This window comes from Impatiens glandulifera, chromosome 3 (assembly GCF_907164915.1).
Source record: "Impatiens glandulifera chromosome 3, dImpGla2.1, whole genome shotgun sequence".
Classification (NCBI taxonomy): Eukaryota; Viridiplantae; Streptophyta; class Magnoliopsida; order Ericales; family Balsaminaceae; genus Impatiens; species Impatiens glandulifera.
The window spans coordinates 28,417,808-28,489,896 of record NC_061864.1 but is presented as its reverse complement, the minus strand read 5'-3'; the positions used below and the strand labels follow the sequence as shown (position 1 = coordinate 28,489,896).

Genomic DNA, 72,089 nt, shown 5'->3' with positions numbered 1-72,089 from the left:
TATCTGAATTTTTAAGATTTTTTTAGAATATCTCAAAATGAGAAAATATGTCTCAAAATGATTTTTAATGTGTTTGAGATGAATTTTGTACTTATTAAACAAATCTAACCTAACATAAAATAATAAAATATAGTATATAATATTCAAATAAAGTTTGCATTAATTTTGATTAGATTGGGATAATTTTTATATTACAAAACTAGTGTTATTTTAGATTAACTTAAATGAAATATTTAAAATAAATGCAAGTTGACATAAAATCACACTTATCCCAAAATATATTAAGAAAACTCATAATAATTTAAAAATTATGAGATTATTTTTGTTAGGATCGGGGACGCCCTTGGAGGACCGGGGTGTTTCCGGTTTTAGGAAAGGTGGCCGCTTACAACGCATAACACACAATTTGGTGATAGTCCGGTTAGAGACTATAACCGTTCTCAGCACTACACAAACTGTCACAGACTCTTGAACCGGGTTCAAGGGCGGAAATGTCTGTTTCAGTTTGAAGCAACGTATGCGACTTAGATGATGTTTTAGAAGGAGTCGGTTTTAGGAATATGTGTGGACCGGTTTACGGAGTACGATTAACTTGGTTTGAGGTTAGGTTAATTTAGTAAGTAATGAAACGAAGGAAAGAACACGAGACAAGGATTTTTATGGATGTTCGGAGCAAACTCTCCTACGTCACCCCTTCTTCTCAGGTTATGAGAAGGATCTCCACTAACTTTTATAGTTACAATAACATTGCCGGTCGAGCCCAACTCGCTACTCGCCGGTTACACCAACTCACTCTTTGATGTAATACAGTAAATCAACACAAACACACACTGAGAGCTTCCGGTTTATAACACACCGATTTTGAATCGTAAAATTTTATCTCTCTAACTTATCGCTTTTCTTAGAAAGATGTTATTCGCTAACTGTTGCATTCGTATTAAATGAGGACGTTTCATCTCCCTTTTATAGCTGATGAGAGCCAACGGTCATTTTCTTCTCTCTCCTCTGGATTGGATGATCATTATCACGCCGGTGCAGAGAGGTAACTTGCACGTTTCATCTTCCTCAACACTTGGCAGTCATGTAGACAACTCTGAGTGTAAGATGACGTAATCGGTTTTCAGATTTGGACACGTGTTGGGCATGCACTTCAGGTTGTCAACTTCGGATCAGTAAAGCATCATTGCTTTCCTCGCATGCTTCCGATCGGATCTGATCTTCTTTTATTCCTTCGAGACACGTCTATTTCGTCATCATACGTCACTCTTGAAGTTTGAATTTTCCGGTTTTGTCTTTTGTGCAGTATGATCCGGCTGGTATGTGAACTTTTGTCTTTGCTGACCGGTCGCTTGAGAGTGTGAAAACCGGTTCCTCTGATCTTTGACTTGATCACTCGGAACTGGTTTCTTTGAAGTATTTCAGCAACCGGTTTATGAAGCTCCAGCCGGTTCATATGATTTGGCATGTACCTGCACATGAAAGTTAAAATCTGTTTAGTTTTTCTAGCTGGTTCCAAAAATTAACTTTTTTTAATTTTTCTTATCAATTTCTCCCTTTTTGATTATTTATAATAAATATTCAAAACTTGTAATGTGTGGCCAGTTTGAAAATTAACTTTCTTAATTTTTCTTATCAATTTCTCCCTTTTTGATTATTTAGAATAAATATTCAAAACTTGTAATGTGTGGCCGGTTTGAAAAACTTGTTTAACAATTTTCCCCTTTTTGATTATTTTCTGTTTGAAGAAAATTTTCAAAAATATGTGTTTTAGTATTTCGAAAAGGTATGTAGACTAAGAAATTCAAAAGTATAATAAAATGACCGAGTTATGAAGCAGAGTTAAACATAAATTGTTTTTAAGGAAAGAAAGAAAAAGACTAAGGCTTGGATGGTCCCCCCTTTTCAAGTTCTTTCTCCAGTTCTTTTTCAAGCCGCCTTCTTTCTTCCTCTTCCTTTGCCTTCCACTCCCTGTCGCGTCTTTCAGCGTCAATCAAAATTCCGGCCCACACACTTGAGATGCCGGGAGTCTTTTTGCCAAATCCAAAACCGGCACATACTGGTTTTGGTTGATGAGGTGGTTGAGCAACGATTGGTCTGGAGCTTGGAGTTGCGGTTGACCTTTCAATTGTCCTCTTCTTGCGCCGGTTGAGTTCTTCGATATCCTCTTCTTCATCATCTTCTTCTTCATCAGCAGCAGGTTGCACGTTCAGCCCGACCGGTACAATTGTTCTTTGGCTGCTCTGTTCTGCCCGCTGAATTACCTTCGCAACCGCCCTTCGTTTCTTCTTGTTTCTTGTGTTCATAGAATGAGACGGTTCAGCCGGTGTGGGTTCCTGGATACCTGCCTGTTCTTCCTCGTTGCATTTCTGGGCAAGCTCATGATCTTTGTCCTCAATTTCTTTCTGCAACCGTTCCCTTTCCCTTTCTTCATCTTGCAGCCTCTTAGCGGTTTCTGCATCAGACTCGATTTGCTCTTGAGTCTTGCTTACTTGGAGTTTGGACATCTCCCCAATTTGAAAAGCCATTGCGTGCAGCATATCCATCAGAGGAGCGGTTGCGGTTTGAATGGACTCTGTGATCAAAAATTTGACGGAGGTTTGCACAGCCTCATCTATCATGGACTTGATGATGTTTGAACGGTGTTGGCTATTTCAGTTTGTACAGATCCCCGTATAGTGTTTGATAAATTCGCTTCAGCTGTTGCAATCCTCTCATCGGTTGCCGTTTTGTAATTTCCAAGGCATGAATCAATGGTATCAATCACCGCCTGCTTCATTTGATCAATTTCCGGAGCCTTAGCAATTTGAGAAGGATCTTGTTCCAGGTTTTCCGCTTTTCTAGAAGTCTCCTCGGCAATAAAGAAAGGCTTACTCTTATATAGGTCGATATTGCTAAGTTGGTGTCGGCAGCCGTTTCTCCATTGTGCATTAAGATGGTCGAGGCTTTGCAGGAGCTTTTCTCGTACTGGAAGAAACCGTTCAGACATTTTTCTTTCAATTGGAGTTAGCGTTGCTCCTTCCACTTCCTTCAAAGCATCCTCAACTGCTTGTAACCGGGCGTATTCACGAATTACCGCGGTTTTGCTGAAAGCGGGTTGAATAAGATTGGTGTGTGCCAGCTTGAGGGCCCTTTCTTCTAACTTTATGAGTCTATCCCAATGTTTGTTTCCGCTCATCCCTGGAACCATATCCGATAGCTTTGTTTCACAACGAAGCTTTACCCACATGAGGTATGTTGAAATCATATCACTGGCACTCTTGTTCATATCCCTGAGGAGTTCTTCGAACAGTTCATCCTCTTATTCTGCTGAAGGATTGGCCGTGTCCCCGGTTAAGATTTCTGGTTGGGGGCCGGTTTGCAGAGTACATTTTCCTGTCACCGTCGAATCTTCAACAATGACCTCTTTTCCTTTGTTAACCTGAACTGACCCTTCAGGTATGAATGCTGAATCGATTGGCCCATCTTGAGCCGATTGGTCTTCTGTGTCGTCTGGAGCTGACTTGTTCCCTGCGGAACCGGATGGTTCCTGTTCTTCAGAGTTACCCTCCTGAGCCGGAGAGGTGATGTTTGCGGTTTTGGCCGTTTCTTCGACCGGTTGAACTTCATTTTGATCAGGTATCTCAACCTGATCAACTGATTTACGACGACTTGACACATCGTCTTCGGTTTCCCTTGCAATGTCTTGAACTATGTTCTCAATGGCTTCAGAGGTGTTTAAGCCCACGTCGGCTATTACCTCTTCAATTCTTTTGCTTGGGGAGTTGGAGTTTTCAGAGTTGATACTAACCTCTGCTTCCTCCTTTGATGCGGACTCAGTTTTGTGGCTCCCCGAGGGTTCGGTTTGCCTTGGTGAGTTAGAGGGAACATGAATAGGACAAACAGTATTGATGGGGATGGGTTGGAAGATGTCTCCGGTTCTCTCTGGTGGATTGTCCGAGGAAAGGGTTTTCTCGGAGTCCGCCGGTTTGTTGGAGCTCTTCTTTGCAGTCGACTTCTTCCTCCCCTTCGTATCTTGTGCGGCTTCGGTTTCAACCGCCTTTCTCTTTGGTTTCTTTTGTTTTGAACATTCTTCAGCCGGAGCGGAAGAACTGGTCCCCTTGGACGACTTTGTTCTGGAGGACTTCGGTTTAACCGCTTTATCGGGCTTCTCAATCATCGACTCTGAGTTGAGAATATTGTTGGGTGGGAGCGGTTCACCTTCACCAAAATCTAACTTGAGAAATTTGAGAATATTGACAATTTGCATTGCGAAGGCCTGCACCCGGCCATCCTTCTGAATCACCATCTGGCAAAATTCTTCGAAAATAACAGCTCCCCAATCCACCTTGTCACGGCGGACAATGGCCATCATCATTTTGAGTTTAAGTTTTGTCAGGTTATCGAAGTTACCTCCTCTTCCCTGAAGTGAACGAGCGATGATGTTCAGCAGCCACCTGAACTCCGGTTTCAGCTTGTTCTTCCGGCTGGAGTGGATCACCAGATCCTGATCTTTAAACGATATCACCAACCGAACAGCATTAGACTCTGTATCGGTTAGGTCGGTTTTGAGATCCAAAACGGTGTTGGGCAAACCGAGGGCTTCAGCAAAAAGCTCCTCGGTGATCAGAATGTCCTTCCCGTTGACGGTGGCGGAGACCTTCCTCTTTGTTAGCGTCGCCGTCGCTAGAAACTCTATTACCGTCGCCGGATATACAGTGAATGGGCCCGATAAGAACTCCTCCAACCCAGAATCTCTTAAAGATTGAAGAACATCCTTGTTTTTATCTCCAGCGTGTTCATCAATATCTGCGAAGTCGACCTGCAACATCCATTGGAAGGGGGCTTTGCCTAGAGCCATGGTAGATTTTTAAGGAGAGAAGACGAAGAACGATGATGATCGGAGTTTGGATTGCCTTTGAAGATGTGGAAAATTTAGAGAGAGAAAGCGTATGTGTCGAATGGGCTAATTTGAATTTATATAGACGACGGTTCTGAACGGTTGGAAGACGAACCGTCACATGATAATGTTTTTGGCGCCAATTTTCCCTCCAAAAGTTACTACAGTAACTTTCGGCGGTAAATGCGGAAAACCAATGGGCGATAAAATTTTGGAGGTAAAACCGTGGGCGGTAAATTTTTCAAACTTTTCGTTTTGCTTGAGATTCCGGTTTTACTTGATTGTTAACCGGAAGTTTCGTTTAACATTTAGTCTTATGAACTTTAAAAACCGGAAGGAAAGACATGAATAGGAAAACCGGAGACTTTTAAAATTAGATATTTTATAAATGATAAAAGATAACATCGAGCGGTTTTGGTCGTACAACAAAATGACCAAAAATCGGAAAGAAAGATAGATAACTTAGTTTTCTTTAAACCAATCCCCTTCCACCATTCTTTCGTACCACTTGTTCACGGTGTTGTCGGGTGTCCATTCCTCAATCCTTGAAATCCATCTCTCCAGCATGGATATGGTGATGGTGTTGGACGGTCCGACCGGAACACCGGGTTCAAGGTGACGACGCTGAGCCATCAGAAACCGGGTGATTTGAGGGGCGAAGCTGGTCCTTCCCCTTGAAGCGGTTATGAGCTGCTTCAGGTTGTTGAAAAGATAGGTTGCCCAGTTGATTGACGAGTTGCGGATGATGGCTATCATGATGTCGAAAGCCTCCCGGTTGTAGTTCTGGTTAGGCATTCGGCCCATGATAGACCTTTGAACCAAGTCATGCAAGACTTGGTAGTGAGGAGCAAGTTTCTCTTTCTACCCAAAGTCCTTGATCGGTGCGTTGGAAGAAGAGAAGATCTGGAAGAAGTCTTCCTTAGTCGGAAGGAATGGCGTTGGGAAGTCAGAAAAGCCTTCGGTTGGAAGGTGAAAGAAGTTGGCAAATTGCTCTTCGGTAATCCGAAGAAATTGGCCGTCGATGATGGTGCGGATGCTGCCATCATCTAGAATGTGGCCATTGTTGAAGAACTCGCATACCTCCTCCACGAGGATAGTGTCTGAGCCTTTGAGAAATCCTTAAAGTCCCGTCTCTATGATCGGTTGGAAGATGCAGTCATGATATCTGCTGTCTTTTACGTCTTCGAAATCGACGATGAGAGTGTTTTTGAGTTCAGCCGACATTGTGAGGAAGAGTGAGAGAGGTTGAAGAGATTTTCCGATCTTTCAAGCTTTAGAGAGAAGGAATGCAGGAAGCGTGTTTTGAGAATGGAGGATTGAGTCCCCTTTTATAGCTTGAAACGGTTGAATGCATTTAATGAGGATATTTGAAAAATCTAGCCGTTTATGTCTGGTCATTTATGACTTTGTGAGTTTTCAAGAGAATAAAGACATGTCTTGTCGAATCAAGTCAGGCATGCTTATTGAAAATAAAGATTTCTGTTTCCAAGAGTGATTTTATTTGATTTGGTACGACGCATTAAATATTTGATCATTTATTATTTTTAGTTTTGAGATTAAAGTGGAAGGAAATAAGCTTTATTAATTGTGGTACCAAACCGGTAGTACAACAAAATTACCGGTTTTGGAAAGGAGAAGAAATGAGACAGAAGGAAAGATAGGCTACACGTTAGATGATTCAGCCGCATGATTTCTTTTAGCCTTAACTGCTTCCCACCGGTCGACCAGCTCTTGTACTCTCTCTTTAGTGAGCACATGCCTTGGATGGAGGGTCACGAAGGGTCCGGAGTGGATGTCCAGACTGGCACAAAAACCGCTCAGCTGAGGAGCGTAGCCGGTTTTGTTGGAGAGAATCATCTTCTTCAGGTTGCTGAAGATGATCCAGGACCAATTAACCGGTGTCCCAACCGTTACAGCAATCATCATCTCGAAAAGCCTTTGGGTGTAATAATAGCTTTTCTCTCTGCCCAAGATGGACTTTCCCAGAATCTCACAGAGAAGCTGGTACTTGTGAGAGAGTTGGCTTTTAGCACCCCAGGGTCTAACCGGGATGTCAGAGTTTGAGAACCGATGACACATTTCTTCCATGGTCACCGGGGAGTAGGTTAAGTCGGTTACCCCTTCAGTGGGCAAACCGCAGTATACAGCGAAATCCGTCTCGCTGAATAGAAATTTCTGACCGTAAACTTGTGCAACGATTATGTCTCGATGCACTTCCTTTGCGGTCTGGAAGAATTCTTCGACTACTAGGTAGTCGAGAATGAATCTGTTTTCGAGGAAGCTTCTTAGCCCGCTTCTTTCAACGGCTGAGAACATTTCTCTAACCTCATGGTCTTCATATTGGTAGATTGAGTTAAAGTCCGCCAATAGAATCTTCTTTGCTAGAGAGTTGGAGTTCATGTTCTTGAGAGAGAGTTTTAAGCTCAAGACTGTTTTTGTGAATAGTAATTTTGTGAGGATTTGTGAAGGTTCAAGGATGGTTTATATAGCCAGGGGTTCGGCTAGATTAGTAGGTTTAAGCATGCTTGATGATGTCATCAGTTATTTAATGAGCTTTAACTTGTTGAAGTAACTAATGTTTATTTTCAAGACAAAAACTAATTATTACCAAGATATTAATGATGACAAAGATCTGTTGACAAGATGTGAGTCTCCCTCTCTTGATGATGGACACATGTCGTCATCTCGATTGTGGTAGACTGTTTTTATTTATTACAGGCTTCATTTTTCAAAATATGCATGAAAACTCAGTTAGTCATCCCAAGTTAACCGAAGAAGTTCATTCCATCAGACCAGAATGCATTTGTACTAAGCGGTTTTCCGTGACCGGTTTTAGTAGGATATTTTGTTCCGATTGTGAAGAGATGTTGAGTTACGTCAACATTTGTTCATCTTTGGATTTAGTATATCCACTTTAACCTGGTTGTTTTAACCGTATAGTAAGTATACATGTGATTTGAAGTTATGAAGTAATCGGGCATAACCGGAGACTTCCGTCCGGTTAGCATTTTTGAATTATCAATGGCCTATTCGAATATGGTTTGAGAAGCGAGAGCTTCTCCCTCAACACATATCCCGGTTTCTCATTGCTATGCATGCATAATCATGATATGAGTTGATTAAGATTAGTAAGTCCCAAAATATTTCGAAAGTGAGAGAACTTAGCTTCCTGTAGCGGTTTTGTGAATATATCCGCTACTTGTTGCTCGATCGAGACGTATTCCAGCCGGATGTGTTTCTCCTGAACGTGCTCCCGGATAAAATGGTGTCTTATATCGATATGCTTTGTTCTTGAGTGCAACACCGGATTGTATGTAATCGCTATAGCACTGGTGTTGTCACAGAAGATTGGAGATTCCTTGGTTTCTATCCCGAAGTCCCTTAGTTGTTGTTGGATCCAGAGAAGTTGTGCACAACAGCTTCCGGCCGCTATGTACTCTGCCTCTGCGGTTGATGTTGCAACAAATGTTTGTTTCTTGCTGCTCCAAGTGACTAACCGGTCACCTAAGAACTGGCAGGTTCAACTTGTGCTCTTTCTATCGATCTTACATCCTGCGTAATCGGCATCTGAGTAGCTTATAAGGTTGAAGCTTGAGTCTTTTGGATACCAAAGTCCCACTTCTTGAGTTCCTTTTAGATATTTTAAGATTCTTTTGGCCGCAGTATAATGTGATTGCTTTGGATTTGCTTGGAATCTTCCGCATACTCCAACCGCAAACAGAATATCAGGTCGGCTGGCTGTTAGATATATCAATGATCCGATCATTACTCGATATGCTGTGATGTCAACGGCTTGACCATCATCATCTTTGTCCAGTTTTACGGAAGGACTCATTGGCGTAGCCGCTTCGGCGCATGTATCCATTCCAAATTTCTTCAACAGTTCGGTTGTATACTTCGGTTGGCTTATGAAGGTTCCGGCTTCAATCTGCTTAACCTGAAGTCCTAGAAAGAAACTCAATTCTCCCATCATACTCATTTGGAATCTATCAGTCATCATTTTTGAAAACTTATCACACAACTTTGGATCGGTTGATCCGAATATAATATCATCGACATAAATCTGAACAAGTAATATATAACTATAACAAATTATAAAATAATTACAATTATTAATTATTAATTTTTTTAACAACAGTTTGATATAGTAGGGTTATGTCACTATGAGCACGTAACAGATAAATTTATGGAAGATGTGAGTAATTAATTATTAATTCTTTTTAAATAAGTTATTAAATATATATTATGTTTCTTATAAATAATTTGCTTGATATTTAAGGTAACCGAATTAAGGAAGCGATTTTCTTCTCCATCTGAAGCATCTTTACAAATTAAACCTTTAGTTCCTGCCATTGACTTTGTTAGAAGCACTTTCCAAATATGGGACAAAATCGTTAATGATAGAACTCTTGACATTCCTTCTCACCAGGTAATTTTAATTTAATTTACAAGAGATATTTTTTTAAATATGTAAAATCATTTTTAGATGCTTGACCCCATCCACTAGTAAAAAAAGGACCTTTACCGACGGTTTTTCCCGAAGGTTTTGTAAACCTCTCCTAAATACTCCCGAGAGGAACAAATCCTTCGGGATTAAAAATAGATTCCGAGAGGGGTGTAAAACCTTCGGGTTTATTAATTATTACCGAAAGTTCTACAAAGAACTTTCGGGTTTTACCTTCCCAAAAAACTCAAAAAAATTCTAAGTGTTGGATGTGGGTTAATTGCGAAGGTTTTTGTAAAAACCTTCGGTTTTGAAATCCCTGGTTTTTTAATTGCGAAGGTTATTCAAAGAACCTTCGGTTTTGCCTTTTTTGAAAATTTAATTTCCGAAAGTTTTACAAAGAACCTTCGGTTTTGCTCATTAAAAAAAATTATAAATTTGGTTATGGTTTTTTCCGAAGGGTCTTTAATAAACCCTCGGTTTTGAATAATATCAAAACCGAAAGTTTTATCAAAACCTTCGGCCTCAACCTCTATAAATACAAACCCTAACCCTTCTCTTTTTCATTCCACTCATTTCTCCTTTCTCTCTCTTCCGTCGCCGCCGCCTGCCTCCTCCAAGCCGCGTGTTCTTCTCCTCTCTTCAGGTAATTTGTTTGATTTGGTTTTTTTGTTTTGTTTATTGTAAGATTTAGATTTCTTAAGTTTATATATATATATATATTATAGATCTAGATTTATGTTAGTTTACGTTATTTTGTTTGATTAATATATATATACATATATCTGAAATGCATTTAGGATATGGGTGATTCGACATGGAAGAGACTTCGGCAAACACCGGAGAAACTGCATCCGTGTTACCAGAATCTGATAACACAATCAGAAATTGCGGCACGTGAGGAAGAGGTCAGAAAGATGACGCTGGAAATGGAACAAATCCGATTAAGGGATGCCGAAAGAGGTCGTTTGCTCAGTGAAATCAAAGCGGACCGGGCCGAAATGTCTCAGAGATTAGAGAATCTCGAACAGGAACTTGTCTTGTTGAGGAGTCGACTGAATCAACCACCCCCTCCTTCCACCCCATCTAATAATTAATTTGTAGATTTATTATGGATTTATTATGGGTTTATGACAGTTATGTTTTAATATTTATGAATTATTTTTATTATGTTTGTTTGGTTTTGTTTAATATGTTTAAATAATTATGTTTTTGTTGACTTTTCACCTTTTTTTAAAAAAAAACCGCATCGCCAAAACCGAAGGTTTATTTGAAAACCTTCCGTTTTGACCCATTTTTTTTAAATCTTGAGGTAAAAACCGAAGGTTTTCAAATAAACCTTCGATTTTGACCTTACATTAAAAAAATCAGATTTTTTTCTAAGGGTAAAAACCGAAGGTTTTCAAATAAACCTTCGGTTTTGACCTAGCATTAAAAAAATCAGATTTTTTTCTAAGTATGGGGAAGGGTAAAAACCGAAGGTTTATTTGAAAACCTTCGGTTTTGACCTAGCATTAAAAAAATCAGATTTTTTTCTAAGTATGGGGAAGGGTAAAAACCGAAGGTTTATTTGAAAACCTTCGGTTTTGACCCCTCATTAAAAAAATCTGATTTTTTTCTAAGTATGGGGAAGGGTAAAAACCGAAGGTTTATTTGAAAACCTTCGGTTTTGACCCCTCATTAAAAAAATTAGATTTTTTTCTAAGTATGGGGAAGGGTAAAAACCGAAGGTTTTCAAATAAACCTTCGGTTTTGACCCCTCATTAAAAAAATCTGATTTTTTTCTAAGTATGGGGAAGGGTAAAAATCGAAGGTTTTCAAATAAACCTTCGGTTTTGACCCCTCATTAAAAAAATCTAATTTTTTTCTAAGTATGGGGAAGGGTAAAAACCGAAGGTTTTCAAATAAACCTTCGGTTTTGACCTAGCATTTAAAAAATCAGATTTTTTTCTAAGTATGGGGAAGTGTAAAACCGAAGGTTTTCAAATAAACCTTCGGTTTTGACCTAGCATTAAAAAAATCAGATTTTTTTCTAAGTATGGGGAAGGGTAAAAACCGAAGGTTTTCAAATAAACCTTCGGTTTTGACCTAGCATTAAAAAAATCAAAAGGATAAAAAACGAAGGTTTTCAAATAAACCTTCGGTTTTAACCCTTTTCAAAAATGGTCAGGACCGAGAGTTATACGTAAATCCTTCGCAAATACACATAAAAAACGAAAGTTAATGTTATAACTTTCGGTTTTGACAATTCCTAATTTGTTAAATTATTTTGTTTTTAAGCCACTAATCTTAACTCCTAACTAATATAATCAAGTGTGAGTTATATTTCAAAAATGAATATTGTGTTTTATGTTGAAATGTTTATGATTGTGTTTGATTATTATAGAGAAGTGTATTTATGTTTGAATGTTTATGTTTGATTATGTTAAGAATGTGTTTAATGTTTGATCATATGGATTGTGCAATATTGCAAGGATAACAAATTTGTTAAATCGATGTTGTTTAAGGTCATTAGAAGGTGAGAAACAAAAGAATTTAACAAATTTGTAATGATAAAACCGAAAGTTAAATATTTAACCTTCAGAAATATCCATCTCAAGACCGAAAGTTATATATACAACTTTCGTTTTTTATGTGTATTTGCGAAGGTTAATTATATAACTTTCGGTTTTTACATTTTCAATTTTTTAAATTAGAGTATTTTTTCTTTCCAATATAGACTCCTAACTAATATAATCAAGTGTGAGTTATATTTTAAAAATTTATATTGTGTTTTATGTTGAAATGTTTATGATTGTGTTTTATTATTATAGAGAAGTGTATTTGAATGTTTATGTATGATTATGTAAAGAATATGTGTAATGTTTGATCATATGGATTGTGCAATATTGTAAGGATAACAAATGTGTTTAATCAATGTTGTTAAAGGTCATTAGTAGGTGAGAAACAAAAGAATTTAACAAATTTGGAAGTGATAATCCCGAAAGTTATATATTTAACCTTCGGAAATACCCCTCTTAACCGAGAGTTGTATATAAATCTCTTGGTTTTTAATAAGGGTGAAAACCGAGAGTTGTATATAAAACTCTCGGGTTTTAAGTCAAAACCGAGAGTTGTATATAAAACTCTCGGGTTTTAATAAGGGTCAAAACCGAGAGTTGTATATACAACTCTCGGGTTTTAATAAGGGTAAAACGAGAGTTATATATACAACTCTCGGGTTTTAATAAGGGTAAAACCGAGAGTATTATATATAACTCTCGGAAATTACATCATAAAATTAAAAAACGGGCGCCTCTTTCTCTTCTTTTTCCCGATTTCATTTCTCTCTTTCTCTTCTTTTTCCGCCGCACTCAACTCTCTCCCCGACGAACAAGCCGCCGCGCGTACTCCCTGCCGAATACCTTGCGCCGCCGCCCTACCGAAGACCTTGCGCCGCCGCCCTGCCGAAGACCACCGATTCTTTTGAAGAATCGCCCTCTGCCGCCGCCGAAACGTGAAGAATCTCTGCCGCCGCCGCCGCCGCCGCCCTGCAAGGTTAGTTTTTTATTTATTTTGCAATTAGGTTAGATTATTGTTAGATTGTTGCAATTAGGTTAGATTAATTTTAGATTCTTGTTAGATTTTTCAGATTATGTTAGATTATTGTTAGATTATTGAAGTTAGGTTAGATTATTGTTAGATTTTTGCAATTAGGTTAGATTATTGTTAGATTATGTATATATTATTGTTAAATTAGGTTATAAGTTTAAGATTAGGTTATTGTTAGTATGATTTGGGTTTAATTTTGATTGTGGTTGGTATGATTTGGGTTTAATTTTGATTTAGGTTTGATTGTGGTTGGTATGATTTGGGTTTAATTTTGATTTAGGTTTGATTGTGGTTGGTATGATTTGGGTTTAATTTTGATTTAGGTTGTGATTGAGGTTGGTATGATTTGGGTTTAATTTTGATTTAGGTTTGATTGTGGTTGGTATGATTTGGGTTTAATTTTGATTTAGGTTTGATTGTGGTTGGTATGATTTGGGTTTAATTTTGATTTAGGTTGTGATTGAGGTTGGTATGATTTGGGTTTAATTTTGATTTAGGTTTGATTGTGGTTGGTATGATTTGGGTTTGATTTTGATTTAGGTTTGATTGTGGTTGGTATGATTTGGGTTTGATTTTGATTTAGGTTGTGATTGGTTTGATTTGTGTTAGATGTTGTTTCATTTAGGTTTTGGTTTGATTTTGTTTAGATTGTGATTGGTTTGATTGTGATTTGGGTGTAATTTATTATTTTTAGGTTTGGATTACGAATTTCAGCCGCCCCCTGCCCGCCCGTCAATCTACATCCGCTGCTCTTCTTCGTTGCTCTTTTGGTGCAAGGTTAGTTCTTCATGTTAGATTTAAGTTTGATTTATGTTCGATTAGATTTATGTTAGATTAGGTATCATATCTGATTTATGTTTGATTATGTTAGCTTTTCATGTTAGATTTAAGTGATATTTTTGTTTGATTTGATTTATGTTAGATTAGGTATTAAGTTTGTTAGATTATGTTGGATTAGATTGGGATTGAATTAGAATTTATTGTAGGTTAGAATTGTTAAATGCAATGAATTATGTATGAATAAAATTATGTTGGATTATAATTGATTGCTTCAAAAGGTGTATGAATGATATAATTCTAGATGATATTTATGTTGAATTTTGGTCGGATAATGATAGATTAGTTAGAAATTATGTTAACATTATGTAAGCCTAATTCATTTAGACAAATTTAAGTAATTAATAATGCGGGTTGTTTTCCATTTTATTAGAAATATGGAAGTACCCGATAAAAGCTGGATGACCTTACGTCGAGATCATCCAGATTACGAGGAAGGTGTTAACAAATTCCTCGAGTATGCTGTTAGGAATACATCCCGACAAACCGTGAAATGTCCCTGCGTGAAATGCTTGAACACGCCGTTTATGGAAATAGACGAAGTGAAGACTCACCTCATCGTTTATGGAATAAATATTCATTATGAGTATTGGTATTTTCATGGAGAAAAGAGACGCACTACTCAAGTGGTTAATGAAGATGTCGATGAAGATGCCGATGACTACGATGATGATGACGACGATGATCAGTCGGAGGATGCCGTGCCGGAATTCAACGATCCGAGACAGGAGATGAATAATACAGTTAATGAACAGGTCAACGAAGAACGTTATATGCACGAATTTATAAACGATATGTTCCCCAACGTTAATGACGTCCCGAGCAACGATGAACCAGTCGAAGATGCGCAAAGATTTTATAAATTACTTGATGATTCCAAACGGCCATTGTATGAAGGTGCTCGAATAACGAAATCATCGGCACTACTGAAACTACTTCACATAAAAAATGTATGTCAATGGACGAATTCTTCGTTCGATATGTTGCTGCGTCTGCTTAAAGACTACATATTATCGATTGACGCTCAATTGCCAAACTCGTACTACGAAAGTAAAAAATTCATTACTGATATCGGGTTTAAATATGACAAGATAGACGCATGTAAGAACAACTGTATGCTATTTTGGAAGGACGACATAAATGAAGATTCGTGCAAAGTTTGCGGTCTTTCAAGATGGAAAGTCGACCAAACAAGTGGGACAGTTCGGGAGAAGCAAAACGGGAAATTCATTCCAAAAAAGGTGTTGAGATATTTCCCTTTAATACCAAGACTGCAAAGACTATACATGTCCTCAAAAACGGCTCCAATGATGAGATGGCATAAAGAAGGAAGAGTTGACAGTGATACGTTGAGACACCCCGCTGATTCCTTAACTTGGAAGACGTTTGATGAAAATTATACAGATTTTGCTTCAGAATCTCGAAACGTAAGACTTGGTTTATCAAGCGATGGGTTTCAACCATTTGCAAATGGGAAAAAATCATACAGTGTTTGGCCGGTAATTCTCGTACCTTATAATGTGTCACCCACGACTTGCATGGATTCTAGCAATTTCATCTTATCTATGTTAATTCCGGGTCCAAAGAGTCCGGGAGATGCAATTGACATATTTCTCCAACCATTGATCGAAGAGTTGCATGAACTGTGGCAAACAGGTGTGAAAACGTTTGATGCACACACCTCGCAATACTTTAACATGCGAGCGGCGTTGTTGTGGACCATTAACGACTTTCCCGCATACGCGAATTTATCAGTGTGGAGTACGAAAGGTAAATTTGCTTGTCCTTGTTGTAACAACGACACAGTATCCCTTCGATTGGTTCATGGTTCCAAACAATGTTACTTGGGTCACAGACGTTTCCTTCCACCGAAGCACAAATATAGAAGGGATAAAGAGTCGTTTGATGGTCGAACTGATTATAGAGATCCCCCTAGATTGTTAACGGGGCAAGAAAGTTATGAGCAAGCACGAGACCTAGAAGACATTATTCTTAGTGCGGATATGAGCAAGAGAACAAAGATATATCATGAAACGCGGGGAGACAATTGGAACAAACTTAGCATTTTCTTCCGTCTACCTTATTGGAAATCGCTATTATTGAGACATAATTTGGATGTGATGCATATTGAGAAAAATATCTGTGATAGCGTGTTGGGAACAATAATGAATGTGAAAGAGAAGACTAAGGATGGTCCTAAAGCGCGTAAAGACTTAGAACTCTTAGGCATAAAATCATGGTTACATCCTATAAATGATGAAGGAGTTGTTCATTATCCAGAAGCGCCTTTCACTTTGACATCCGATAATAAAATACGTCTTTGTAACTTCTTGAAAAATCTTAAGTTGCCTGATGGGTTTTGCTCAAATATCGGGGGTTGTGTAAATTTGGAAGAGAAAAAGCTTTCAGGATTAAAGAGTCATGATTGTCACATTTTGTTGGAATATTTAATTCCTTTAGCAACTCGTGGATTGCTTCCAGAGTATGTGTATGATGCGTTAGTAAATTTGTCTCGTTTCTTTCGGTTGTTGTGCTTCAAAGAGTTGATTCAAGAGGACCTGGAACAATTGTACATGGATATTACATTGACACTTTGCAAATTTGAAATGATTTTTCCGCCGTCAATCTTCGACATCATGATGCATCTCCCAGTTCACTTGTCATTTGAGGCTTTGCTTGGAGGACCTGTTCAGTATCGATGGATGTATCCCTTTGAACATTACATGGGTACAATGAAAAGATATTTGCGGAATAATAACCACCCCGAAGCCTCTATAAGCGAGAGCTATCTTGTTAACGAAAGTATTAGTTTATGTGCCAGGTATATGGAGGAACAAGATCAAGAAAATGCACAACCTGAAATCTCGGGGATTTCAATATTTGCATCATTGGAAGACCTATCCAACGGAAAAGTATACAACTTGGATTATATCGATCGAGTGACAGCTCATTCTTACATTTTGAAAAATTGTCCCGAAGCTGAACCTTTTTACACGTAAGATTCAATGTTGTTGTTACTAATTAGCATTAAAGAGTGTTACTAATTAGCATTCGATCTATTTGCAGATATTATAACAACGAGTCCAGTGGAGAAACGTTTGCCGCATATTTCAAGCATCGAGTGAGTAAATTACAAACCATATATCCTAACTCTTCTTATTCATATTAACAACTACACTTCGGATACATATATAGGTCGCCCATTTAGCAGAAATTAACGACATATCAAGAGACCTCAAGATCTTAGGAGAAGGTCCAAGTATGTACTCGTCTATGTATGTTTGGTGTAAAGTAAACGGATTCAAATTCTGTACAGAAAAACACGACGAAGGTTTGACAACTCAAAATAGTGGGGTGGTTGTTGAGGGGTACAACGGATCTGAAACTATGTCATACTACGGAGTTTTGACGGATATAATCGAATTACAATACTATTCTCACAAACGAGTTGTTTTATTCAAGTGTAAGTGGTTTGATACACACTCGGGGGAACTAGGAGTGAAAGTGGATAAATATGGCTTCGTAAGTGTAAATGTAAACCGAATTTTGAAAACTCAAAGTCAAGACCCGTATATATTGGCGAGTCAAGCAAAACAAGTATTCTACGCCCCTGATATGTCAGCCCGACCCGGTTGGAAGATTGTGACAAAAATAAAACCGCGGTTTACAAACATATAGTTGAGATTAATTAATTAGGTAGATTTAATTATGTTTTTAACTTTTTATTCATTTTTATTACTACTTTATTTCAATTATTCACTCATTTTTATTAATGGTGTGAATTAAGAATGTCTGAAGGTCCTAAAACAACTTAGAAGAGTATGAGGAAGACACCCAAGAAATTGGATAAGAGTTACCAAAACCTACTTGCCCAATCCGAGTCGTTAAAACGACGAGGATCGTCTTCTAGAGACCAACCACCGATTCCTGTGGTTCCGATAGCTACTGCGCCTCCCCGAACATACGAGACTGAAGACGATGATGACCTCGCAGAGTTTATAGAGAGCACATTCGCTGATAACCTGCCTAGCGATGAGGCTGAAGACGAGGGTCTTGAGGAGCCTATCGAGGAGTAGGATGACGAGGAGGAGCACAGGACCACTCCCGACCCATCATCGACAGGTATTTCGTTTACAAATTAGTTAGTGTTTTAATTGATTGACATATTTAATTAAGATTTTGATAATTTTGAAGAATCTTCTGCCCGCAAGAGACGGGGGAAGAACAAGAATATTGCGTTGTCTAAGAGGCTAGCGGGGACGAGGATCCCTCTAACGTTTAGAGAGAAGGATGGGAGGCCAGGCGGTACAGACGTGGGAAGGACACGGTGGTCTAGACATGTGGGGTCGATTATCCGGGACCCCGCAGCCGTCTCACACCGTCTTCTCAAGTGGAAGGCTTTAAGCGCAGACCAATTGGATTCACTGTGGACTGCTATCAAGGTTAATAATTATTACTTCATTATACATTACGTCATTAAATAATTATTTTTCACATTTGGATGTTATTTTTTTCAGGATCCGTTCGAAGCGACTAATGGTGACATTGAGTCTTTTCGAACGACGGGGTTGGGACACGCCAATCAGATATGGGATAGATGGCGGTCGGATTTGAACAAGAATTATATCCGCATCCACAAAGGAGACGAGGCGGCGGTACTGGCTAATCCTCCACCGGACTACGATCGAAATGATTGGGAGTTTGTGTGTCGCAACCATTTCTTCACAGAAACGTTTAAGGTACGGTTTCATAATTCAAATAAGAGTTGATATTAATTAATCTAACTTCATTTGTTATTTCAAATACAGAGACACAGTACTACAAATATGAAGAATCGGAAGAATCTGAAATTCCCGCATCGAACGGGAAGTAGACCGTTTGCACAAATTGAAGACGAGTTGGTAAGTACATTATTTGTAATAACTTAATATAAAGATTGTTATTAATTATATAAATCATTTATTTCAACAGGCGATTGAAATGGGACGGCCACCGTCTGTAATTGAAGTATTCAAGAGGACCCGTACACCAAAACCGACACAAGAAAACCCAACACCCGTCCCGGACGAACACGTGCAAGAGAAAATTGTAAGTGAATGGAATATGCCTAGTTTTTTTATTATAGAAATGATATTTTATTTGAATTGTGCAGGCTGAGATGGAGGAGGTTGTTAGTAACGAACCGGGAATATCTAATTTTGAATTGACGGAGAGGGTGTTTGGACAACAAAAACACGGGGTCGTCTTCGGAATGGGATCAGGCGTCCGGCCCACACACTTTCGTGAGGATCGTCGTAGTGGAAACAGTTCACAGCGTAACAATCAGCGTTTGTTAGAAGAGAATCAAATGATGAAGCTCAAGCTGGAGGAACTGGAGAAGAGGGATGAAGAAAGAAGGCGCAAAATGGATGAAATGAAAGCGAAAAATGAAGAAATTATGGAAAGAATGGAGAGGGAGAAGTCAGAGATGAACGCAAGAATGGAGAGAATAGAATTGTATATGAGGCAAGGACCACCTCCTCCCCCCACAAGCTAAGGTTGTTTCGATTCAAAACATTTTTTCATTAGTGGTTGAATTTAGAACAGATTGTTCGGAATATTAGTTTGGTGTCGAATTTTGTAATGTTCATGATCAATTAATGTGATCGTTTAATGTATGTTCATTTCTTTTATCATTGATATATTGGTTTGGTGGCTGAACAGGTTTTGGTTGCGAACAAAATAATCCGCACATTTTTAAAAATTTACATGAAAAAACCGAAAGTAAAAATGAAATCTCTCGGGTTTTCTCTTTGTGGAAAAACCGAGAGATATTAGAAAACTCTCGGTTTTTAGCCGAAGAGAAAACCGAGAGTTATATGAAAAACCCTCGTTTTTTCCTCTTTTGGGATTAACCGAAAGTTTTGTAATATCTCTCGGTTTTTCCACAAAGAGAAAAACCGAAAGTTCTTTGTAAAACCCTCGGTTTTTCCACAAAGAGAAAAACCGAAAGTTCTTTGTAAAACCCTCGGTTTTTCCACAAAGAGAAAAACCGAAAGTTCTTTATAAAACCCTCGGTTTTTCCACAAAGAGAAAAACCGAAAGTTCTTTGTAAAACCCTCGGTTTTTCCACAAAGAGAAAAACCGAAAGTTATATGAAAACCCTCGGTTTTTCCACACAGAGAAAAACCGAAAGATATTTGTACAACCCTCGGGTTTTCCACAAAGAGAAAAACCGAAAGTTCTTTGTAAAACCCTCGGTTTTTCCAAAAGAGAAAAATCCGAAAGTTTTCATATAACTCTCGGTTTTTCTCTTTGTGGAAATCCCGAGAGAGTCAATACCGAGGGATGGCGAGAGTTACTAAAACCTTCGGTAAGTTCTCTTTACCGAGAGTTATATGGTCAAAACCGAGAGTTTTAACTCTCGGTTTTGACCACTTTTTCACCAGTGATCTTAGGATAAGACCAGTTAGAATACAGTATAGAGGCTAAAATCACCATTCGAATAATGAAATGACTGAGATTTATATTTTGAACCACAATGTGTGTTAACATTACATTTAACCAATTTAACTAGATTTTTTTTTATCGTTGATAATAACACAAAATTATTATATTTATTTAGCATAAAATAAAATATAGCTAGTGAAATCATAAATAAGAACAAAATTATTTATTTTCTCTTAGAACATTCCAAACATATATTGATAATTACTATGGTGATGAGATGTAGTTTATATCTATTATACTCTTATTCATTTATTTCTTTGATTATCTAACTTTTTTTTTTTTAATAAAATAGTTTTGTTTGAAAAAAAAAACATTTTGTGAACAGCTCATTAATTTGTTATTAACACAAATATATATTTATAAACCTATTACCTTTGTCTTATCAAATCTTAAACTTATAAACTTAAATACTAATTAGAGCATGATTATGATTGAATATTTAATTATATTTTACATGATGCTCTAATTAATTATTTAAGTCTTTATCTGTCCATTTAATAATAATAATAATAATAATAATAATGTATATTGTTATTAATGCATTGCCAGTATATGAGTGTAAATGAGTTGTTATTACCTGTCAAAGAACTTTGGACTGAGATCACTTAAATTAAAAAAAAAAAGTTATATACACTTTCTTTTATACATTAAAATAATTCTAAACTATATATTAACTTAGGTTAGTTTCGCTTTTAATTGAAAAAATTGTATAGTATTTTTTAGGAAATTGGTAAACAATAAAATATTGTCTTAATACTTATTTTGATTTTTTTTTTTTGCATGAATCAATTCAAAAAAATATTCCCCTCCCAATAATGTTATTTAAAAAAAATTAACAATATGATATGTTTTCAGGTGATGATTGCTAAAATTAAATGTGAACAAATTGACAATGATAAATTTAATGGGTTCATTACTAACAAGGTATGGATATTAACTAGTTTATTCTTATAATTATTATATTTAATATAATAGTTAATTAATTTATTTAATAGTTCCGCTCTGAATTAATTTGAAGGAATGGTCTCAACAAAGTAGCAGTTAGTAGCCCTCCAGTACAAAATTTTGGCCAAAAAGTTACTTCAATGATTGACAAATACTTAAACGAGTAAGTCATTATCAAAATTAATTAATTATTAATTGCATCTGGCTTTGATTATAATTTATTAATTTAATTAATCATTCAGATACGAGGAAGAAGCCGGATTTTACGATGAATTTGTTAAAGCTAAACAAAAAAAGAAGCTAAAACAGCGCTTGTTACAAGTAATTAAATTATTATTTCTGAATATTGCTCTAAAAATTTGAAATATATAGGTTATTTTCTATTCTTTATTTGTATGATTATATCTCGATCTATTATACACATTGCATGCTAGGAAATCAAACCAACATTTGATTCCTTACTGGACAACCTATCTTCCCAAGCTCTAAGTGATTTCAAATTAAAAATCGACAAAGAATTGAATGAAGGGAAAAAATTTAGCCAGGCTGCAAATTGGTCTAGGATGTTGACGATGTTTGAGAGTGCATACGAAGGTATATATTTTTAGTAGATGATCTATAATAATTATTAATCATGAGATCTTAATCTTACTAATAATAATAATAATTGATTTTTTAGATTCAAAGATTCAACAAGTGGAATGGACAATTGCAAAAAAAATAGAATGGACATCTGTAAATGTAAAGAAGAAGTTGGTGGCTCAAATGAGAGATCATGCGAATTCCATTAGGTCAATTAAACAAAATGAGTTTAAAAACCAAGTTATGTCAAAACTAAAAAGTGGATTGATCAAGTCTATGGGAGCTATTTTGAAAACACCCGAAAATAATATGTGGGATAAACTTAATGATCTCTTTCGTCACGAGACAGACTTGGTTTACTATGAGTTTAGGGCTGCCCTGGTGGACTTTGGGGTAGATAACACTACTAAATTGGAAGAACTTCAAACTTTGATGGGATATGGAAGACATATAATCGAGAAAAGTGTGAGGAAAGAAATCCATAAAATTGTGCCGATTATGCAAAAGAAGTAATTAATTAAAGACGTCTTGCTTTCTTAATTAATTATTTCAAGGGAGCCACTTATTGATTATTAAAATATTTAGGTTTTGTCAAATACTGTTGAATGAATCATCCGACTCAATTATCCCACGAACTTGGAAAGGAACCGAAAACATTCAGGACATTATAAAAACTGGTCGAACCGAGGTATATATATTGTCCTAACTAATTATATATATATATTTTTATTCTTATTATAATGAAATAAATTAATTTAATATTATAAATTTCAGTGTGTAAATATTATGTCTGTTATGACTATATTTCGTTTGGAAAATAAAGAAAGTGACAACATTCAACAAATTCTCTCTAATTCTTTACTAGAAGAAGGCAGAGAGGGAAGTCTAATGTCTAATAATTGGGATGGGGTAATAAATATTATAAACTACTTTCCATTATTTTTTTTTAATGATATTTATATATTTAAAGCTGATTATTAATAAATCAGGTGGAGGCATCTAAGACATTGATTAGCCCAGTTGCTTGTGCTACTATTTGGGATAGGTTTCTAAAATCCTCTGGCTTTATTATCGATACTGTCGAGCAAACTATTCAAGCAAGGGTATGTATTTTATTTTTAATTTTATTATTATTATTATCTTTTATCTCTTTAATATTTATATTTTTTTTGTTTTGATTTTGTTGGTGTGTTAAGTAAGGTTATTTAAATAACTGACTGCCCATTTAACTATATTTTTATTTATTAAATTAATTAATTATTGATTAAAATATTTTAAAAAATAAAATAAAATATTACTACATTTTAAGTCTTTTCACTATTAGCTCAATTATTCAAAATTCATTACCTAACAACACGATTATTTAAATACCTCAAATAAATTATTTAAATAATCAAAATTTAAAGTCTAAACAAGTCTTTTAAAAATTATTATTTTACAGATTGATGCTGATAAATCAGGATTAGTTGCTCCAGATAATGAGGTTAGTTTCTTAATTTCACAAATCATATAGAGTAGAAACTTGTTTTATCTTGAATTTTCTACTATTCTTTTTTTTTCTTTTAACCAATTTTCATAAATTATTTATTACATTATTATTACTACAATTATCAAATTATTTTATTTATGAATTAAAATACTTTTATTGTTCGATCATTTTTTTAAAATCTAACTTTAATCAAACATCACTTATATAATCGATAATCAATCTCTTTACTTAATTTATTAACCAAAATATTAAAATAATTATTATTTAAGAAATAATAATTTATTTTATCATTATATATTAATATCATTTCAGGTCATTTAATTAAAAAAAATTCCACCTTCTTGAAATTATCATCGATTATTATTATTTTAAAAAATCAGAAAAGGTATAAAAATTATTTTTATTAAATTTAAATATAAATTATTTTTGGTAATTAACCACCTAAATATTCAAATAACATAATTTTTTAATTTTTTAATAAAAAATCCAAAACAAAATCAGAAAACCAAAATAAAAAACATACATGTCCATATTCCTTTACGATCATTTAAAACGTCTATTTTTTATATGTAAAGAAAAAATTAAATAAAAGACATGTTGAGTTATGCATAAATAATAATAATAATAATAATAATATTTGTGTTTGATTTTAATTATTTAATGACAACATCATCAGCCTCGTTGGTATGAAACGCTTCAAAAAGAGCTTCAGAAAATGTTTTTTCCTCCCGAAGGAATTCCTATTATTGCTTGATGATCTGGTTAATGAAAAACTATTTAAATAGAAGGTATGTATTTTAAAGCTTCATTATTTTTTTTCATAGCTCAAATTTAAGTATTTATGTTCTATTTTTATAATATAATTTTAAATTGACATACACTAATTTGATAATTATTATGTCTATTATGAAAGGTAAACACTACCTTACAAAGCATGGTTTGGAATATGGAGTTACCGAATGAAGATATCAACAAATACATAATTTACAATAATATATTTTTATATATTATTAATGCAATATTCTATAATTGTGCTTTCTAGTCCTATTGGATTTTGTGTAATAAACATTTGTCACTATTTTCTTCTTGTGTTAACATTTGTTTCTATTAACATTGTGTTTGCTTTTGTTATAATTAAGTTATTGTTTTGTGTTGAATTTTTTTCTAATAAACTGTTTTTGTTTTTATTACATTGTTATTTAATTAAGAGATAATATGTTAAAACTTAGATTGTTACTTTTATTTTATATATAAAACGAGTATTAAAAGCTTCTGGTTTGTTAACATACTTATCTTTTGGGAAAACAGTTTAGCGTCATTTTATTAAAAAGTTCAAAAATGGGAGAAATGGTCAAAATCAAAGTTAGACAACCCCTAGATTTGATTGAAAGATGACAAATAACAGTCCTAGAGTATCTGATCAGAACAAACAAACAAAGATTACATTAACATACAACAAAAACATACGAAATTTATAGTTTTAAAATTCTGATTATATTGTGAGATTTCTCTTTGACTACTCTTACTCTGCTTTATAATCCAAATATGTATTTATCGAATCCAGCGATTATATTCACGTCACATCCTCACCTGCTTGGCTCTAGGTTTTACTATTGGTGATTGAACTACTGCATATGACGATGTCTGTTTGTGAGTTTTGTTTACATACTTCTCTTGGGTTAGATTTTCTTTAATTGAGCTAGCACTTATCTGATAAAAGTAGTTTTGTTTTGGTATTTCAGAAACTTCACCTTTACCTGCGTATTCCTTGGCTTCAACTTTGCTTGAGTTGTTTTGATATACTTTCATAGTCTCCTCTTCACTTTCCTCCACTACTTTTCTATCACTTCCATCTTCTAATTTTCCATTGATTTCATCCCCTAATTCGTCACTTTTTTCTTCCTCTAATTCTTTTCTTCTTCTTCTTTATCTAATTCGTCATCTTCTCTTTCTTCTGATTTTTCTTCTTCTCTTTCCTTTGAATCTTCAACATTTTCATCCTCTACTTCTCCATATATAGTTTCTTCTAGATGTCTTCCAGTTCCTGATTCTTTAGTTTCATTTTCCTAGGCTTTCTCATTATGTTCCTAAACTTTCAGAATTTTTTGCTATTCTTCAATTGCTTTTACACATTTATTACTGACATGTTCAAAAGTATTGCAGAACGCACATCTATTTAGCCTCCATGCATATGAAATATCCATGAATGTGGGCTTACCTCTTTTGTCATTAATGATCATTTTTACTAGTAGAGTACTTCTAGGGTGCACTTCAATGCTTATCCATGCATATGTGATGTCTTCACTTTCTTCTGTGATTGGGTCCATATAAAATGGTTTTCATATGAGATAAGCAAAATGACTAAGTGCTTTTGCATTGTACATATTGTTAGGATCGGGGACGCCCTTGGAGGACCGGGGTGTTTCCGGTTTCAGGAAGGGTGGCCGCTTACAACACACAACACTCTTTGGTGATAGTCCGGTTAAAGACTAAAACCGTTCTCAGCACTGCACAAACTGTCACAGACTCTTGAACCGGGTTCAAGGGAGGAAGTGTCTGTTTCAGGTTGAAGCAACGTATGCGACTTTAGATGATGTTTTAGAGGGAGTCGGTTTTATGGATATGAGTGACCGGTTTACGGAGTACGATTAGAAGTAGGATGCTCTTTACATTTTCTAGAACATTTTCTAGCAACTATGGGAAGATCAAGATCAGAAAGAGAAGGATTATCATTTGTATAGGAAGATGGAGCAACTATAGGACTAACTTCCGGATCAGACAATTTAGGGGGTAATATAACATCTCCATGTTGTCTGCGTGAGTATGTCACCAAATCCGGTCCATCCAGTCTACCAAGTTTCAAACATGGTTCTCCACTATAAGGTGCTTCCCTTTCCTCCTGTAAACATGATTCTCCACTAGAAGGTGCTTCCCTCTTCTCCTGTCTAGGAAAAGTAAGAGGGTAAATAGGAGTGGAAGAAGACTCCATGTTTATTTCTTCTTTTTCTAAACTCTCCCCCTGAAGAGGTAAACATGAGCTGGAGGTGTAATAAGGAGTTGACTCCCAAAAAGTGACATCATGACTAACAAACACTCGTTTAGTGGGAGGATGATAGCATTTGTACCCATTCTAAGTTGGAGAATAACCGATAAAGACACATTTTAGAGCCCGGGGATCTAAATTTCCACGCGATGGAGCAGAGTTATAAACAAAACAAACACACCCAAAGACACGAAGTGGGAGAGGACGTTTTGAAGTATGTGGGAGAAATGATGTTGGAGTCTTGAACTTAAGAACATTAGAGGGAAAACAGTTAATTAAATATGATGCATTTAAAACTGCATATCCCCATAGGAATCTAGGAACATGCATAGTAAACATGAGAGACCTAGCAACCTCCAAAAGATGACCATTCTTTCTCTTTGCTATCCCATTTTGCTCATAAGTTTTGACACATGTAGTAAGATGCACAATGTCATGAGAAAATAAGTAAGACTCAAAATCCCCATTAGTATACTCTGTACCATTGTCGGTCCGTAAGATTTGTATAACAGCTTGAAATTGTGTATGAATCATAGCATGAAATAATTTAAAGCTTTCAAATACTTCATTTTTGTGACGAAGTAAGTAAATCCAGGTGAGACGCGTATGACAATCAATAAAAGTGACAAACCATCTATACCCGGAACGACCAGTAACCCGAGACGGGCCCCAAACATCAGAATGAATGACAGAAAAAGGAGTCATGCTCCTTTGATTACTAATAGGGTAACTGGAACGTTTGTGTTTTGAAAGTTCACATGGTTCACACATAAAGTCATACCTACTACATTTCTTAGTAAAAGTAGGAAAAAAATGTTCTAATACACCAAATAAGGGATGACTACAACGTCTATGCCATGAATGCAAAAACTCTAACGGAGAGTTAGTTGATACTTAGTGGACCATCGGTGAAGAAGTGGGCACATCCTCTAAGATATATAAGTCATTGCAAACTTTACCCCCACCAATCGTTTGACCGATTATTATGTCCTGAAAAACATAGTGAGAAGGGAAGAATGTTACCGAGAAATTTAGAGACTCTGTAATACGTTTAACAGATAAAAATTTGAAGTGAATGATGGAACATATAAGACAGAGTTCAAAGGTAACTTAGAAGAAAGCTGAATAGACCTTTTTCCTAGAATAGGTATAAGGGATCCATCTGCAACCCGAACTATATTCTATTGAGATAAATAAGAGCTAAACAAGCTAGAAGTGTCATATGGTCAGAGGCTCATAAATCAATGATCCAAGAGTTAGAAGAAGACTGTGAGGTTGTTAAGGCAGAAGCCATACCGGAATGGGCAAGATGAGAGGATGTGGAAGAAGCAGAAGAGTTGGCTAGCAAGTTGCGAAGAGCACTCGTCTCCGAAACTGTCAAAGGAACCTCCGCTATAGGTGGAGGAGTATCCATACCAGAAATTTGTGTCTCCACTAAAAGGTGAGCATTATACTAACGATGTCCTCCAGAGTCACGACCTCGGCCGCGACCACGACCACGACCACTGCCACGGAGGTGAGGATGTAGGAGAAAACACCTATCACGAGTATGCCCCGTCTTCTGGAAGTGATCACACAGAGGTGGACTCACATAAACAAAGGAAGTTGATACTGACGGGGCGTTAACAAGAACATGGGTAGCAACAAGAGAAGAACGATCAGAGTGTTCTGATTAAGGAACCATAGTATGTCGTCGAGTCTCCTCCCCCTAAATACGAGCATGGGTAGTCGAAACATTAGGGAGTGGAACTTTCCCGATCAATTCTTCCTTAATAGGATCATAGAAGATATCTAGCCCAGTTAGGAAGTCAATCAGACGATCTTCTTCTACAATCCTTTGATAGGCTTCTACATCTTTCGTACATTCTGCTCTAAAGATGCGATAATGATCTAGCTCCGTCCATAACCCAGTCAACTCAGAGTTGTACTCTGTTAGTGTCTTCTTACCCTATACTATCTCTCGAACTCTATTTCGAATCTCATAAACCTTCGAACAATTTCCAGAATGGGAGTACGTCTTAGCTATCAAGCTCTAAATTTCTTGAGTAGTGGCAAGAAATAGATAGCTCTTTAGAATATTTGGTTCCATAGAATTAAAGAGCCACGTTTTCACCATGGCATTGTTCGATTCCCAATCATCCAATCTCGGATCATCATCCTTGGGTTTCTTAGACCTCCCATTAATGAATTTCTACATTCTATTGGCTTGAATCGAAAGTAAACAAGCTGCGACCATGCAAGATAGTTCAACCCATCCAATTTCACGAGGCTAAGAACAAAGGACGAGTTTAAATGATATCCTCGACTAGCACCACCGTCACTATCTTTGGAACTAGGTTTACCTTCTTCTGACATGGCGAATAAATACAAGCAATCCTCAAGAACAAACCCAATAGTAATTAGAGAGGAAGGGGAAAACAGAAAAGAAACCTTAACCCTAATTCCATAGCTCTGATACCATGTTACGAATGAAAGGATTCAATAATAGGGTTTTCCATAATTACAGCCTTTTTAATAGATGGAGATTATATATAGAGATAAGAGCCTTAAAACCTAATGTATCTGGGCCTTAATATATATATGGGCCTTAATACATAACACCTTAAATATATAAATACTACACCCTAAACCGTTCTTTGACGGGCAAAAATGAAATAGCGCGAAAACTCTTTCCCGAGTGTAACCAAAATATGAACCTCTATAGAAACTCTAGTATAAAATACGTTTATACACGTGCTTTTTACTGATTTTTCTGAAATTATTTGACAACTCTGTTTTTTCAAATAAATAATTTTTAAATTAATCATGTTAAGTTAATTTAACCCGGATTTCAAGTCAAATTCACATATTATTAAAATTTGAATTAAATCCCCTCTTCTAGCCTAGCGGCAAAAAGAGGTGGATACCAACCCTAAGTTCCTGGGTTCGAGCCCGTCGGGCGGCAAGTTCTGCGCCTGGTTAAATGATTAAGTGTGTTTGCGGGCTACATACTTAATCCGTTGTCCCATTTTACCTCACCATCAAGAGCTTATGGGAGTTGGAGCAAAAAGCGGACTCCCTATGGGTCAAATGGGTGCATACAAGATTTATGAAAGAAGAACAGAGTATCTGGACACTAAGCATCAACGAAAGAATGGCATGGTCATTGAAGAAAATCCTAAAAACAAGAAAAGATGCCTTTCAAATGGTGAAAACCACAATTGGAAATGGAAGAGGGGTACTATTCTGGCATGATCCTTGGCTGGATAATATTCCCATTATATTCAAAGAAGAAATGCAAGGAAACAGAGTTAGAAGAGAATACATCAAGTACTCATTTAGAGACGTATATGAAGGTAGATGTGATTCACTTTTGAGGCGTATTCCAGAAGGTGATAGAATCCTAAACCTAATGAGGCAGAAGCAACTCAATGAAAATAATGATGAAATAAGCTGGAAAACAGAAAGCAATGAGAAGTTTATTACAGGAAAGGCATGGGAAATTGTTAGAACAAGAGGACAGGAGGTAGATTGGCATAATGTGGTATGGTCTCCAAAGATTATTCCTCGTCACCAATTTATTCTCTGGCTGGTATACAGGAAAAGGTTGACAACAAAAGACAAAATTCGAAAATATATAAACATTCCTGATATCAACTGTGTCCTATGTTCGGGAGTTGAGGAAAGCATAAACCATTTATTTGGGGAATGCTCTTTTGTAATACAAATCTGGAGGATGTATGCTGCAAACATGAACATCATCAACTTTCCAAGAATATGGGAAGAAATCCAAGAGTGGATGAAGAATAAAGCAAAAGGAAGATCCTTCTATGTAAGTATGTTGAAATGCTACTTTGGAGCAGTAATCTACAATATCTGGAAAGAAAGAAATTCAAGAACTCACAGTGGAAGAAGTAGAACCGCTGAAGATATTTGGAGAGATATAACTTCAGATGGAAATGCACTCATTCAATCCTGGAGAGGAATCGAAAGGAATGAAGAGAATAGAAAGCTCTGCCATATATGGGATATTTCGTTTGAGAAGGTCACAAGTAGAATAAAAGTAAAAACGCTGTAGGCGCTAATTGATTATTGTTATTGTCTGTAATTCAATTATTGTTTCATTGTCAAATCTAGAAATTGTCTAGATCTGATCTTAAACTTTTGTATTTTTTTCCCTCTTTTGGGTTTTTTTAATGAAATGGCACTAAGCTGTTTTCCAAAAAAAAAAAAAAAAAAAAAAAATTTGAATTAAATTAACTATTTTTACATAGTTTATTTCAAAAGCTCACAGGTACTATCAAATTTTTTAAAAATAATGTTTACTTTAAAAAAATGTCTGACATGCAAACCAATATTGAAATACATCGAATCTTGAGCCAATTCGGATCTTCCTCTATATTGTCACATGTCGTCCAAACACGTGCCAAGCTACGAAGGGACCATTCTCGAGGTTATAATATAATATTATTGTTATTTTAATTATCAAATCATTAATTTAATATATTATAATATTTGGTGAAAATAATTTTTTTCAAATATTTTGAACAACAATAAAAATTGTCTTTACCCGATGGTTAATAAATAACGCTAAAAAGTTATATCAATTGACAACTAGCCATATATATATTGTAAAAAAAATAAAATAAAAACTCTTAAAAATAATAAGATGATAAATGAAAATTAATCTATAACGAAAAGATCAATTTTAATGTTTGGAAAAAATCTAACTTCATCTCATTTGTTGCTAAAGAAAATGATGTATAAATATTTAAAAAAAAGATTATGATTAAAGACAATCTAAATATATAAATTGTAAATGACCTTTTAACAATTTAGATTAATATTCGAATTACAAAAATATAAAATAAAAAATCAAATTCAACTAAATAAAAAATGTTGTAACAAACAAAAACATAACATCAATTCAAATTTCCATACTAAAAAATGTGATAGAGCAAAAAGAAGAAATTTAGTTCTCAACTTTAATTCTTTTCAATTCATAATATGAGACAATTAGTTACTTAGAAGATAGGGGAATAAAAGATGCGTTCCAGTGCCTCGACAAGTAACCAGGGTTAAAACTAAAAAGATTCCCTCATTTATTTTTAATATATAATATTTTTTCTTTTTTTTTAAAAAAAAAATTATTAATTAAATAACAAGTTATTTATCAAATATTAAATGTTAACAAAATTTTAAATAAAAATTTAAATGTTAAAATATGACATAATTATAATAATTAAAATTCAAATAATAAAATTATCCTTAATGGAGAGTAGGTAAGTAATGTCGGAAAAAAAATTCTGTTAGATGATAACTAACCATTTATATATATTGTGGAAAAAAATGTAAGAAATTGTAGAAATACTGGAAAATTACGGTAAGAGGCTTCCAACTAAAAGATGAGTTTCAGTGACTCTTTATTAAAAAATAATTTCATATCTAATAATTTCATCTCATTTACAGTTAAAAAATAAATAAAATCTAACTCAAAAAATAATCATCCAAGACACAATCGGAGCAAACGACTGAATAATTAATTTGAGAATATTATTAAAGTCATTTGTGATTAAAAATAAATCATATTACAAAATCCATATTAGGTCCCATTTGGAGCTCTGGCCTAGAAATTCAGTCGCATTGACCGACAACTTGTTCTTGGAAGGATGAAATCGGATAGGCGGTGGAGGTGGCACTGGCAGAAGTATGTAATGGCGTTTGTATACATAGAATTCGATCAGATCCCATAAAAGAAAAAAAGAGAAATGGCAGGTGAAGATAATTGCGCGACCATAACAATAGAAGAAGGCTGGCCTATTCTGCAGGATGGAATCAACAAGTTAATTGACATTGTTGAAGGCGTCAATAACTTCAGTTTCAATAACAAGTTAATCGACATTGATTCGATTGAATCCTACCAAGATTACATGATTAAGGTTTTTACTATTTAGTGTCATAGCAATTTCCATATTGAGTACTTAAAAAAGACTGAAATTTGTTCGATTTTCAGGTTGAAGAATGCTTGAAACGAGAGGAAGAGAGGGTCGACTTCTATTTGGAAAAGAGGACAGAAAAGAAGTTGTTGGAGGTAAGTCGTCGATCAGCTTATGATTTTTGTTCCGAATTGTCTAAAGAAGATCAAATAATATGGTTGTCTTGTTTTTACTTTTGTATGTGAATTATAAACAGGCTGTGGAGTATGAGCTTATGTCTGTTCATGCAATCAAATTGGAAAAAAAAGAAACATGCCAGCTAGACGCAGTGAGTATGTTTTTCTCAATTTGGCTAATTGTGTTACAATACCAAATTATAATATACAATTGGCAAAACCAAAGATGAGAAAAATAGAAGAATGGCCTAAATAAGAATAGAAACCCTAATTATTCATTTTTGGTAATAAACATTCATTCATCTTATCTAGCTGAGAAGTTCCTTACAATGGATATCTGCTACTTTTTTCATGACGATCAAGATTCGGGTCTTCTTCTAAGAGCTTCAGGAAGAGGAGCGAAGGAAACAAAAACATCTCGTAAATTCATCTTTTGTCTCGCAAGAAATAATGGGTATCTTGAATATATGTGTTGAGGATGCATGAATCCTTCTCAAAACCTTAATTTCAATTTCGGTTTTACATGAATAAAATAAGATCCAAGTGAACCTTTTAGGGATTGTAATGAATAATAGATGGATCATGTTGTTTGTCGAGAAACTGGAGGGCTCGGTCATAGGGTTTAGGAGGCTTAGTCCCAAGTCCAGGTTTTCTCGGTCGTGGACCTAGGAGGCTTGGTCCCAGGTAAGACCTCTTAGTCTGAGGTTAGAAACTTAGGTCGGATTCCTCGATTCTTGCTCAAGAACACCGGTCTTGAGTCTTGGTTCTAACTCGAGAACATCGGTCCTCGGTCTCGGTCCTCACTCAATAGTATTGGTCCTTGGTCTTGGTCTAGACCGAAGATTCTAGGTCTTATTTCTCGGTACCGGTCCTATAGGACTTGGTCGAATGTTCTTGAATTAGTCAAGAATTGCATGTGCTATAACTTTTCATGCAGATCATGGAATCATGATCGGTAAGTTGTAGTCGACTTATATGATTATATGGAATAAAATCCCTAACGCTAATCACGATCTTTCAATCTCTATAAAGATCAATTTCTCAACACCATTTTTAGGTCAAAATTTGGGATCTTTTAAATTAGGTCATTTTAAGGTCTGATTATTGTTCCATTAGCTTTGAAATTATGAATATAGTCAAACACGACCAAAACAAGAACATCATTCAAGCTCTGTAACAATTTTTGAAAAACGAAATTCAAACACAGTTTTTCAAAATTTCAGTTTGATCAAACATGATCTGGATTATATTAATACAATGATTTGGAAATTATCCTAACATGTTTACAAAAATGTTTAATAGGTATTTGAATAAAAAAATTTAGGATTAAAGCTCAAGAACATGAATTTCAAAAAATCCATAATTTCAATCCAATTTTTCAATTTTTTTCGTTTAAGGTTGATTTGATCAAAACTCTTTCAATAGAAAGTTCATATAACATCTAGGGAATGATTCTAAACAAAGAAATCATACAATTGAATTCTAGAACAAATCAAACCGATTAAACTTAGAAAAATCTGGAAATATACTAAGAACTAGAGAACACTTTAAAGAGTTGTTGGAAGCTTTCCAGAAGCCTGGATCAAAGATGTGATCACCGGAGGAGATTTTACAAAAATATGTTCTTGGCCGGAATTTGATTTCTTTGATTTGAACTGTAATATGTGATTTTTTTGGGGCTCGGGCGCGCTTTGGTTTCGTTACATTCGGTTGCGTGGATGATTTGTAGGCGTTGGATGAAAATCCAGCGTTAATCCGATGGCTGAAATCCTGGCTACAATAATTAAACATGATTTTGACTACACAGGATTATCAGTTTTATTTTTAATAAAAGAGTTGTTTGAAATCAAAATTTAACACCTTTTTGCGTTTTTTCTTCAACAAAAATTTCACAAAAAATATTTTTGGAAACATAATAAAAATTATGTCCATTATTTTTTTTGTATTTTGGGGTATTTATTTAATTATTTTTAGTCATAATTTTACATAATTTTTGTTTAAAACCATAATTAAATAATTTTAACACCTTTTGATTTTAATTTGAGTAAAATAAATATAATATTTAACCTAAAATTATTTTTGAATTTTTATTTAATTTTTTTAATTAAGGTTTAATATCACAATAATTAACTCTAATTTGATCTTTATTCTTTTTTTTGGTTATTTTGAATTTAAAAATTCAAAATATTATTTTAACATTATTATAAATAAAAATATTATTTGTAAATTATGGTAGGTCAAATTATCATGCTTACAATAACTACAAATGTACTTCATGTCTTAATCGAAGTACTTACATTGACATATTTTGAACAATAATCAACGTGAAGCGACAATACATGATCAAAACAAATCTAGGTAGATTGTTCTCACCGATACAATTTTTGTGAAGTCAATTTTGACTAACATAGTCATGTCTCATTGTACGCACTAATATAATTAGTTATAACACAAATGACATTCATTATATGTCATCTAATAATTAATTACAATATATATATATATATATATATATTGATGCTTAATTTTTAATATATATATATATATATAATAACGATGTTTAATTTTTAAAGTGTCTGGATTGCTGGGTCGAGATCTGTGGTTAATTTGAATATATATGTGAGAGTATATAGATACTTGGGTCGGATTGTGGGTTGACCCGCCCATAAACTTAAAACGATTAAAAATAAAATTAAAAATTTATCACATGTTTACCTTAATATTTTTTTCAAGGTTTTTTATATCATTACTCGTGCAAATGCACAGAATACATGCTAGTTTCTATAAAACAAATAAAATGCTTCAAAATATCATTGAAAAAGTCATTTTAGCAAATTAAATTTTAATATAATAAACATGCCCCCAATTCATTTTATAATTTATACACAAGAAAATAAAAAAATTCTAACATTCATGATTAAAATAATTTAACGGAGCTCATTCATCTCATAATTTGTACACACGAAAATAGATTGATTTTAATATCAATGACTAGAGTCATTTTAACAAATCTGATTTCCACCAAGAAATTATTGACTATCTCATTTATCTCATAATTTCTACATAAAAAAAATAGAATGGTTTCAACATAAATGACTAACACGTCAGATTTTTACCGAAGAAATCATTTACTATTCATTCATCTCATAATTTCTACACAAAAAATTTGAATGGTTCACGTCATATTTCTACCAAAAAAAATTACAAAAGAAATTATTTACTAAATTGGGATTTGAACAAAGAACCACCCCTGCATCTGAGCTTCGAACCACTACACCAATGCACCTTTGTCGGTTTACCGTTGTTTACGACCTTCTATCTTTTTTTTCGGAGAAATTTATTCTTCTCCTTCTTTGTCGTAACTCTGTCAACAAAAATGATAACTTAGTATCATAATCAAAAAGGTAAATGTATGAGACAATCTATATATACATATATAAATAAACTATATTTCCTTAGTTAACATATTCTTATTATTCTCACGTTTAATTAATTTAATAATATATATTTATAATTAATTATATTAAAAATGAAACCATATGTATCAATTATAATTAATTTTAATTAACACCATTACTTAATTTTAATAATTAAATCTATTTTTTTCATTTTCTTTTCCAAAATATATAATATTATATTAGCATTATATATATATATATATATTTAATAAAAGAGACGATACTACCTTTTTTAAGTTTAGCTTTATTCAACAATAACCATTGATAACTCTTTTTAAAGGATTTAGGACTAGCTTCAACCTTTAAATAATATTCATCATCTCTTTTGTAACATCACATCTCGTATTTTTAAAACATCAAAAAACAAGTTTCGATAGAGAAAACTACTATATAATTTAGCACAATGAGACTATTTTAAGATTGTTAGTAATCTCATCTTGAAATAACATATATATATATATATATATATATATATGATGTTACAAATAAATTAATTAAAATATAATATATATGAAGAGATATCACGGTATAAGAGGTTGATTCGAGACATGTGCTTAGCACATTTCATTTAAAACAGTTTTATCGTCTCTCGTTTATGCTGAAGCTTATCGAAGATAGTTGTCTCCCATGGTACAACGAATCTAATAGTAATTCTACACTAGAATTACTACGCATCGAACTTAATCAACATACCTAAACTATCACCGGGTTTCAATATATCGAACGAAGAACACTCACAAAATAAGAAGAGAGCTTTGGAATTCTAGAATAAGAAATGATAAGAGAATGAAGTGATATTTTAGATTAGAGATGAGGAGTTTTTTATATTGTTAAAAAGTTAAACCATTAAATAAAATTATCAATTAATTCAATTGTTCACATTGCTTGCCTCTTTATTTTCCATAATATTTACTATTCATTAGGGATTAATTGTTTGTTAAAAATAATCAAGACATTTACAATTCAAAATTAGCATTACATTATTTTCTAATTTATTAATATTAATATTAAATTATCATAACAATTGTAATAATAACAAACTCATGTAAGTTAAATTACAAATTTATAACATTTTGTTAATTAGTTATTAAGATTTTGTTAATTAGTTATTAAGGCATTTTAAATCAATTAATTTAAATTAATTAATTCAAATTATACAATTGGATCAAATTTCACCCTTTAATTCACGATTAAATTTTATGTGAATTTGATTTTATTTTATTACCCATATTCTAATTTTCATTCATTAATAAAATTTATAAAATTAGTTTAAATTTTTTAACATTTTTTTCTTTTCTAATTGAAAATATTATAAACGATTCAAAGAGTAAGAACATCTATTTACTCGGTTGTAGGGAAAAGAGTAGGTAATGGTCATCATTACATTGAGCGGAGCCTGGTCTGGACATAGGAGCGAGATTCTCTAAAAAGACAAAGTGGCAGGTGGCCAAGAGCACACACTTGAAAACTTGGGATCTCAATAGTTCTCGATAACCCTTTGGTGATAGAGCCATATATAAGTTATATGAGGAGTGATATAAGAAGAGAAATTGGGAGAGAATATGAGAGAAAATAATGTGACGTTATGTTAATGGCTCGATAAAGGAAGAGTGTGAAGAGAAAGAGAAGAAAGAGAAATTTTATATTTTTTATGTCAATCAGAGTGAACCACATCATTTCATCTCTTATTCTTGATCACAAATTCTCTCTTTTTTGATCATTTCTCAAATTATATTATTGTTAAATAATAATTTTATTACTTTTTTTTTAAATCTGAGTTTGAGAAACTTTATTATGAAAAAATTATTAGAGAGTAAGTTTTTTTCATTTAAAAAAAGAGAAATGATTAGGGGAGAGAATTTAAAAATGAATTATGTGGCGCAATTTGATTCGTTGAAAAATTAACAATTTTTCTTTTTTCTCTCTCTCCTCACCCTTTATTCTTTTAAAAAAGGATAATACATCATTGCCTCCTACGTTCCCCCTTTCCAAATTCCCTCCATATCCTTCCTCTTAAAAACATATAAAAAACATTGTCAATCATTTATTGATCACATCAATTTTCGTGATATTTTATAATAATCTGTTATTTAGAATGATTTTAATATTCAAGTTTTTTAATTACTCATTTTTATAAGTATAGATTACACGATCACTCATGTTTCATCTTAAATTTATTATCAGGCATCTCAGTAAATTGTTTAATTATTATCCGGCATCTCAGTAAATTGTTGAATTATATTCATGTTTAGCAAAATAAATAAAATGAATTTGTGATTGGTAGTTTATAATTGGTCAACTATAAAGATTATGAGTTGGTGCCATGTTGACTAATTTAATAAGAAAAATAGAATTTGTTCTTAGCTATCCTTTTAATATTTCAAAACTACATGTTATTCAATAAAAAAAACATTTTTGAAGAATTTTAAGTTTTGGGAAAATGCATCTATTTAGAACAAATAAATAAGAGGATGATTAAATTTTTTTTTTTTAAACTATTCATATGACCTTATTTTTTAATGTATTTTTGATGTGACTTTTTTTTTTTTTTTTTTTAGATATTTTATCACTTTAATTACCTAGTGGATTATTTTTGTTAAATTTTGATGCATCAGGTTTGGACTATATTAGGGCAGGTTTGATTTAGCGTTTATAAACAGTTTATTGGCGTCTGCGTAATAAGTGCTACAGTAACTTTGCGTAATAAACTCACGCAAAAAATTATAATTAAATACACTTTTGTGTTTCAACTTAAATTTATCTCTACCTCCCTCCTTAGCGTTTAAGATTATAATCTTAGCGTTTTTTCTCTTTCATCAATTTTAAATATTTTTTATTCATTCTCTCTCATCTATTTCATTCATTTCTAATCATTTTATTCATTCTCTCTCATTAATTTAATCTCTCTCTAATCATTTTATTCATTCTTCCTCATCTATTCCATATATTTATAATATTTTTATATATTTATATAAAATTATTATAATAAAAAAAACATATATTTAAATATATTTTTATTTATTATTTACAATATATGTATCTTATTATATAAGATAATTACGCAAAATATAAAATATAAATACATTATGATTTTTTTATTTATAATTATAATTTTAAAAATTAAACTAGCCTTAATTATCTAAAACATCGAATTACAATTGAAATGAATGATAATACGAATACTCAAAAATAAATGGAAAAGATTAGATCGGAGGTAGAGTGTGGAAATGTGAAAAATATATATAATAATAAAATATTTTTTTTATTCATATCATCTATTTTAGAATATATTATTTTTTAAATTTAAGTCATTTATTAGCATTTAAAATTATATATTAAAAAACTTATAAAAATTAATATAATTTATTTTGAAATATATATTATTTTTTAATTTAAATCATCCATTAATATTTAAAATTAAATTAATAAATATATATAATATTATATATATAATTTTAATTATTAAATAATATTATAAATATAAAAAAAACAAGCTGGAGCGTATAAACTGAATCAAATACACCCAAATTTAACGATTAAATAAGCTAAAATCATATCAAACTTATTTGAGAATAAACTGAATAAATTGGCATCAATAAACTGAGAATAATCTGAATCAAACTAGCCCTTAGTTATACATTATTTTCAAACTGTATTAGACTTGAATGTATTAGCTTGAATGAGTTGTGTTTGTGATTTTGATGAAAAAGAAAAACTGACTTGTGTCCTATATTTTGCAATCTGATGATTACTCTCATGGTTATCTCATGGTTATCCACAAGTTATATATATATTTTTTTTCATATTGATTGTGTCAATTGAAATTGAAGATATCATAATAAGTTAATTTTTCTTTTATATATATATTTCCCATGTGTTGAAAAGTGAGACCCATCTATTTGAGCTTGATTGATATTGGGTTATTTGAGTTATTTTAAATTTTCTTTAAAAACTTTTATAAAAGATTGATCAAATAATTAACTATTTTTTAATTAGGGGTGAGTCGGTAGAGTATACCTTAATGTTTTATCCATACCTTATATATTATCGAAAATTCCAGTATGTTAAAAATGCATACCTTTAACTTAAGTTGATTTCGGTCTACCTTTATTTCGATATACCTTAATTTCGGTATATAAAAAATTTATACATTTACCTTACCTTGATTTTAGTATACCTTAATTTTGGTACGGTATCGGTATTATACTTTGATACCTAAAAAATATATTAACTTTAAAAAAAATCAATCTTATCGGTAGGTAGAGATTGTATATATTGAATAATATTTCAATATAATTATATTTTAATATTATTCAAAAATTATATTTTTATAATTAAATTAATATCAAATTTATTTAATTATTTATATATATATATATATTATATATATTAACTTATAAATACTATTTCGGTATTTACCAAAATTTTAAAAATCTCATACCTTTACTATACCAATAATTTTAGTATCGGTATCATACCTTAACTTTTTTCGATATACCTTAAAAATCGATATTTTCGATATATTGTGGTACGATATTTTCGATATACCTTTAATATCGATAATTTTCTCACCCCTACTTTTAATTATATCAAAGTACTTAATCTACTACTAAAGTTATCAAAATATCTTATTTACTTTTTATTAAATTTAAATTTTAAATATAAACTAATATTTTTAATAATTTATCTTAAACAAAAATCAAGTAATGCATGTTTTTTTTTATCAAACAAGATAAACAAAATTAAACTAGGCATGTTCACATAATTTTAAGATTTTATGTTTTAATTATAAATATACTTACAAAAATGATTGATCCGTGAAAATGCTTGTAATGTTATCCCACGTCCCAAGCCGTTGCATATTTAAATGTTTCTTCTCTGATAATGCGTACTTACAATATTGGTATGATGGATTATATAAAATATAAAGATAATATAAAATATATATTCTCTCTGAAATAAAGAATAAATTTCAATTCTCCAAAAATAAAAAATTTGTAGAAGAAGGGAATTTGTTTGTTTAGGGGTAGACTTTGAGTAGCTTGTTTGATCATAGTTAAGGGAATTATATTATAATAAACTTTATTTAATAAAAAAAAGGTTATTTGAATGTTTAATTATTAAATATTTTTTTATATTTAAAATTTAAATTTAATATAAAAAATAAGGGTATATTGATTGATTAAATATGTGATTTAATGCTAAAAATAATTGTGATTAATAAAGAGATAATTTATTTTTAAAAAATGGTAAAAATTTAATAAAATAAAAATCAGATCAAACGAACTATTAAAATTTGTTTGATCTCGATTTTTGAAAGGTTTTTGTAATTTTGTCTAAAAAATCTAATTTGATAAAAAAAAAAGAAATAGGTTATTTGAACTTCTAATTGGTTTAATTAGTAAAATATTATTTTATATTTTATATTTAAAATTAAAAAAACAAGATAAATATATTTTAATATTTTATTTGATTAAATGAATAATTTGATAGTTATAATAATAATAATGTAATAAAAAAATCTAAAAATCTTGAGAAAACTAAAAAAAAATTACTCAAAAGAATTCACACCAAACTAGAAAAGAGTTTATAAAAAACTTAAAATGAATAAATTGAACTTATGGAGGAATATTTTATAGTCAATTAAAATTGAGGTTAAAATAAAATATTGTTAGATAATTGTTTATGACAAATTTTATTATCTTATACAAACAAGTCTTCAATAACTAGAGCTTTTTTGATCTCGGGTTATTTATTTATTTATGGTTATCCCATTAAAATATTACATCATGTTGCATACTTTTATATATATATATATATATATTATTTGTTTGTTTTCATGTTTAGAAAAATAAGAAATAGAATTTGGTCTTAATAGATAATTTTTTTATGTACCTTCAAACAATCCAACATCCTTTTACCAAAATAAATAAATAATAATATTATTGTCAATTTCACTTGAAATTTTCTTATACGTTCATTTAGCTATTTATGTATTCAACATTATTCTAAAATCAAGTATTCTTATTTACTTAAACATATTAATTATCATAGAATGAAAAAATATGTCTCAAAATGATTTATAATGTATTGAGAGATGACTTTTACTTATTAAAACAAATTTAACCTAACATAAAATAATAAAATATAGTATATAAATTTTTAATAAGGTTTGCGATAATTTTGATTGAATAGAGATAACTTTTATATTATAAAATCAATTTTATTTTAGATTAACTTAAATTAAATACATAAAATAAATGCAAGTTGACATAAAATCACACGAAATATCTCAAATAGATTAAGAAAACTCATAGAAATTTCAAATACGATTATATTATTTTTTAAGCTCTTAAAAAATTCAGACTATAAATATAATTATCTGAATTTTTAAGATTTTTTTAGAATATCTCAAAATGAGAAAATATGTCTCAAAATGATTTTTAATGTGTTTGAGATGAATTTTGTACTTATTAAACAAATCTAACCTAACATAAAATAATAAAATATAGTATATAATATTCAAATAAAGTTTGCATTAATTTCGATTAGATTGGGATAATTTTTATATTACAAAACTAGTGTTATTTTAGATTAACTTAAATGAAATATTTAAAATAAATGCAAGTTGACATAAAATCACACTTATCCCAAAATATATTAAGAAAACTCATAATAATTTAAAAATTATGAGATTATTTTTGTTAGGATCGGGGACGCCCTTGGAGGACCGGGGTGTTTCCGGTTTTAGGAAAGGTGGCCGCTTACAACGCACAACACACAATTTGGTGATAGTCCGGTTAGAGACTATAACCGTTCTCAGCACTACACAAACTGTCACAGACTCTTGAACCGGGTTCAAGGGCGGAAATGTCTGTTTCAGTTTGAAGCAACGTATGCGACTTAGATGATGTTTTAGAAGGAGTCGATTTTAGGAATATGTGTGGACCGGTTTACGGAGTACGATTAACTTGGTTTGAGGTTAGGTTAATTTAGTAAGTAATGAAACGAAGGAAAGAACACGAGACAAGGATTTTTATGGATGTTCGGAGCAAACTCTCCTACGTCACCCCTTCTTCTCAGGTTATGAGAAGGATCTCCACTAACTTTTATAGTTACAATAACATTGTCGGTCGAGCCCAACTCGCTACTCGCCGGTTACACCAACTCACTCTTTGATGTAATACAGTAAATCAACACAAACACACACTGAGAGCTTCCGGTTTAAAACACACCGATTTTGAATCGTAAAATTTTATCTCTCTAACTTATCGCTTTTCTTAGAAAGATGTTATTCGCTAACTGTTGCATTCGTATTAAATGAGGACGTTTCATCTCCCTTTTATAGCTGATGAGAGCCTACGGTCATTTTCTTCTCTCTCCTCTGGATTGGATGATCATTATCACGCCGGTGCAGAGAGGTAACTTGCACGTTTCATCTTCCTCAACACTTGGCAGTCATGTAGACAACTCTGAGTGTAAGATGACGTAATCGGTTTTCAGATTTGGACACGTGTTGGGCATGCACTTCAGGTTGTCAACTTCGGATCAGTAAAGCATCATTGCTTTCCTCGCATGCTTCCGATCGGATCTGATCTTCTTTTATTCCTTCGAGACACGTCTATTTCGTCATGTTACGTCACTCTTGAAGTTTGAATTTTCCGGTTTTGTCTTTTGTGCAGTATGATCCGGCTGGTATGTGAACTTTTGTCTTTGCTGACCGGTCGCTTGAGAGTGTGAAAACCGGTTCCTCTGATCTTTGACTTGATCACTCGGAACTGGTTTCTTTGAAGTATTTCAGCAACCGGTTTATGAAGCTCCAGCCGGTTCATATGATTTGCATGTACCTGCACATGAAAGTTAACATCTGTTTAGTTTTTCTAGCCGGTTCCAAAAATTAACTTTTTTTAATTTTTCTTATCAATTTCTCCCTTTTTGATTATTTATAATAAATATTCAAAACTTGTAATGTGTGGCCAGTTTGAAAATTAACTTTCTTAATTTTTCTTATCAATTTCTCCCTTTTTGATTATTTAGAATAAATATTCAAAACTTGTAATGTGTGGCCGGTTTGAAAAACTTGTTTAACAATTTTCCCCTTTTTTGATTATTTTCTGTTTGAAGAAAATTTTCAAAAATATGTGTTTTAGTATTTCGAAAAGGTATGTAGACTAAGAAATTCAAAAGTATAATAAAATGACCGAGTTCTGAAGCAGAGTTAAACATAAATTGTTTTTAAGGAAAGAAAGAAAAAGACTAAGGCTTGGATGGTCCCCCCTTTTCAAGTTCTTTCTCCAGTTCTTTTTCAAGCCGCCTTCTTTCTTCCTCTTCCTTTGCCTTCCACTCCCTGTCGCGTCTTTCAGCGTCAATCAAAATTCCGGCCCACACACTTGAGATGCCGGGAGTCTTTTTGCCAAATCCAAAACCGGCACATACTGGTTTTGGTTGATGAGGTGGTTGAGCAACGATTGGTCTGGAGCTTGGAGTTGCGGTTGACCTTTCAATTGTCCTCTTCTTGCGCCGGTTGAGTTCTTCGATATCCTCTTCTTCATCATCTTCTTCTTCATCAGCAGCAGGTTGCACGTTCAGCCCGACCGGTACAATTGTTCTTTGGCTGCTCTGTTCTGCCCGCTGAATTACCTTCGCAACCGCCCTTCGTTTCTTCTTGTTTCTTGTGTTCATAGAATGAGACGGTTCAGCCGGTGTGGGTTCCTGGATACCTGCCTGTTCTTCCTCGTTGCATTTCTGGGCAAGCTCATGATCTTTGTCCTCAATTTCTTTCTGCAACCGTTCCCTTTCCCTTTCTTCATCTTGCAGCCTCTTAGCGGTTTCTGCATCAGACTCGATTTGCTCTTGAGTCTTGCTTACTTGGAGTTTGGACATCTCCCCAATTTGAAAAGCCATTGCCTGCAGCATATCCATCAGAGGAGCGGTTGCGGTTTGAATGGACTCTGTGATCAAAGATTTGACGGAGGTTTGCACAGCCTCATCTATCATGGACTTGATAGATGTTTGAACGGTGTTGGCTATTTCGGTTTGTACAGATCCCCGTATAGTGTTTGATAAATTCGCTTCAGCTGTTGCAATCCTCTCATCGGTTGCCGTTTTGTAATTTCCAAGGCATGAATCAATGGTATCAATCACCGCCTGCTTCATTTGATCAATTTCCGGAGCCTTAGCAATTTGAGAAGGATCTTGTTCCAGGTTTTCCGCTTTTCTAGAAGTCTCCTCGGCAATAAAGAAAGGCTTACTCTTATATAGGTCGATATTGCTAAGTTGGTGTCGGCAGCCGTTTCTCCATTGTGCATTAAGATGGTCGAGGCTTTGCAGGAGCTTTTCTCGTACTGGAAGAAACCGTTCAGACATTTTTCTTTCAATTGGAGTTAGCGTTGCTCCTTCCACTTCCTTCAAAGCATCCTCAACTGCTTGTAACCGGGCGTATTCACGAATTACCGCGGTTTTGCTGAAAGCGGGTTGAATAAGATTGGTGTGTGCCAGCTTGAGGGCCCTTTCTTCTAACTTTATGAGTCTATCCCAATGTTTGTTTCCGCTCATCCCTGGAACCATATCCGATAGCTTTGTTTCACAACGAAGCTTTACCCACATGAGGTATGTTGAAATCATATCACTGGCACTCTTGTTCATATCCCTGAGGAGTTCTTCGAACAGTTCATCCTCTTATTCTGCTGAAGGATTGGCCGTGTCCCCGGTTAAGATTTCTGGTTGGGGGCCGGTTTGCAGAGTACATTTTCCTGTCATCGTCGAATCTTCAACAATGACCTCTTTTCCTTTGTTAACCTGAACTGACCCTTCAGGTATGAATGCTGAATCGATTGGCCCATCTTGAGCCGATTGGTCTGCTGTGTCGTCTGGAGCTGACTTGTTCCCTGCGGAACCGGATGGTTCCTGTTCTTCAGAGTTACCCTCCTGAGCCGGAGAGGTGATGTTTGCGGTTTTGGCCGTTTCTTCGACCGGTTGAACTTCATTTTGATCAGGTATCTCAACCTGATCAACTGATTTACGACGACTTGACACATCGTCTTCGGTTTCCCTTGCAATGTCTTGAACTATGTTCTCAATGGCTTCAGAGGTGTTTAAGCCCACGTCGGCTATTACCTCTTCAATTCTTTTGCTTGGGGAGTTGGAGTTTTCAGAGTTGATACTAACCTCTGCTTCCTCCTTTGACGCGGACTCAGTTTTGTGGCTCCCCGAGGGTTCGGTTTGCCTTGGTGAGTTAGAGGGAACATGAATAGGACGAACAGTATTGATGGGGATGGGTTGGAAGATGTCTCCGGTTCTCTCTGGTGGATTGTCCGAGGAAAGGGTTTTCTCGGAGTCCGCCGGTTTGTTGGAGCTCTTCTTTGCAGTCGACTTCTTCCTCCCCTTCGTATCTTGTGCGGCTTCGGTTTCAACCGCCTTTCTCTTTGGTTTCTTTTGTTTTGAACATTCTTCAGCCGGAGCAGAAGAACTGGTCCCCTTGGACGACTTTGTTCTGGAGGACTTCGGTTTAACCGCTTTATCGGGCTTCTCAATCATCGACTCTGAGTTGAGAATATTGTTGGGTGGGAGCGGTTCACCTTCACCAAGATCTAACTTGAGAAATTTGAGAATATTGACAATTTGCATTGCGAAGGCCTGCACCCGGCCATCCTTCTGAATCACCATCTGGCAAAATTCTTCGAAAATAACAGCTCCCCAATCCACCTTGTCACGGCGGACAATGGCCATCATCATTTTGAGTTTAAGTTTTCTCAGGTTATCGAAGTTACCTCCTCTTCCCTGAAGTGAACGAGCGATGATGTTCAGCAGCCACCTGAACTCCGGTTTCAGCTTGTTCTTCCGGCTGGAGTGGATCACCAGATCCTGATCTTTAAACGATATTACCAACCGAACAGCATTAGACTCTGCATCGGTTAGGTCGGTTTTGAGATCCAAAACGGTGTTGGGCAAACCGAGGGCTTCAGCAAAAAGCTCCTCGGTGATCAGAATGTCCTTCCCGTTGACGGTGGCGGAGACCTTCCTCTTTGTTAGCGTCGCCGTCGCCAGAAACTCCATTACCGTCGCCGGATATACAGTGAATGGGCCCGATAAGAACTCCTCCAACCCAGAATCTCTTAAAGATTGAAGAACATCCTTGTTTTTATCTCCAGCGTGTTCATCAATATCTGCGAAGTCGACCTGCAACATCCATTGGAAGGGGGATTTGCCTAGAGCCATGGTAGATTTTTAAGGAGAGAAGACGAAGAACGATGATGATCGGAGTTTGGATTGCCTTTGAAGATGTGGAAAATTTAGAGAGAGAAAGCGTATGTGTCGAATGGGCTAATTTGAATTTATATAGACGACGGTTCCGAACGGTTGGAAGACGAACCGTCACATGATAATGTTTTTGGCGCCAATTTTCCCTCCAAAAGTTACTACAGTAACTTTCGGCGGTAAATGCGGAAAACCAATGGGCGATAAAATTTTGGAGGTAAAACCGTGGGCGGTAAATTTTTCAAACTTTTCGTTTTGCTTGAGATTCCGGTTTTACTTGATTGTTAATCGGAAGTTTCGTTTAACATTTAGTCTTATGAACTTTAAAAACCGGAAGGAAAGACATGAATAGGAAAACCGGAGACTTTTAAAATTAGATATTTTATAAATGATAAAAGATAACATCGAGCGGTTTTGGTCGTACAACAAAATGACCAAAAATCGGAAAGAAAGATAGATAACTTAGTTTTCTTTAAACCAATCCCCTTCCACCATTCTTTCGTACCACTTGTTCACGGTGTTGTCGGGTGTCCATTCCTCAATCCTTGAAATCCATCTCTCCAGCATGGATATGGTGATGGTGTTGGACGGTCCGACCGGAACACCGGGTTCAATGTGACGACGCTGAGCCATCAGAAACAGGGTGATTTGAGGGGCGAAGCTGGTCCTTCCCCTTGAAGCGGTTATGAGCTGCTTCAGGTTGTTGAAAAGATAGGTTGCCCAGTTGATTGACGAGTTGCGGATGATGGCTATCATGATGTCGAAAGCCTCCCGGTTGTAGTTCTGGTTAGGCATTCGGCCCATGATAGACCTTTGAACCAAGTCATGCAAGACTTGGTAGTGAGGAGCAAGTTTCTCTTTCTACCCAAAGTCCTTGATCGGTGCGTTGGAAGAAGAGAAGATCTGGAAGAAGTCTTCCTTAGTCGGAAGGAATGGCGTTGGGAAGTCAGAAAAGCCTTCGGTTGGAAGGTGAAAGAAGTTGGCAAATTGCTCTTCGGTAATCCGAAGAAATTGGCCGTCGATGATGGTGCGGATGCTGCCATCATCTAGAATGTGGCCATTGTTGAAGAACTCGCATACCTCCTCCACGAGGATAGTGTCTGAGCCTTTGAGAAATCCTTGAAGTCCCGACTCTATGATCGGTTGGAAGATGCAGTCATGATATCTGCTGTCTTTTACGTCTTCGAAATCGACGATGAGAGTGTTTTTGAGTTCAGCCGACATTGTGAGGAAGAGTGAGAGAGGTTGAAGAGATTTTCCGATCTTTCAAGCTTTAGAGAGAAGGAATGCAGGAAGCGTGTTTTGAGAATGGAGGATTGAGTCCCCTTTTATAGCTTGAAACGGTTGAATGCATTTAATGAGGATATTTGAAAAATCTAGCCGTTTATGTCTGGTCATTTATGACTTTGTGAGTTTTCAAGAGAATAAAGACATGTCTTGTCGAATCAAGTCAGGCATGCTTATTGAAAATAAAGATTTCTGTTTCCAAGAGTGATTTTATTTGATTTGGTACGACGCATTAAATATCTGATCATTTATTATTTTTAGTTTTGAGATTAAAGTGGAAGGAAATAAGCTTTATTAATTGTGGTACCAAACCGGTAGTACAACAAAATTACCGGTTTTGGAAAGGAGAAGAAATGAGACAGAAGGAAAGATAGGCTACACGTTAGATGATTCAGCCGCATGATTTCTTTTAGCCTTAACTGCTTCCCACCGGTCGACCAGTTCTTGTACTCTCTCTTTAGTGAGCACATGCCTTGGATGGAGGGTCACGAAGGGTCCGGAGTGGATGTCCAGACTGGCACAAAAACCGCTCAGCTGAGGAGCGTAGCCGGTTTTGTTGGAGAGAATCATCTTCTTCAGGTTGCTGAAGATGATCCAGGACCAATTAACCGGTGTCCCAACCGTTACAGCAATCATCATCTCGAAAAGCCTTTGGGTGTAATAATAGCTTTTCTCTCTGCCCAAGATGGACTTTCCCAGAATCTCACAGAGAAGCTGGTACTTGTGAGAGAGTTGGCTTTTAGCACCCCAGGGTCTAACCGGGATGTCAGAGTTTGAGAACCGACGACACATTTCTTCCATGGTCACCGGGGAGTAGGTTAAGTCGGTTACCCCTTCAGTGGGCAAACCGCAGTATACAGCGAAATCCGTCTCGCTGAATAGAAATTTCTGACCGTAAACTTGTGCAACGATTATGTCTCGATGCACTTCCTTTGCGGTCTGGAAGAATTCTTCGACTACTAGGTAGTCGAGAATGAATCTGTTTTCGAGGAAGCTTCTTTGCCCGCTTCTTTCAACGGCTAAGAACATTTCTCTAACCTCATGGTCTTCATATTGGTAGATTGAGTTAAAGTCCGCCAATAGAATCTTCTTTGCTAGAGAGTTGGAGTTCATGTTCTTGAGAGAGAGTTTTAAGCTCAAGACTGTTTTTGTGAATAGTAATTTTGTGAGGATTTGTGAAGGTTCAAGGATGGTTTATATAGCCAGGGGTTCGGCTAGATTAGTAGGTTTAAGCATTCTTGATGATGTCATCAGTTATTTAATGAGCTTTAACTTGTTGAAGTAACTAATGTTTATTTTCAAGACAAAAACTAATTATTACCAAGATATTAATGATGATAAAGATCTGTTGACAAGATGTGAGTCTCCCTCTCTTGATGATGGACACATGTCGTCATCTCGATTGTGGTAGACTGTTTTTATTTATTACATGCTTCATTTTTCAAAATATGCATGAAAACTCAGTTAGTCATCCCAAGTTAACCGAAGAAGTTCATTCCATCAGACCAGAATGCATTTGTACTAAGCGGTTTTCCGTGACCGGTTTTAGTAGGATATTTTGTTCCGATTGTGAAGAGATGTTGAGTTACGTCAACATTTGTTCATCTTTGGATTTAGTATATCCACTTTAACCTGGTTGTTTTAACCGTATAGTAAGTATACATGTGATTTGAAGTTATGAAGTAATCGGGCATAACCGGAGACTTCCGTCCGGTTAGCATTTTTGAATTATCAATGGCCTATTCGAATACGGTTTGAGAAGCGAGAGCTTCTCCCTGAACACATATCCCGGTTTCTCATTGCTATGCATGCATAATCATGATATGAGTTGATTAAGATTAGTAAGTCCCAAAATATTTCGAAAGTGAGAGAACTTAGCTTCCTGTAGCGGTTTTGTGAATATATCCACTACTTGTTGCTCGATCGAGACGTATTCCAGCCGGATGTGTTTCTCCTAAACGTGCTCCCGGATAAAATGGTGTCTTATATCGATATGCTTTGTTCTTGAGTGCAACACCGGATTGTATGTAATCGCTATAGCACTGGTGTTGTCACAGAAGATTGGAGATTCCTTGGTTTCTATCCCGAAGTCCCTTAGTTGTTGTTGGATCCAGAGAAGTTGTGCACAACAGCTTCCGGCCGCTATGTACTCTGCCTCTGCGGTTGATGTTGCAACAAATGTTTGTTTCTTGCTGCTCCAAGTGACTAACCGGTCACCTAAGAACTGGCAGGTTCAACTTGTGCTCTTTCTATCGATCTTACATCCTGCGTAATCGGCATCTGAGTAGCTTATAAGGTTGAAGCTTGAGTCTTTTGGATACCAAAGTCCCACTTCTTGAGTTCCTTTTAGATATTTTAAGATTCTTTTGGCCGCAGTATAATGTGATTGCTTTGGATTTGCTTGGAATCTTCCGCATACTCCAACCGCAAACAGAATATCAGGTCGGCTGACTGTTAGATATATCAATGATCCGATCATTACTCGATATGCTGTGATGTCAACGGCTTGACCATCATCATCTTTGTCCAGTTTTACGGAAGGACTCATTGGCGTAGCCGCTTCGGCGCATGTATCCATTCCAAATTTCTTCAACAGTTCGGTTGTATACTTCGGTTGGCTTATGAAGGTTCCGGCTTCAATCTGCTTAACCTGAAGTCCTAGAAAGAAACTCAATTCTCCCATCATACTCATTTGGAATCTATCAGTCATCATTTTTGAAAACTTATCACACAACTTTGGATCGGTTGATCCGAATATAATATCATCGACATAAATCTGAACAAGTAATACATAACTATAATAAATTATAAAATAATTACAATTATTAATTATTAATTTTTTTGACAACAGTTTGATATAGTAGGGTTATCTCACTATGAGCACGTAACAGATAAATTTATGGAAGATGTGAGTAATTAATTATTAATTCTTTTTAAATAAGTTATTAAATATATATTATGTTTCTTATAAATAATTTGCTTGATATTTAAGGTAACCGAATTAAGGAAGCGATTTTCTTCTCCATCTGAAGCATCTTTACAAATTAAACCTTTAGTTCCTGCCATTGACTTTGTTAGAAGCACTTTCCAAATATGGGACAAAATCGTTAATGATAGAACTCTTGACATTCCTTCTCACCAGGTAATTTTAATTTAATTTACAAGAGATATTTTTTTAAATATGTAAAATCATTTTTAGATGCTTGACCCCATCCACTAGTAAAAAAAGGACCTTTACCGACGATTTTTCCCGAAGATTTTGTAAACCTCTCCTAAATACTCCCGAGAGGAACAAATCCTTCGGGATTAAAAATAGATTCCGAGAGGGGTGTAAAACCTTCGGGTTTATTAATTATTACCGAAAATTCTACAAAGAACTTTCGGGTTTTACCTTCCCAAAAAACTCAAAAAAATTCTAAGTGTTGGATGTGGGTTAATTGCGAAGGTTTTTGTAAAAACCTTCGGTTTTGAAATCCCTGGTTTTTAATTGCGAAGGTTATTCAAAGAACCTTCGGTTTTGCCTTTTTTGAAAATTTCATTTCCGAAAGTTTTACAAAGAACCTTCGGTTTTGCTCATCAAAAAAAATTATAAATTTGGTTATGGTTTTTTCCGAAGGGTCTTTAATAAACCCTCGGTTTTGAATAATATCAAAACCGAAAGTTTTATCAAAACCTTCGGCCTCAACCTCTATAAATACAAACCCTAACCCTTCTCTTTTTCATTCCACTCATTTCTCCTTTCTCTCTCTTCCGTCGCTGCCGCCTGCCTCCTCCAAGCCGCGGGTTCTTCTCCTCTCTTCAGGTAATTTGTTTGATTTGGTTTTTTTGTTTTGTTTATTGTAAGATTTAGATTTCTTAAGTTTATATATATATATATATATTATAGATCTAGATTTATGTTAGTTTACGTTATTTTGTTTGATTAATATATATATACATATATCTGAAATGCATTTAGGATATGGGTGATTCGACATGGAAGAGACTTCGGCAAACACCGGAGAAACTGCATCCGTGTTACCAGAATCTGATAACACAATCAGAAATTGCGGCACGTGAGGAAGAGGTCAGAAAGATGACGCTGGAAATGGAACAAATCCGATTAAGGGATGCCGAAAGAGGTCGTTTGCTCAGTGAAATCAAAGCGGACCGGGCCGAAATGTCTCAGAGATTAGAGAATCTCGAACAGGAACTTGTCTTGTTGAGGAGTCGACTGAATCAACCACCCCCTCCTTCCACCCCATCTAATAATTAATTTGTAGATTTATTATGGATTTATTATGGGTTTATGACAGTTATGTTTTAATATTTATGAATTATTTTTATTATGTTTGTTTGGTTTTGTTTAATATGTTTAAATAATTATGTTTTTGTTGACTTTTCACCTTTTTTTAAAAAAAAAACCGCATCGCCAAAACCGAAGGTTTATTTGAAAACCTTCCGTTTTGACCCATTTTTTTTAAATCTTGAGGTAAAAACCGAAGGTTTTCAAATAAACCTTCGATTTTGACCTTACATTAAAAAAATCAGATTTTTTTCTAAGGGTAAAAACCGAAGGTTTTCAAATAAACCTTCGGTTTTGACCTAGCATTAAAAAAATCAGATTTTTTTCTAAGTATGGGGAAGGGTAAAAGCCGAAGGTTTATTTGAAAACCTTCGGTTTTGACCTAGCATTAAAAAAATCAGATTTTTTTCTAAGTATGGGGAAGGGTAAAAACCGAAGGTTTATTTGAAAACCTTCGGTTTTGACCCCTCATTAAAAAAATCTGATTTTTTTCTAAGTATGGGGAAGGGTAAAAACCGAAGGTTTATTTGAAAACCTTCGGTTTTGACCCCTCATTAAAAAAATCTGATTTTTTTCTAAGTATGGGGAAGGGTAAAAACCGAAGGTTTATTTGAAAACCTTCGGTTTTGACCCCTCATTAAAAAAATTAGATTTTTTTCTAAGTATGGGGAAGGGTAAAAACCGAAGGTTTTCAAATAAACCTTCGGATTTGACCCCTCATTAAAAAAATCTGATTTTTTTCTAAGTATGGGGAAGGGTAAAAATCGAAGGTTTTCAAATAAACCTTCGGTTTTGACCCCTCATTAAAAAAATCTAATTTTTTTCTAAGTATGGGGAAGGGTAAAAACCGAAGGTTTTCAAATAAACCTTCGGTTTTGACCTAGCATTTAAAAAATCAGATTTTTTTCTAAGTATGGGGAAGTGTAAAACCGAAGGTTTTCAAATAAACCTTCGGCTTTGACCTAGCATTAAAAAAATCAGATTTTTTTCTAAGTATGGGGAAGGGTAAAACCGAAGGTTTTCAAATAAACCTTCGGTTTTGACCTAGCATTAAAAAAATCAAAAGGGTAAAAAACGAAGGTTTTCAAATAAATCTTCGGTTTTAACCCTTTTTAAAAATGGTCAGGACCGAGAGTTATACGTAAATCCTTCGCAAATACACATAAAAAACGAAAGTTAATGTTATAACTTTCGGTTTTGACAATTCATAATTTGTTAAATTATTTTGTTTTTAAGCCACTAATCTTAACTCCTAACTAATATAATCAAGTGTGAGTTATATTTCAAAAATGAATATTGTGTTTTATGTTGAAATGTTTATGATTGTGTTTGATTATTATAGAGAAGTGTATTTATGTTTGAATGTTTATGTTTGATTATGTTAAGATTGTGTTTAATGTTTGATCATATGGATTGTGCAATATTGCAAGGATAACAAATTTGTTAAATCGATGTTGTTTAAGGTCATTAGAAGGTGAGAAACAAAAGAATTTAACAAATTTGTAAGTGATAAAACCGAAAGTTAAATATTTAACCTTCGGAAATATCCATCTCAAGACCGAAAGTTATATATACAACTTTCGTTTTTTATGTGTATTTGCGAAGGTTAATTATATAACTTTCGGTTTTTACATTTTCAATTTTTTAAATTAGAGTATTTTTTCTTTCCAATATAGACTCCTAACTAATATAATCAAGTGTGAGTTATATTTTAAAAATTTATATTGTGTTTTATGTTGAAATGTTTATGATTGTGTTTTATTATTATAGAGAAGTGTATTTGAATGTTTATGTATGATTATGTAAAGAATATGTGTAATGTTTGATCATATGGATTGTGCAATATTGTAAGGATAACAAATGTGTTTAATCAATGTTGTTAAAGGTCATTAGTAGGTGAGAAACAAAAGAATTTAACAAATTTGGAAGTGATAATCCCGAAAGTTATATATTTAACCTTCGGAAATACCCCTCTTAACCGAGAGTTGTATATAAATCTCTTGGTTTTTAATAAGGGTGAAAACCGATAGTTGTATATAAAACTCTCGGGTTTTAAGTCAAAACCGAGAGTTGTATATAAAACTCTCGGGTTTTAATAAGGGTCAAAACCGAGAGTTGTATATACAACTCTCGGGTTTTAATAAGGGTAAAACGAGAGTTATATATACAACTCTCGGGTTTTAATAAGGGTAAAACCGAGAGTTTTATATATAACTCTCGGAAATTACATCATAAAATTAAAAAACGTGCGCCTCTTTCTCTTCTTTTTCCCGATTTCATTTCTCTCTTTCTCTTCTTTTTCCGCCGCACTCAACTCTCTCCCCGACGAACAAGCCGTCGCGCGTACTCCCTGCCGAATACCTTGCGCCGCCGCCCTGCCGAAGACCTTGCGCCGCCGCCCTGCCGAAGACCACCGATTCTTTTGAAGAATCGCCCTCTGCCGCCGCCGAAACGTGAAGAATCTCTGCCGCCGCCGCCGCCGCCCTGCAAGGTTAGTTTTTTATTTATTTTGCAATTAGGTTAGATTATTGTTAGATTGTTGCAATTAGGTTAGATTAATTTTAGATTCTTGTTAGATTTTTCAGATTATGTTAGATTATTGTTAGATTATTGAAGTTAGGTTAGATTATTGTTAGATTTTTGCAATTAGGTTAGATTATTGTTAGATTATGTATATATTATTGTTAAATTAGGTTATAAGTTTAAGATTAGGTTATTGTTAGTATGATTTGGGTTTAATTTTGATTGTGGTTGGTATGATTTGGGTTTAATTTTGATTTAGGTTTGATTGTGGTTGGTATGATTTGGGTTTAATTTTGATTTAGGTTTGATTGTGGTTGGTATGATTTGGGTTTAATTTTGATTTAGGTTGTGATTGAGGTTGGTATGATTTGGGTTTAATTTTGATTTAGGTTTGATTGTGGTTGGTATGATTTGGGTTTAATTTTGATTTAGGTTTGATTGTGGTTGGTATGATTTGGGTTTAATTTTGATTTAGGTTGTGATTGAGGTTGGTATGATTTGGGTTTAATTTTGATTTAGGTTTGATTGTGGTTGGTATGATTTGGGTTTGATTTTGATTTAGGTTTGATTGTGGTTGGTATGATTTGGGTTTGATTTTGATTTAGGTTGTGATTGGTTTGATTTGTGTTAGATGTTGTTTCATTTAGGTTTTGGTTTGATTTTGTTTAGATTGTGATTGGTTTGATTGTGATTTGGGTGTAATTTATTGTTTTTAGGTTTGGATTACGAATTTCAGCCGCCCCCTGCCCGCCCGTCAATCTACATCCGCTGCTCTTCTTCGTTGCTCTTTTGGTGCAAGGTTAGTTCTTCGTGTTAGATTTAAGTCTGATTTATGTTCGATTAGATTTATGTTAGATTAGGTATCATATCTGATTTATGTTTGATTATGTTAGCTTTTCATGTTAGATTTAAGTGATATTTTTGTTTGATTTGATTTATGTTAGATTAGGTATTAAGTTTGTTAGATTATGTTGGATTAGATTGGGATTGAATTAGAATTGATTGTAGGTTAGAATTGTTAAATGCAATGAATTATGTATGAATAAAATTATGTTGGATTATAATTGATTGCTTCAAAAGGTGTATGAATGATATAATTCTAGATGATATTTATGTTGAATTTTGGTCGGATAATGATAGATTAGTTAGAAATTATGTTAACATTATGTAAGCCTAATTCATTTAGACAAATTTAAGTAATTAATAATGCGGGTTGTTTTCCATTTTATTAGAAATATGGAAGTACCCGATAAAAGTTGGATGACCTTACGTCGAGATCATCCAGATTACGAGGAAGGTGTTAACAAATTCCTCGAGTATGCTGTTAGGAATACATCCCGACAAACCGTGAAATGTCCCTGCGTGAAATGCTTGAACACGCCGTTTATGGAAATAGACGAAGTGAAGACTCACCTCATCGTTTATGGAATAAATATTCATTATGAGTATTGGTATTTTCATGGAGAAAAGAGACGCACTACTCAAGTGGTTAATGAAGATGTCGATGAAGATGCCGATGACTACGATGATGATGACGACGATGATCAGTCGGAGGATGCCGTGCCGGAATTCAACGATCCGAGACAGGAGATGAATAATACAGTTAATGAACAGGTCAACGAAGAACGTTATATGCACGAATTTATAAACGATATGTTCCCCAACGTTAATGACGTCCCGAGCAACGATGAACCAGTCGAAGATGCGCAAAGATTTTATAAATTACTTGATGATTCCAAACGGCCATTGTATGAAGGTGCTCGAATAACGAAATCATCGGCACTACTGAAACTACTTCACATAAAAAATGTATGTCAATGGACGAATTCTTCGTTCGATATGTTGCTGCGTCTGCTTAAAGACTACATATTATCGATTGACGCTCAATTGCCAAACTCGTACTACGAAAGTAAAAAATTCATTACTGATATCGGGCTTAAATATGACAAGATAGACGCATGTAAGAACAACTGTATGCTATTTTGGAAGGACGACATAAATGAAGATTCGTGCAAAGTTTGCGGTCTTTCAAGATGGAAAGTCGACCAAACAAGTGGGACAGTTCGGGAGAAGCAAAACGGGAAATTCATTCCAAAAAAGGTGTTGAGATATTTCCCTTTAATACCAAGACTGCAAAGACTATACATGTCCTCAAAAACGGCTCCAATGATGAGATGGCATAAAGAAGGAAGAGTTGACAGTGATACGTTGAGACACCCCGCTGATTCCTTAACTTGGAAGACGTTTGATGAAAATTATACAGATTTTGCTTCAGAATCTCGAAACGTAAGACTTGGTTTATCAAGCGATGGGTTTCAACCATTTGCAAATGGGAAAAAATCATACAGTGTTTGGCCGGTAATTCTCGTACCTTATAATGTGTCACCCACGACTTGCATGGATTCTAGCAATTTCATCTTATCTATGTTAATTCCGGGTCCAAAGAGTCCGGGATATGCAATTGATATATTTCTCCAACCATTGATCGAAGAGTTGCATGAACTGTGGCAAACAGGTGTGAAAACGTTTGATGCACACACCTCGCAATACTTTAACATGCGAGCGGCGTTGTTGTGGACCATTAACGACTTTCCCGCATACGCGAATTTATCAGGGTGGAGTACGAAAGGTAAATTTGCTTGTCCTTGTTGTAACAACGACACAGTATCCCTTCGATTGGTTCATGGTTCCAAACAATGTTACTTGGGTCACAGACGTTTCCTTCCACCGAAGCACAAATATAGAAGGGATAAAGAGTCGTTTGATGGTCGAACTGATTATAGAGATCCCCCTAGATTGTTAACGGGGCAAGAAAGTTATGAGCAAGCACGAGACCTAGAAGACATTATTCTTAGTGCGGATATGAGCAAGAGAACAAAGATATATCATGAAACGCGGGGAGACAATTGGAACAAACTTAGAATTTTCTTCCGTCTACCTTATTGGAAATCGCTATTATTGAGACATAATTTGGATGTGATGCATATTGAGAAAAATATCTGTGATAGCGTGTTGGGAACAATAATGAATGTGAAAGAGAAGACTAAGGATGGTCCTAAAGCGCGTAAAGACTTAGAACTCTTAGGCATAAAATCATGGTTACATCCTATAAATGATGAAGAAGTTGTTCATTATCCAGAAGCGCCTTTCACTTTGACATCCGATAATAAAATACGTCTTTGTAACTTCTTGAAAAATCTTAAGTTGCATGATGGGTTTTGCTCAAATATCGGGGGTTGTGTAAATTTGGAAGAGAAAAAGCTTTCGGGATTAAAGAGTCATGATTGTCACATTTTGTTGGAATATTTAATTCCTTTAGCAACTAGTGGATTGCTTCCAGAGTATGTGTATGATGCGTTAGTAAATTTGTCTCGTTTCTTTCGGTTGTTGTGCTTCAAAGAGTTGATTCAAGAGGACCTGGAACAATTGTACATGGATATTACATTGACACTTTGCAAATTTGAAATGATTTTTCCGCCGTCAATCTTCGACATCATGATGCATCTCCCGGTTCACTTGTCATTTGAGGCTTTGCTTGGAGGACCTGTTCAGTATCGATGGATGTATCCCTTTGAACATTACATGGGTACAATGAAAAGATATTTGCGGAATAATAACCACCCCGAAGCCTCTATAAGCGAGAGCTATCTTGTTAACGAAAGTATTAGTTTATGTGCCAGGTATATGGAGGAACAAGATCAAGAAAATGCACAACCTGAAATCTCGGGGATTTCAATATTTGCATCATTGGAAGACCTATCCAACGGAAAAGTATACAACTTGGATTATATCGATCGAGTGACAGCTCATTCTTACATTTTGAAAAATTGTCCCGAAGCTGAACCTTTTTACACGTAAGATTCAATGTTGTTGTTACTAATTAGCATTAAAGAGTGTTACTAATTAGCATTCGATCTATTTGCAGAGATTATAACAACGAGTCCAGTGGAGAAACGTTTGCCGCATATTTCAAGCATCGAGTGAGTAAATTACAAACCATATATCCTAACTCTTCTTATTCATATTAACAACTACATTTCAGATACATATATAGGTCGCCCATTTAGCAGAAATTAACGACATATCAAGAGACCGCAAGATTTTAGGAGAAGGTCCAAGTATGTACTCGTCTATGTATGTTTGGTGTAAAGTAAACGGATTCAAATTCTGTACAGAAAAACACGACGAAGGTTTGACAACTCAAAATAGTGGGGTGGTTGTTGAGGGGTACAACGGATCTGAAACTATGTCATACTACGGAGTTTTGACGGATATAATCGAATTACAATACTATTCTCACAAACGAGTTGTTTTATTCAAGTGTAAGTGGTTTGATACACACTCGGGGGAACTAGGAGTGAAAGTGGATAAATATGGCTTCGTAAGTGTAAATGTAAACCGAATTTTGAAAACTCAAAGTCAAGACCCGTATATATTGGCGAGTCAAGCAAAACAAGTATTCCACGCCCCTGATATGTCAGCCCGACCCGGTTGGAAGATTGTGACAAAAATAAAACCGCGGTTTACAAACATATAGTTGAGATTAATTAATTAGGTAGATTTAATTATGTTTTTAACTTTTTATTCATTTTTATTACTACTTTATTTCAATTATTCACTCATTTTTATTAATGGTGTGAATTAAGAATGTCTGAAGGTCCTAAAACAACTTGGAAGAGTATGAGGAAGACACCCAAGAAATTGGATAAGAGTTACCAAAACCTACTTGCCCAATCCGAGTCGTTAAAACGACGAGGATCGTCTTCTAGAGAGCAACCACCGATTCCTGTGGTTCCGATAGCTACTGCGCCTCCCCGAACATACGAGACTGAAGACGATGATGACCTCGCAGAGTTTATAGAGAGCACATTCGCTGATAACCTGCCTAGCGATGAGGCTGAAGACGAGGGTCTTGAGGAGCCTATCGAGGAGCAGGATGACGAGGAGGAGCACGGGACCACTCCCGACCCATCATCGACAGGTATTTCGTTTACAAATTAGTTAGTGTTTCAATTGATTGACATATTTAATTAAGATTTTGATAATTTTGAAGAATCTTCTGCCCGCAAGAGACGGGGGAAGAACAAGAATATTGCGCTGTCTAAGAGGCTAGCGGGGACGAGGATCCCTCTAACGTTTAGAGAGAAGGATGGGAGGCCAGGCGGTACAGACGTGGGAAGGACACGGTGGTCTTGACATGTTGGGTCGATTATCCGGGACCCCGCAGCCGTCTCACACCGTCTTCTCAAGTGGAAGGCTTTAAGTGCAGACCAATTGGATTCACTGTGGACTGCTATCAAGGTTAATAATTATTACTTCATTATACATTACGTCATTAAATAATTATTTTTCACATTTGGATGTTATTTTTTTCAGGATCCGTTCGAAGCGACTAATGGTGACATTGAGTCTTTTCGAACGACAGGGTTGGGACACGCCAATCAGATATGGGATAGATGGCGGTCGGATTTGAACAAGAATTATATCCGCGTCCACAAAGGAGACGAGGCGGCGGTACTGGCTAATCCTCCACCGGACTACGATCGAGATGATTGGGAGTTTGTGTGTCGCAACCATTTCTTCACAGAAACGTTTAAGGTACGGTTTCATAATTCAAATAAGAGTTGATATTAATTAATCTAACTTCATTTGTTATTTCAAATACAGAGACACAGTACTACAAATATGAAGAATCGGAAGAATCTGAAATTCCCGCATCGAACGGGAAGTAGACCGTTTGCACAAATTGAAGACGAGTTGATAAGTACATTATTTGTAATAACTTAATATAAAGATTGTTATTAATTATATAAATCATTTATTTCAACAGGCGATTGAAATGGGACGGCCACCGTCTGTAATTGAAGTATTCAAGAGGACCCGTACACCAAAACCGACACAAGAAAACCCAACACCCGTCCCGGACGAACACGTGCAAGAGAAAATTGTAAGTGAATGGAATATGCCTAGTTTTTTTATTATAGAAATGATATTTTATTTGAATTGTGCAGGCTGAGATGGAGGAGGTTGTTAGTAACGAACCGGGAATATCTGATTTTGAATTGACGGAGAGGGTGTTTGGACAACAAAAACACGGGGTCGTCTTCGGAATGGGATCAGGCGTCCGGCCCACACACTTTCGTGAGGATCGTCGTAGTGGAAACAGTTCACAGCGTAACAATCAGCGCTTGTTAGAAGAGAATCAAATGATGAAGCTCAAGCTGGAGGAACTGGAGAAGAGGGATGAAGAAAGAAGGCGCAAAATGGATGAAATGAAAGCGAAAAATGAAGAAATTCTGGAAAGAATGGAGAGGGAGAAGTCAGAGATGAACGCAAGAATGGAGAGAATAGAATTGTATATGAGGCAAGGACCACCTCCTCCCCCCACAAGCTAAGGTTGTTTCGATTCAAAACATTTTTTCATTAGTGGTTGAATTTAGAACAGATTGTTCGGAATATTAGTTTGGTGTCGAATTTTGTAATGTTCATGATCAATTAATGTGATCGTTTAATGTATGTTCATTTCTTTTATCATTGATATATTGGTTTGGTGGCTGAACAGGTTTTGGTTGCGAACAAAATAATCCGCACATTTTTAAAAATTTACATGAAAAAACCGAAAGTAAAAATGAAATCTCTCGAGTTTTCTCTTTGTGGAAAAACCGAGAGATATTAGAAAACTCTCGGTTTTTAGCCGAAGAGAAAACCGAGAGTTATATGAAAAACCCTCGGTTTTTCCTCTTTTGGGATTAACCGAAAGTTTTGTAATATCTCTCGGTTTTTCCACAAAGAGAAAAACCGAAAGTTCTTTGTAAAACCCTCGGTTTTTCCACAAAGAGAAAAACCGAAAGTTCTTTGTAAAACCCTCGGTTTTTCCACAAAGAGAAAAACCGAAAGTTCTTTGTAAAACCCTCGGTTTTTCCACAAAGAGAAAAACCGAAAGTTCTTTGTAAAACCCTCGGTTTTTCCACAAAGAGAAAAACCGAAAGTTATATGAAAACCCTCGGTTTTTCCACACAGAGAAAAACCGAAAGATATTTGTACAACCCTCGGATTTTCCACAAAGAGAAAAACCGAAAGTTCTTTGTAAAACCCTCGGTTTTTCCAAAAGAGAAAAATCCGAAAGTTTTCATATAACTCTCGGTTTTTCTCTTTGTGGAAATCCCGAGAGAGTCAATACCGAGGGATGGCGAGAGTTACTAAAACCTTCGGTAAGGTCTCTTTACCGAGAGTTATATGGTCAAAACCGAGAGTTTTAACTCTCGGTTTTGACCACTTTTTCACCAGTGATCTTAGGATAAGACCAGTTAGAATACAGTATAGAGGCTAAAATCACCATTCTTAGGACACTCAAAATAAGAATAATGAAATGACTGAGATTTATATTTTGAACCACAATGTGTGTTAACATTACATTTAACCAATTTAACTAGATTTTTTTTTTTATCGTTGATAATAACACAAAATTATTATATTTATTTAGCATAAAATAAAATATAGCTAGTGAAATCATAAATAAGAACAAAATTATTTATTTTCTCTTAGAACATTCCAAACATATATTGATAATTACTATGGTGATGAGATGTAGTTTATATCTATTATACTCTTATTCATTTATTTCTTTGATTATCTAACTCTTTTTTTTTTTAATAAAATAGTTTTGTTTGAAAAAAAAAACATTTTGTGAACAGCTCATTAATTTGTTATTAACACAAATATATATTTATAAACCTATTACCTTTGTCTTATCAAATCTTAAACTTATAAACTTAAATACTAATTAGAGCATGATTATGATTGAATATTTAATTATATTTTACATGATGCTCTAATTAATTATTTAAGTCTTTATCTGTCCATTTAATAATAATAATAATAATAATAATGTATATTGTTATTAATGCATTGCCAGTATATGAGTGTAAATGAGTTGTTATTACCTGTCAAAGAACTTTGGACTGAGATCACTTAAATTAAAAAAAAAAAAGTTATATACACTTTCTTTTATATATTAAAATAATTCTAAACTATATATTAACTTAGGTTAGTTTCGCTTTTAATTGAAAAAATTGTATAGTATTTTTTAGGAAATTGGTAAACAATAAAATATTGTCTTAATACTTATTTTGATTTTAATTTTTGCATGAATCAATTCAAAAAAATATTCCCCTCCCAATAATGTTATTTAAAAAAAATTAACAATATGATATGTTTTCAGGTGATGATTGCTAAAATTAAATGTGAACAAATTGACAATGATAAATTTAATGGGTTCATTACTAACGAGGTATGGATATTAACTAGTTTATTCTTATAATTATTATATTTAATATAATAGTTAATTAATTTATTTAATAGTTCCGCTCTGAATTAATTTGAAGGAATGGTCTCAACTGAAAGTAGCAGTTAGTAGCCCTCCAGTACAAAATTTTGGCCAAAAAGTTACTTCAATGATTGACAAATACTTAAACGAGTAAGTCATTATCAAAATTAATTAATTATTAATTGCATCTGGCTTTGATTATAATTTATTAATTTAATTAATCATTCAGATACGAGGAAGAAGCCGGATTTTACGATGAATTTGTTAAAGCTAAACAAAAAAAGAAGCTAAAATAGCGCTTGTTACAAGTAATTAAATTATTATTTCTGAATATTGCTCTAAAAATTTGAAATATATAGGTTATTCTCTATTATTTATTTGTCTGATTATATCTCGATTTATTATACACATTGCATGTTAGGAAATCAAACCAATATTTGATTCCTTACTGGACAACCTATCTTCCCAAGCTCTAAGTGATTTCAAATTAAAAATCGACAAAGAATTGAATGAAGGGAAAAAATTTAGCCAGGCTGCAAATTGGTCTAGGATGTTGACGATGTTTGAGAGTGCATACGAAGGTATATATTTTTAGTAGATGATCTATAATAATTATTAATCATGAGATCTTAATCTTACTAATAATAATAATAATTGATTTTTTAGATTCAAAGATTCAACAAGTGGAATGGACAATTGCAAAAAAAATAGAATGGACATCTGTAAATGTAAAGAAGAAGTTGGTGGCTCAAATGAGAGATCATGCGAATTCCATTAGGTCAATTAAACAAAATGAGTTTAAAAACCAAGTTATGTCAAAACTAAAAAGTGGATTGATCAAGTCTATGGGAGCTATTTTGAAAACACCCGAAAATAATATGTGGGATAAACTTAATGATCTCTTTCGTCACGAGACAGACTTGGCTTACTATGAGTTTAGGGCTGCCCTGGTGGACTTCGGGGTAGATAACACTACTAAATTGGAAGAACTTCAAACTTTGATGGGATATGGAAGACATATAATCGAGAAGAGTGTGAGGAAAGAAATTCCACAAATTGTGCAGATCATGCAAAAGAAGTAATTAATTAAAGTCATTTTGCCTTCTTAATTAATTATTTCAAGGAAGCCACTTATTGATTATTAAATATTTAGGTTTTGTCAAATATTGTTGAATGAATCACCCGACTCAATTATTGCAAGAACTTGGAAAGGAACCGACAACCTTCAGGACATTATAAAATTGGCTCGTATTGAGGTATATATATATCGTCCTCACTAATTTTATGCATATTTATATTCTTGTTATAATGAAATAAATTAATTTATCATTATAAATTTCAGTGTGTAAATATTATATCGGTTATGGCTATAAATCGTTTGGAAAATAAGGAAGGTGACAACATTCAACAAATTCTAGTTAATACTTTACTACAAGAAGGTGGAGAGGAAAGTCTCCCATCTAATAATTGGGATGGGGTAATAAATATTATAAATTACTTTTTATTATTTATTTAATGATTTATATATTTAAAGCTGATTATTAATAAATCAGGTGGAGGCATCTAAGACATTGATTAGCCCAGCTGCTTGTGCTATTATTTGGGATCAGTTTCTAAAATCCTCTGGCTTGATTATTAATTCTGTTGAGCAAACTATTCAAGCAAGGGTATGTATTTTATTTTAATTTTATTAGTATTAGTATTATCTTTTATTTCTTTAATATTTATATTCTTTTATTTTTGTTGTTATGTTAAATAAGATTATTTAAATAACTCACCATCTTTTAACTATCTTTTTATCAATTAAATTAATTAATTATTACTATATTTTAAGTATTTTTACTTAAAAACTCAATTATTCAAATCCAATACCTAACCAAATTATTTAAATAACTCAAATAAATTATTTAAATAATTCAAATCCAAATTTCAAACAAAGCTTTTAAAGATTATTATTTTACAGATTGATGCTGATAAAGCAGGATTAGCTCCAGATGATGAGGTTAGTTTCTAAATTTCACAAATCATAGAGTAGAAACTTGTTTGATCTTGAATTTTCTTCTTGTTCTTTTTTTTTGATTTTTTACCAATTTTCATAAATTATTTATTTATTACATTATTATTACTCTAATTATCAAATTACTTATTTTATGAATTAAAATATTTTATTGTTTGATCATTTTATGAAATTCAACTATAATCAAACATTACTTATACACCCCCTAATCAATCATATTACTAAATTCATTGATTAAAATATTAAAATACTCATTATTTAAAAATAATAATTTATTTTATCATTATATATTAATATATTTTTAAGTCATTTAACTCAAAACAAAATCCACCTTCTTAAAATCACCCTCAATCGTAATTATTTAAATAAATCAAAATTTATTTAAATAAGCTACAAAAACATTTTTTTAATTAAATTTAAATATAAATTATTTTTTTGGTAATTAAACCAACTAAAAATTCAAATAACATTATTTTTTAATCTTTTAATAAAAAATCCAAAACAAAACCAGAAAACCAAGATATAAAATATACATGTCCATGTTCCTTCACATGTTCCTTCACGATCATTTAAAAAGAAATCTATTCTTATATATGTAAAGAAAAAAAATACATGTTGAGTTATGAATAAATAATAATAATAATATTTGTGTTTGATTTTAATTATTTAATGACAACATCATCAGCCCCGCTGGTATGAAACGCTTCAGAGAATATTTTTTCCTCCTGAAGGAATTCCTATTGTTATAAGATGATCTCGTTAATGGCAAACTAATAAAATTGAAGGTATGTATTTTAGAGCTTCGTTAATTATTTTCATAGCTCAAATTTACGTATTTATGTTCTATTTGTATAATATAATTTTAAATTTACAAACACTAATTCGATAACTATTAATGTCTATTATGAAAGGTTAACACTACCTTACAAAGCATGGTTTGGAGATGGAATTACCGGCGAAAAGAATGAAGCTTCAACCTATATCAACAAATAAATAATTTACAATAATATATTTATATGTTATTAATGTAATATTTCTATAATTGTGCTTTCTATTTCTATTGGATTTTGTGTATTGTGTAATAAACATCTGTCACTATTTTCTTCTTGTGTTACATTTGTTTCTAATAACATTATGTTTCCTTTTGTTATAATTAAGTTATTGTTTTTGTGTTGGATTTGTTTCTAATAATTTTTTTTTTGTTTTTATTTACATTGTTATTTAATTAAGAGTTAATATGTTCAAACATATATTGTTACTTTTATTTTATATATAAAAGGAGGATTAAAAGTTTTTTGTTTTTTGGTATCGATGAGTTATTTGATAGATGTGATTGAGGTATTTTGAGAAAAATAGGTTTCTTTACAAAGATTTAAAAAATATTAATAAATAATTTAAAATAATATATAAGATATTATAATATTTTGATTAATGAATTAAAATATAAAAATTGTTTAATTAGTTTGAAATTAATTAAATTATCGTATTCATGAAGATCTTATAAAGAAAATGTTTTTTTTTTTAATTCAGAACTGTCACAACTCAAAGAAATTTCAAATTATAGTCTCAAATGATTTTTTTGGAATATAAATCATTTTATTATTATATATATATATATATATATATATATATATATATATATATATATATATATAAACATGAAAATTTAACCTACTTCAATTTATAATAATTTTATTAATAGTAAAATAATATTTATTAATTTTTAAATTTAAAATAATCCAAAAGGAGATTAAAAATAAAATTAGGTTTAATTATTGTAATAATTAAATCCTAATTAGAAAAATTAAAAAAAATATAAAAATAATTTGAGTTTAAAATATTGTATTTATTTTACTCAAATTAAACCCAAAAAGATGTTAAAATTATTTAATTATGATTTTAAACATAAATATGTAAAATTTATGGTTTAAAATAATTAAATAATACCTCAAAATACAAAAAAATAAAATAAATGAACTAAAATTTTATTATGTTGTCAAAAATGTTTTGTGTATTAAATTGTTGAAGAAAAAACGCAAGAAAAAGTTAAAAATTCGATTTCAAATAACCCTTTTAATAAAAATAAAAATTAATATTCAGTGCAGCCGAAAATAAAAAATCAGCTCCAGTAGGATTCCTATCCATTAGATTAGCGCTGAATTTTTATCCACGCCTACCAGCTGTAATTAAGCACGCGCGGGCTCGTTCCACACTAGAACAACTAACGGGACGTTAACCCCATTAGTCTAAATGCTCCAGCGCTGACGGAACGCCAATGAAATGCAATGACGCATTTTGTTTAAATAAAACGATGTTGTTTTGTTCGTCTCCTTCGCGAACTCCGGAGGCCCGCGACGGACACTGACGACTTTCCAGAAGACCTATCTTCCTCATTTCTCAACCTTATCCTTCTGTTTTTTCACCCATGTGTACGTCTCCTCCTCACCATCATTTCCCCTAGATTGCGAAGTCAAAACATATCCCCTAACTAGGTTGTCGAAGACGAAATAGAAACAAGGAATAAGAACTTCAAAATCAAAATCGAAGTTGAATTCCTCCATAATAGCCGATCTAGTTTGGTATAAATAGCCTCTGGGTGATTTTCTTCTAATCCATCAAACAATCATCAAATATTACAACTTGATTGATGATCTTAAAGAACTCCGACGAACTGATTTTTGTAAAATCTTCTCCGACAATCAAAGCTTTGATCCAGGGCTTGAGAAAGCTTCCTACACCTCATTGGAGTGTTCTCCAATCACTTGTAAGCTTCCAGGTCCAATGTAATTTGAATTATGATTTGAAATTGGATTTTTCCAAGTTTGATCGGATTGATCATATTTAGGGTTCAATTTTGTGTTTTCTTTGTTTGAAACCAATCTCTATATGATTTATAAGTTTTCTGTCGAAAGAGAATTGATGAATTCAACCTAAATCGAAAAACTTCAATTTTGATTTGAAAATCTTGAAATTTTGAATGTTATGTTTTTGAGCTTTTAGGCATGAATTTTGATTCAAATAATTTCTAAATATGTTTTTAAACATGTTAAGATGATTTCCAAATCATAAAATCAACACCCCGATCATGTTTGATCCAACTGAAATTTAAAAAAAAAAATAGATTTGAATTATAGTTTTAAAAATTCTTATAGAGCTTGTATGATGTTCTTGTTTTAGTTGTGTTCGACTATAATTATCATTTCAAAGTTGTTAGAACAAGAATTAGTCCATGAGATGACCTAGATCAAAAGTTCCCAAAATTTTCCCTAAAAACCATTTTGAAAAATCAATTGTTATTGAGTTCGTTTGATCGTGCTTACGGTTAGGAATTATGATCCTTACATTCATATGAGTTGATTGCAACATACATATCATGATTTCATGATCTGTATCAAAAGATACAAACCTGCAATTCTTCATACCAAATGAAGAACACTCGTTCCCCGATGACCGAGAATTCTCGGTCCTAATTGAGACCAAGGACTAAGAAAATAGACCTAGAACCAAGGCTAATGACAGATGTTCTTGAGTAAAGACCGAGACTTAGGACCGGTGTTCTTGAGTAAGGACCGAGGAATTCAACTAAGGATACTAACTTGGGACCAAAACTCCCAAGTCCCACGACCGAGGAAGCTTGACTTGGGTACGAGTCTCCCAGACCTAAGACCAAACAATTCGAGTTTAGGACCGAGCCTCCTGAACCCTAGGGACGAACCCTCCGATCCCTCGACCGAGTGTCCAAAGCCCCAATCTAGACCACCCCCGATCTAGACCGAGCTCGTCCGAGCCCAAATCGGTTAAAACAGACCCAAGCCCTAGGACTTAGGTCCTAAGGCTTGTTTGGTTCTACTTTTCAAAATACAAAAGTATTTTTGTAAATTTAGAACCCCAATCCATTTTCAAATAATCTCCAAAGGTCAGAAAATAATATTTGAATATTTTGGGAGATTTCTCGAACAAATATCTTGACTAAGGCCCCGTTTAGAATTTATTTTTAAATTATAATACTTTTCTGATATTTTCCAGGTATTATACTTAATCTTATATCAACGCAATCGTAAGTACGCCATTCTAATTAATTTTGTACAATTATTTACGTAATCTAAATCTATCATTGTTTAGGACACACAGATTACTAATTAAAGGAAATAAATGTTATAAATAAATCTTTTGATAGCCAAATTTTTACTTAGAAAATAAAATTGTTCTTTGACGGGCGTAGAGGAAATAGCGTGAAAGCCTTTCCCGAACGTAACCAAAATACGAACCTCTATAGAAACTCTAGTATAAAGTACATTTATACACGTACCTTTTACAGAATTTTCTAAAATTATTTGATGACTCTGTTTTCAAATAAATATTCTTTAAATTAATCATGTTAAGTTAATTTAAACTGGATTTCAAGTCAAATTCCCATATTATTAAAATTTGAATAAAATTAATTATTTTTACATAGTTAATTTTAAAAGCTCCTAGGTACTGTCAAAATCTTTTAAAATAATGTTTTTTTAAAAAAATACTTGGCACGCAAACCAATATTGAAACGCATCGAACCTCGAGCCATCTCGGGTCTTCCCCCGTATTGTCACGTGTCGTCTAAACACGTGCCAAGCTACGAGGGGACCATTCCCGGGGGTTACAATATTATATTATTGTTATTTTAATTATCAAATCATTAATTTAATATACTATAATATTTGGTGAAAATAATATTTTTCAAATATTTTGAACAACAATAGAAATTGTCTTTACTCGATGGTTAACAAATAACGCTAAAACTTATATCAAGTGATAACTAACCATATACATATATTGTCCAAAAAATAAAAAACTCATAAAAATAAAACTCATAAAAATAAGGATATGATAAATGAAAAATAATCTATAACGGAAAGATCAATTTTAATGATTCTTTATTGGAAAAAATCTAGCTTTATCTCATTTGTTGTTATGAAGATGATGTATAAATATTCGAAAAAATATTATAATTAAAGACAATTGAAAGATATAAACAGTAAATGACCTTTTAACAATTTAGACTAATATTCAAATTATAAAAATTTGGAATAAAAAATCAAATTCAACTAAATAAAGAATGTTGGAATAAACAAAAACACAACAACAAAAATTTGAATGGTAAAAAAAAACAAGATAATTTTCCATACCCAAAGCAAAAGAGGAAAATTAGTTCTCAACTTTTTTTTTTTTCAATTCAATATAATCTGAGACAATTAGTCAATTAGTAGATAGGGCACATCAGTGGCTCAAGAAGTGACCCATGGAAAATTAAAATGTTTCCCTCATTTATTTTTAATATATAATATTTTTACTTTTTTAAGTTAAAAATTAATTTTTATTAATTAAATAATAAGTTACTTATCAAAAATTAAATACAAAATAATGTTAACAAAATCAAAAAATCAAAATAGTTAAAAACAAAATTAAGTATTAAATAATATTACATATTTATAATAATTAAAATTAAAAGATCCAACAATTTTGTAATTTATTACCCTCTAAAAATCCATAATAATGAGTGATGAAATAGAGCAAACTGAACAAACCAATAAAACGGTATCGAAAAAATCTTTACCAAATAATATGAGCGATAATAAAATTATCCTTAACCGAGTATAGGTAAGTAATTCTAAAAAAATGTTTTATCAACTGACCATTTATATAAATGATATAAATGGTGGTAAAAAAACTAAGAAATCATTGAAATACTGGAAAATATGTAAAAAGTTTCCAATTAAAAGATTCATTTCAGCGACTCTTTATTAAAAAATTAAAAAATAACTTCAAATCTAATAACTTTATCTAATTTGCTTCTAAAAAGAGGACGGACATAAACTCGAGAAATAATCATCGAGACAATCTGAGGGTATAAACAAACGACCCAATAATTGCTGAGAATATATGTATATATATATATATATATAAATATATATATATATATAATGATGCTTAATTTTCAAAGTGTCCGGATTGTCTGGTCGAGAGCTGTGTTTAATTTGAATATATATGTGAGAGTAAATAGATATTTGAGTCGGATTGTGGGTTGACCCGCCCATAAACTTAAAACAGTTAAAAATAAAATTAAAATTGCTATAGGTATGTTTCGAACTTGCAACCTAACAAAACAAGTTCAACCTTTTAACCAACTAGGCTAATAAGACTATATTTTTAAATTCAACACCAAATTTGATGAACGCGGGACGTTATTAAAATAGAAGTTCAACTTTTTAATTAACTAATATATATATATATAATGCTTAATTTTTAAAGTGTCCGAATTACTAGGTCAAGAGTTATGGTTAATTTAAATATATTTATGAGTAAATAGATATTTGATTCGGATTGTGGGTTAACTCGCCCATAAATTTAAAACGGTTAAAAATAAAATTAAGACTTTATATTTTAAATTCAACACCAAATTTGATGAACGCGAGACATTTTAACAATATAAGTTTAACTTTTTAACTAATATATATATATATATATATATATAATGATGCTTAATTTTTAAAGTGTCCAGATTGCCGGGTCG

The 72,089-nt window shown here is 33.5% G+C and overlaps 3 protein-coding genes across 4 annotated transcripts; all 3 read left to right on the top strand.

Annotated features, from left to right (window-relative positions):
• The first annotated feature begins 9,062 nt into the window (after positions 1–9,062).
• Positions 9,063–22,277, top strand: LOC124930111 (protein ROOT HAIR DEFECTIVE 3-like). Its single transcript, XM_047470473.1, has 8 exons — positions 9,063–9,071; positions 9,156–9,305; positions 13,235–13,246; positions 13,365–13,376; positions 13,606–13,688; positions 21,425–21,503; positions 21,617–21,776; positions 21,862–22,277. Exons 1-8 carry the CDS (start codon positions 9,063–9,065, stop codon positions 22,275–22,277), a joined length of 921 nt encoding a protein of 306 aa, XP_047326429.1.
• Positions 22,278–32,200: 9,923 nt separating this feature from the next.
• Positions 32,201–32,893, top strand: LOC124928713 (cullin-1-like). Of its 2 annotated transcripts, XM_047468965.1 has the most exons (4): positions 32,201–32,214; positions 32,289–32,366; positions 32,468–32,543; positions 32,751–32,893. In XM_047468965.1, exons 1-4 carry the CDS (start codon positions 32,206–32,208, stop codon positions 32,861–32,863), a joined length of 276 nt encoding a protein of 91 aa, XP_047324921.1. In that variant the 5' UTR covers positions 32,201–32,205; the 3' UTR covers positions 32,864–32,893. The 2 variants fall into 2 exon arrangements, 1 of the variants encoding a protein (XP_047324921.1); XR_007098583.1 differs by lacking the exon at positions 32,201–32,214 and having other exon boundaries at positions 32,221–32,366; positions 32,468–32,539.
• Positions 32,894–51,287: 18,394 nt separating this feature from the next.
• LOC124930110 (protein ROOT HAIR DEFECTIVE 3 homolog 2-like) lies at positions 51,288–65,536 on the top strand. Its single transcript, XM_047470471.1, has 12 exons — positions 51,288–51,296; positions 51,381–51,530; positions 55,542–55,553; positions 55,672–55,687; positions 55,913–55,995; positions 63,418–63,486; positions 63,944–64,103; positions 64,189–64,600; positions 64,676–64,778; positions 64,865–64,999; positions 65,076–65,189; positions 65,486–65,536. The coding sequence occupies exons 1-12, from the start codon at positions 51,288–51,290 to the stop codon at positions 65,534–65,536; spliced, it is 1,314 nt and encodes a 437-aa protein (XP_047326427.1).
• Positions 65,537–72,089: the final 6,553 nt, after the last annotated feature.

What these genes read in the sequence shown, in the direction of transcription:
- LOC124930111 (XM_047470473.1), top strand. An exon ending in CGTTGCTCTTTTGGTGCAAG is followed by an intron (nt 13,689 to 21,424) that starts GTTAGTTCTTCA and finishes TTAATCATTCAG; the next exon opens with ATACGAGGAAGAAGCCGGAT. An exon ending in GTTTGAGAGTGCATACGAAG is followed by an intron (nt 21,777 to 21,861) that starts GTATATATTTTT and finishes TTGATTTTTTAG; the next exon opens with ATTCAAAGATTCAACAAGTG.
- LOC124928713 (XM_047468965.1), top strand. An exon ending in CAGAAAAGAAGTTGTTGGAG is followed by an intron (nt 32,367 to 32,467) that starts GTAAGTCGTCGA and finishes AATTATAAACAG; the next exon opens with GCTGTGGAGTATGAGCTTAT. An exon ending in ATGCCAGCTAGACGCAGTGA is followed by an intron (nt 32,544 to 32,750) that starts GTATGTTTTTCT and finishes ATGACGATCAAG; the next exon opens with ATTCGGGTCTTCTTCTAAGA.
- LOC124930110 (XM_047470471.1), top strand. An exon ending in CGTTGCTCTTTTGGTGCAAG is followed by an intron (nt 55,996 to 63,417) that starts GTTAGTTCTTCG and finishes ATATGTTTTCAG; the next exon opens with GTGATGATTGCTAAAATTAA. An exon ending in ATGGGTTCATTACTAACGAG is followed by an intron (nt 63,487 to 63,943) that starts GTATGGATATTA and finishes ATTGCATGTTAG; the next exon opens with GAAATCAAACCAATATTTGA.